General features: G+C 38.1%; 1 protein-coding gene and 1 non-coding gene across 2 annotated transcripts; both read right to left on the bottom strand.

Moving 5' to 3' along the window:
• Positions 1 to 17,493: 17,493 nt before the first annotated feature.
• Positions 17,494 to 17,566, bottom strand: TRNAK-CUU. The gene has a single exon. It is a non-coding gene; the product is annotated as a tRNA-Lys (tRNA).
• Positions 17,567 to 41,333: 23,767 nt separating this feature from the next.
• Positions 41,334 to 41,803, bottom strand: LOC116748062 (histone H3.3A-like). The gene has a single exon (XM_032620893.1). The coding sequence runs from the start codon at positions 41,786 to 41,788 to the stop codon at positions 41,378 to 41,380; it is 411 nt and encodes a 136-aa protein (XP_032476784.1). The 5' UTR covers positions 41,789 to 41,803; the 3' UTR covers positions 41,334 to 41,377.
• Between the last annotated feature and the right edge of the window lie 30,286 nt (positions 41,804 to 72,089).

Raw genomic sequence — 72,089 nt, 5'->3', positions numbered from 1 at the left:
GTGAAAGCTAGTCAGTTTTGGAAAAAGCATAAACTGAGCTGGATTTTGGGGATTCTGGTCCCACAATAATTTAATTTGTTTCATAAACAGTCCCAAGGGCTCTTGAAAGGCAAAGTCAATGAAAGGCAGCTCCTTCCCCAAGCGCGCACGCGTGTGCACACACACGCATACACACACACAGACACACACACACACACACACAGTACTTCATTAATATTGTTAGGTATTCTGAGGAAATTACTGGTAGCAGTTTTTTTCTAAATCTTAATCCAAGTGGATGATTAAATTTAAGAAAAATAGTACTGATTTTATTTTGTTATAAATTTCATTAAAACTATTAAATTTATAATTTAAGAAATAAAGTGATATATATATGTATGTATATTATTTTATCACCTTTTTAAAAAAACTTTAAAACATCCAAGTAATATATATCTGTAGAAATTTTAGAAGGTAAAAAATAAGCACAAAATATTAAATCTCTTATACCACCAACCGGTGTTAACCACTGGTAAAATTTACAGTATGTTACTTTTTGTATGTGGGTATATTTTTTATAAAATTATGTATTTTATTTTATACTGTTTAGAAATTTGCTTTTTTCACTTAGATAAATATCATGGATCTTTCCATTTAATTAAATATTCTTCTACAGCTTCTTTTTGATGAATGTAAAACATTCATTTGCATTCATGTGCATTTATGTTGTTTCCAATTTTTGAACATTATGTTCAACTATTTAAGTAATAGATTGTAACTAAATCTTTACATATATCCATAATTATTTCCTGTACATTCTATAATTGAAATTTCTAAGTCAAAGACTGAATATTTTATGTCTTTAAATACATATCATTAGAGATTTTAAGACAATTTTAATTTCCATTAATGATATATGGTTGCCTGTTTATCTGAACTCTTGCCAACTTGTCAATACTAGATATTAACAGTTTTAAATAAATCTGTACCAATTTCACAGTCAAAGTATTTTATTTCATTGACATTTTAATTTCTATTTTGTACTGTTTTTTCAAACTTTAATTGTCTAATTTTAAAAATTACCTCTTCAAATCTTTGTCCAATTTTTTTCTAATGGAGTTCTTATCTTTCAATAATTTATGAGAGCTCAATATATGCTAATAAGAGTAGTTTCTAGTTGTATATTCTGAAACTGTATATTTTCCCCATTTTGTATTTGCCTTTTCATTTTATTTATTTTTTTTTTATCTTTTTAAATTATGGAAGTTTATGTTTATATTTTCATTTTTATTGGTCAAATCCATTATATTTTTCTTTATGCTTTCTCTGTTTAGAGTTATATGTTTTTTTTTTGGAGAATATTTTGCTAATAACTTTTGGCTTTATATTTTCTCAAGTCTTTTAAGTTTTTGATTCTTGATGCATTGTTGAATTGTTGCTTTGCTGAAACTTCATTTCTTGGTGAATGACTGTTTTTTGGTTTTCCCTTATTTCTAGAAATGTTCAGAGCTTTTGCACTGTGAATGAGCAAACATTTTCTAAAGAACTACTTCTCAAATACTTCAAACATAACAATATATTGAGCTTCATACAACAGCTTAATGTGTATAAGTATGATTGTTTCATTTCTGCAAGCATTGTTAGAATTGGGATATCACAGAAAAGTTAACTCTTTTATTTAAAACATATGAATACCACTCTGTGTTGGGTAAGGACGTTTAATACAGTCTATCAATAAGACTTTACTAGTTTATTTTACTGATTGTGGTTTCAAACATAACAATTTCCTTTCTGGAAAGCCCTGCTTTAATCTTTGTGAGTTATAGACTCTTAGAAGTGAACATTGCATAAAAGTTTATCAAGTTCAAACCTATTACATTATAGCTAAGGAATGGAACTTAAAGAGATGAAGTGGATTTGCCTCATATCATACAGCTAGTCAACTCAGGTCTGGACACCATTACTTTGATTAAAAATAGATATTTTTACTCTCTCTAATCTTTAGAAATCAATGTCTGAAATAACAGAGATGTGAGCCATACTGCTGCCTTAAAGCCTCTTTTTTCTACAAAAATATTTGTGTAACCATTATGAAAAAGTTGAGAAATACATAAAACTATTTATATATATATATATAAATACACTCTTTTGTAAAATTTGTTTGTTGCATATTTTAACCTAGCGTTGTGTCATAAATGTTTCCTCACACTTAGCATAATATTTTTTTATGTTATGTAATACCATGATCATTATTAAGGCCACTCTTATTTTTACATGCTTTTAAAAATGTACTTCTGTTATTCTGTTTTTCCTTATTTTAGCTAAATGTTCATAATGAACATGAATTTTTATAGTAAAAAGGAAACATTATTTATACAAAATATCTTTGAAATAATACTTTCAGGGCCTCAAAGTGGTAGTGAGATTGTACAATGAACTGCTTTAAATCATTCAGGTTTAGAAGCACAGAAGATTTTAAAATTTATTAACAACATAAACTAGTTTAATTTTAAATATCTGAGATATACCAACCAAAGTCATACTTATTCCTATATGTTTAGTTAAAGGATTTATTCATGAACTCTTAAGTTTAGTTAGTTTTTTCCATTCTTCCTCTTTTAATCTTCCACTTTATCCCTTTACTATTGAATCCATCTCTTGATCATGTCTAGAGACATGATCTGTCTACCTAATTACTTTGAAGAATAGAAAGTTATCTGTCCACTTTCCCATACCATCCCAATTTGGGCTTTTTAGCACTTTAGGGTTTTTTTAGATTTAATTAAACATTCTACAATGTGATTGGCATATATCCAATTAATAGGAATTTACAATAGAAAAAGTTAATTGAATTATTGCTTTTCAATAATATTTCATATTTCTAAACTGAGTTTTAAATTTAGTGTTTATTATTGTGGGTTATAGACAGGTCAATAATATTACATATTTCTAAACTGAGTTTTAAATTTAGTGTTTATTATTGTGGGTTATAAGCAGGAAAATAATATTCTTTACTAGTGTTACAATGAGAAATTACAGTAAATTATTCTTGGTCCATTGTAGGAAAGCAGTTACGCAAGACAAAATAATTATAGTTTAGCCATAAAACCTGGGCAAGAAATTAAAGAACCCTAATAAATACACTGATGCTCTCATAAAAGTTTACCAAATGTTTGTCTCCCTATCAAAATGGAAAGAAAATTCTCTAATAAAGATGTCACAGAATATAACTGCTCATGACATGTATCACTGCTTATTTTAAGTCTACTGCTAAAAGTACATGTATAAATTTTGGTGGCAATATTGTATAATTGATAAAATGTGTAGCTTATATGTTTCTCCATCAGCATACCTCTGTCCTTATTTGTTATGTCTGATTAGTAAGTAGGCAAATATATATAAACACAAAAAGAAGCCTAGCACCAAGGGACATGGAGGACCCAGGACAGGAAGCAACCGCCCTGGCATGAAGGGACAAATATTTTGAACCTAAATGCTTTCTATCAAAAGATAGAAAGGGAAAAATGATGGAGGAAATTTTCGCATATTGAGGTATGACAAGTCATTCTGGCTTATACATGATTTAACTTAAACCAGAATAGCAAATTTCATGGCCTATTAAACATATATTATACACCTGCTTTAACCTTAAAGAAAAGAATACATTAAAAAATCAAAATGGAGTAACTGTGGTTCAGGCACACAAAATAAACTAGGTAGCCATTGTGGGCATGATATTAGACATGTTCCTGTATTACTGAGAACTTGAATTTTCTGAACTGTATCAAAATTAAGGACACCACCAGCTGTTCTCAAAACAATATCTACTAACAACTGCCAACTACAATCTTATGGTCTCAAGGTCTCCTCTTATAACTATGAAACCTTTCTCTTAGTTTAGGAATAGTAGTCAGAAATGAGACAGCTCAAGCAGTAGCCTCCCAGAAGAAGGCACTAGACTCTTTAGCCAGAATAATTCTAGACAATAAAATGGCTTTAAATTATATTTTAGCTGAAAAAAAAATGGAAACATATGCAAAGTGGTAAATAGTTCCTGTTATGTATGTTAACATCCCTGGAAAAGTTGAAACCAAAATAAATAGAATAATTCAAAAGGTGATTTGATTAGAGAATGTACATAAAGAGGACCCACTCCAAAATTTATTTTTCTGGTTGCCATTTGGAATAGGAGAACTCTTTCAGGGAATACTACAAGGGTACATTTTAATCATTATCCTCATTGTAATATGTCTACTAATTTTCAAATGTTTGTCCAGGTGCTATGATGAAGCAATCAAAGTGAGAGGTAATGTTTTCATAATTGACAATATTAATGGTAAGCCTGGGACTCAGAATTCTTTAAAATGAAAGTCAATGACTTTCTCTTTTCTAATCCTTATGTACTGTTGGTGTGAATGTAAATTGGTGCAACCACTAATGAAAACAGTATCGCGATTCCTTAGAAAGTTAAAAATAGAAGTACCATATGATCCAGAAATTTCACTCCTGGGTATTTATATGAAGAAAATGAAAACAATAATTATAAAAGATACATGTACCCCTGTGTTCATTACAGAATTATTTACAATAGCAAAGATATCTATGGAAGCAACCTAAGTATCCATCAACAGATGAATTGTTAAAAAAAACTCACAGCTACAAACACACATCCTGTACTATATTAATTTAAAAAAATATCCTATGAGAAACTGTATGTTTTTAAAGGTTATTAAATTTATTCAGAAGTTTCCCAATCAGAAAATGCTGGTATGACAAACAGTGCATACTATGATAATAATTATTTATAAAAACATTACATTTCCTAATGGTTGAATAATTTTCTGTTTTATAGTCAATTTATAAACAAATTAATCAGCTGATGTTATAGACAAGTTTCAGAAATCTCTACTTTAGAAATGCATTTGGTGAACAGCATTTATTTCTCACAGTTTTGTTTCCTGATAATTCACAGTTGTTAAGGAAAACTGCATTTGCTTATGATCAGCTACTCTCAACTGACTTAGCCTTTTCTTTAGATATTCTTTTTCATTTTCTGTGTCCAACATGTCAATAGGGTTTTTAAAAGTAAGGCAATATATGTTGTATTTATCAAATGTCCTAATGTAGGTTTTCTTCTTCTGGAATTCTATGGGAGCATTTTTATTCCCATGGCAGTTTAGTTTCCTAGACAGACAAGTCTGAATTTCCTTGTTTTGTGTTTTTGTTTTTTTCTAAAGACGCTTCATATAATCCCACCCACCCTGAGAATAAGTCATTGTTCCCTACGACATGCTCCCAAGCACTTGTCCATGCCATTATTCTGGTATTCAGCCTTGTTGTATTAGTTATGAATTTATTTTCCCTCCATGCTAAATTGTTAGCTTCTTACAGACAGAAATTCCATCTTACTGGCCTGTATCTTCTTCATCAATCTTAGCCAACTACCTGAGATGGAGTGAGTGTTCCATAAATGTTGGTTAAGTAGATGAATAATAGGAAAAGTAAAAATTTTAAAGAGGAGTGGCCTTTGGCGTACGTGAGCTTGTTTGATTCTGAATATATTCTAAGTAAGAAGTAAATACATCTTTCTTTTAAAAATATGAGTTCTCAACCTACAAATGGCCAACAGGTACATGAAAAGATGTTCAAGGTCACTCATCTGCAGCAAAATGCAAATCAAAACCACAATGAGATATTGTCTCACACCTGTTAAAATGGCCATTATCAAAAAGACAAGAGATGTCAAGTGTTGGTGAGGATGTGGAGAAAAGGGACCCCTTTGTACAATGTTGATGGAAATGTAAATTAGAGCAACCACTTTGGAAAACAGTATGGTTGTTCCTCAAAAAATTAAAAATATAACTACCACATGATCCAGCAATCCTAGGTCTGGGTATATACTCAAAGAAAATGAAAACAGTATCTCAAAGAGATATCTGAACTCCTATTTGTACATAGGAGTGCAGCATTATTCACAAGAGCCAAAATATGGAAGAAAAACCCGTGTCCCTCAATGATGAATGAATAAAAAAGATGTTACTTATATATATATATATATATATGTTATATGTTTTATATATATATCATGAGAAAGAAAGACATCCTGCACAACATGGACAGACTTTGAAGGCATTATGATAAGTGAAATAAGTCAGATATAGAAAGACAAATAGTTGCATATCACTTACATGAGAAATCTAAAAAAGCCAAACTCATAGAAACAGAGATTAGAATGGGGGTTACTAGGGGCTGGGGGATAAGGGAAAATGGAAGATGTTGATCAAAGAGTACAAACTTCCAGTTATAAGATGAATAGTTCTGGGGATCTAATGTATAGCATAGTGATTATAGTTAATAATACCATATTATACACTTGAATGTTGCTAAGAGAGTAAATCTTAAAAGTTCTCAATACAAAAAAATAGTAATTATGTGACGTGATGGGAGTCCTAGCTAACATTATGGTGGTAATCATTTTGCAATATGTGTTTCAAATCAACACGATGTACACATTAAACTTACACAGTGTTATATGTCAATTATATCTCAATAGAGTTGGAAAAAATAAAAATATGGGTTCTCAATGTGAAAAATAAGAACCCTAAGTTATTAATTTTTATGCTATCCATTCCAGTAGAGGGTGCTATAATTGGAAATGAAATGTTAAATTTCTCATCACATGATGGAGAACTTATTTCAGAAAGTAATTCCTGAAATATGTCTCTCTTTAAAATACATTATGACAACGCCCCCCTATTAATTGGATATAGACTTGCAGCTCTCCATGTTTAACCGCTTTCCTCCTAAATAGGAGGTCAGGTTCAGTTTACCTTAATTATATTTTTTGCTTTGGATATATATGCCAAGAAAACCTCAGGGATGGTTCTCATTTCAAAGCTAATGGTGATTTTCCTATACCAGAAAATTATCATTAAGTTTATTATTTATCTTAGTAAACACCAGCAGGGTCCCTGGACTATGAATACATGCCTTGCATGGAGGACAGATACCATCTAGAAAATGCCCTTTGGGTATTAGTCAGGAAAATATACTTAGGTAAGCTATGCATATAATCATAAAAGGAAACGTGTAAGGTCTACTCAAGAGGGTCCTGACTACCCTTTAGAAGGATAGGATGCAAAAGAAAGGAGACTATAATATGTCTTTTTTTCCATGGCAAAATGTTTTCTTTTTGGAAGGTGTGGAAAATTCAAGATTTTAAAAGCTTTGATGAGTGCCGAGAAGATAGTGGGGCCCATGGTTAAGGGTAAAAAGAGGGAAACCACTAAAAAGTGGGGAAAATATAGTGATCAGCACCTAAAAAATGATAAGGGAAAAGATTCTGTTTTCTTCCCATATCCAATTTAAGTCAGTAAAGGGATTTGAAGATGGTATAATATGGTCTATTTTCTAGCATTTTTATAGGAAGACTTTATTGTTCCAGATTAACCAAGAAATAGAAGCTGATTAAGTCCCAGAAGACAGTTGCCACTACTCAGATGAATTGACATGTGAACGTTCAAAGTCTAATATTCCAAAGAAAGTATTATAAAAATGAGGTTGCTTTTCATTAAAATACAGCTGTAGTTTTTTTCTAACAATGTAAGAAATTCTGAAAGCTAAGAAGATGACACAAAAGCCTAAATATCAGTCATTCTTCAGAATTGTGTTTCAGTATAGGATAAGAAGTTCCCTTATGCTACCTAACAAAGCAGTGATGAGTGATATTTTAAGCCCAAGAAGAGGCTTACTATATACCAAGTATTGCTGCTAGACTACAATGATGTAAGGGATGAGCTTCATATCCCAATCAGGGCGTTTAAAAGCAGTGTTCAAAAACAGAAATAAGACAGAATCTCTCTCGATGTCTTTGGAAGCAACTACCTTCCCGAGGGAAGACACAAAAGGAAAACTAAGCTTCTTAACACATGAGGAAACAGAAATGCTTCAGAAATAGCATTTTTATATATACATATTGTAGCTGACAACTATGGGTATACTTTTATCCTTTACTTGCTTAGTTTCTGTGAACTAAAAATCTGTGTTTGTGTTCGTGAATCCAGATTCCTACATGAGCTTAAAGAAATAGGATTGGTAAACCATATATATTTTCCACAAATAATTCAATACCCCACATTATACTCCTATTGCCATCTTTTTCTGACTCCCTATTGATCAGTATGCTAGACTGCATCTGGAAAGTAGCATTTCTGTTCTTTTCAAATAGTGTATGTTACTGATTGTTATTTTGGCACCTCTGAATTAGTTATACAGTAACAGTTGTGATTTTTCTTACATTAAAAATACATACATAGGGGGGGACCTTGAAGATGGCGGAAGAGTAAGACGCGGAGATCGCCTTCCTCCCCACGGATACACCAGAAATACATCCACACGTGGAACAACTCCTACAGAACTCCTACTGAAGGCTGGCAGAAGACCTCAGACCTCCCAAAAGGCAAGAAACTCCCCACGTAACTGGGTAGGGCAAAAGAAAAAACAGAGACAAAAGAATAAGGAAGGCACCTGCACCAGTGGGAGGGAGCTGTGAAGGAGGAAAAGTTTCCACACACTAGGAAGCCCCTCCGCGGGCGGAGACTGCGGGAGGCAGAGGGGGGAGTTTCGGGACCGCGGAGTAGTGCACAGCGACGGGTGCGGAGGGCAAAGCGGGGAGATTCCTGCACAGACGATCGGTGCCGACCAGCACTCACCAACCCGAGAGGCTTGCTGCTCACCCGCCGGGGCGGGCGGGGCTGCGAGCTGAGGCTCGGGTTTTGGTTTTGGACGGAGCTCAGGGAGAGGACTGGGGTTGGCGGCTTGAACATAGCCTGAAGGGGTTAGTGCACCACGACTAGCCGGGAGGGAGTTCGGGGAAAAGCCTGCACCGGCCGAAGAGGCAAGAGACTTTTTCTTTCCTCTTTGTCTCCTGGTGCGCGAGGAGAGGGGTTTAAGAGCGCTGCTTAAAGGAACTCCAGAGACGGGCGCGAGCCGCGGCTAAAAGCACGAACCCCAGAGACGTGCGCGAGCCGCGGCTGAGGGCGCGAGCCCCCGAGACGGGCGCGAGCCGCGGCTGAAAGCGCAAACCCCAGAGACGGGCGCGAGCCGCGGTTAAAACCGCGGACCCCAGAGACGGGCGGGAGACGCTAAGGCTGCTGCTGCCGCCACCAAGGGGCCTGTGTGCGAGCACAGGTCACTCTCCACACCCCTCTTCCGCGGAGCCTGTGCAGCCCGCCACTGCCAGGTTCCCGGGATCCAGGGACAACTTCCCCGGGACAGCGCACGGCGGGCTTCAGGCTGGTGCAACGTCACGCCGGCCTCTGCCGCAACGTCACGCTGCCTCTGCCGCCGCAGGCCGGCCCCGCACGCAGTGCCCCTCCTTCCCCCATCCCCCAACCCCCGGCCTGAGTGAGCCGGAGGCCCCGAATCAGCGGCTCCTTTAACCCCGTCCTGTCTGAGCGAAAAAACAGACGCCCTCCAGCGACCTACACGCAGAGGCAGGGCCAAATCCAAAGCTGAGCTCCTGTGAGCTGTGAAAACAAAGAAGAGAAAGGGAAATCTCTCCCAGCAGCCACAGAAGCAGCGGATTAAAGCTCCACAATCAACTTGATATACCCTGCATCTGTGGAATACCTGAATAGACAAGGAATGATCCCAAATTGAAGAGGTGGAATTTAGGAGCGAAATCTATGATTTTTTTTCCCTTTTCCTCTTTTTGTGAAGGTGTACGTGTATGCTCCTGTGTGACATCTAGTCTGTATACTCTAGCTTCCACCATTTGTCCTAGGGCTCTATCCGTCCATGACTTTTTTTTAAAAATTCTTTTTCTTAATAATTAAGTTTAATTGTAATAACTTTATTATACTTTACCTTCGTTCTTTCTTTCTTTCCTTCCTTCCCTCCCTCCTTTAGACAACGAATCACCCCAAATTGAGGAGGTGGTCTCAGGGAGCAGGATTTATGATTTTTCCCCCTTTACCTCTTTTTGTGAAGGTGTATGTGTATGCTTCTGTGTAAGATTTTCTCTGTATAGCTTTGCTTCCAACATTTGTCCTAAGGTTCTATCCGTCCCTTTTTTTTTTTCTAAATATTTTTTAATTCAATAACTATATTATACTTTATTTTATTTTTACTGTATCATCTTTCTTTCTGTCTTTTTTTCCTTCTTTCCCTCCTTCCTTCCTTCCTCCCTCCCTCCCTCCCTCCCTCCTTTCTTTCCTTCTTTGCTTCTTTCTTCCTTCCTTCCTTTCCTCCTTTCCTTCTTTCTTTCCTCATACTTCTACTAATTCTCTCTACTTTTTCTCCCTTTTATTCTGAGCCGTGTGGATGAAAGGCTCTTGGTGCTCCAGCCAGGAGTCAGGGCTCTGCCTCTGAGGTAGGAGAGCCAACTTCAGGTCACTGGTCAACAAGAGACCTCCCAGCTCCACATAATATTAAACAGCGGAAATCTCCCAGAGACCTCCATCTTAACACCAGCACCCAGCTTCACTCAACGACCAGCAAGCCACAGTGCTGGACAACCTATGCCAAACAACTAGCAAAACAGGAACACAACCCCACCCATTAGCAGAGAGGCTGCCTAAAATCATAATAAGGCCACAGACACCCCAAAACACACCACCAGACGTGAACCTGCCCAGTAGAGAGACAAGATCCAGCCTCATCCAGCACAACACAGGCACTAGTCCCCTCCACCAGGAAGCCTACACAACCCACTGAAACAACCTTAGCCACTGGAGACAGACATCAAAAACAACGGGAACTACGAACCTGCAGCCTCCAAAAAGGAGACCCCAAACACAGTAAGATAAGCAAAATGAGAAGACAGAAAAACACACAGCAGATGAAGGAGCAAGATAAAAACCCACCAGACCTAACAAATGAAGAGGAAATAGGCAATCTACCTGAAAAAGAATTCAGAATAATGATAGTAAGGATGATCCGAAATCTTGGAAGTAGAATGGACAAAATGCAAGAAACAGTTAACAAGGACCTACAAGAACTAAAGATGAAACAAGCAACGATGAACAATGCAATAAATGAAATTAAAATCACTCTAGATAGGATCAATAGCAGAATAACTGAGGCAGAAGAACGGATAAGTGACCTGGAAGATAAAGTAGCGGAAATAACTACTGCAGAGCAGAATAAAGAAAAAAGAATGAAAAGAACTGAGGACAGACTCAGAGACCTCTGGGACAACATGAAACGCACCAACATTCGAATTATAGGGGTTCCAGAAGAAGAAGAAAGAAAGAAAGGGACTGAGAAAATATTTGAAGAGATTATAGTTGAAAACTTCCCTAATATGGGAAAGGAAATAGTTAATCAAGTCCAGGAAGCACAGAGGGTCCCATACAGGATAAATACAAGGAGAAACACGCCAAGACACATATTAATCAAACTGTCAAAAATTAAATACAAAGAAAGCATATTAAAAGCAGCAAGGGAAAAACAACAAATAACACACAAGGGAATCCCCATAAGGTTAACAGCGGATCTCTCAGCAGAAACCCTACAAGCCAGAAGGGAGTGGCAGGACATACTGAAAGTGATGAAGGAGAATAGCCTGAAACCAAGATTACTCTACCCAGCAAGGATCTCATTCACATTTGATGGAGAAATTAAAACCTTTACAGACAAGCAAAAGCTGAGAGAGTTCAGCACCACCAAACCAGCTTTACAACAAATGCTAAAGGAACTTCTCTAGACACGAAACACAAGAGAAGGAAATGACCTATAGTAGCGAACCCAAAACAATATATAAAATGGAAATAGGAACATACATATCAATAATTACCTTAAATGTAAATGGACTAAATGCTCCCACCAAAAGACACAGATTGGCTGAATGGATACAAAAACAAGACCCTTATATATGCTGTCTACAGGAGACCCACTTCAGAACTAGAGACACATACAGACTGAAAGTAAGGGGATGGAAAAAGATATTCCATGCAAATGGAAACCAAAAGAAAGCTGGAGTAGCAATTCTCATATCAGACAAAATAGACTTTAAAATAAGGACTATTAAAAGGGACAAAGAAGGACACTACATAATGATCAAGGGATCGATCCAAGAAGAAGATATAAAAATTGTAAATATTTATGCACCCAACATAGGAGCACCTCAATACATAAGGCAAATACCAACAACCATAAAAGGGGAGATCAACAGTAACACATTCATAGTAGGGGACTTTAACACCCCACTTTCACCCATGGACAGATCATCCAAAATGAAAATAAATAAGGAAACACAAGCTTTAAATGATACATTAAACAAGATGGACTTAATTGATATTTATAGGACACTCCATCCAAAAACAACAGAATACACATTTTTCTCAAGTGCTCATGGAACATTCTCCAGGATAGATCATATCTTGGGTCACAAATCAAGTCTTGGTAAATTTAAGAAAACTGAAATTGTATCAAGTATCTTTTCCGACCACAACGCCATGAGACTAGATATCAATTACAGGAAAAGATCTGTAAAAAATACAAACACATGGAGGCTAAACAATACACTACTTAATAATGAAGTGATCACTGAAGAAATCAAAGAGGAAATAAAAAAATACCTAGAAACAAATGACAATGGAGACACAACGACCCAAAACCTATGGGATGCAGCAAAAGCAGTTCTAAGGGGGAAGTTTATAGCAATACAAGCCCACCTTAAGAAGCAGGAAACATCTCGAATAAACAACCTAACCTTTCACCTGAAGCAATTAGAGAAAGAAGAACAAAAAAACCCCAAAGCTAGCAGAAGGAAAGAAATCATAAAAATCAGATCAGAAATAAATGAAAAAGAAATGAAGGAAACAATAGCAAAGATCAATAAAACTAAAAGCTGGTTCTTTGAGAAGATAAACAAAATAGATAAACCACTAGCCAGACTCATCAAGAAAAAAAGGGAGAAGACTCAAATCAATAGAATTAGAAATGAAAAAGGAGAAGTAACAACTGACACTGCAGAAATAAAAAAAATCATGAGAGATTACTACAAGCAACTCTATGCCAATAAAATGGACAATCTGGAAGAAATGGACAAATTCTTAGAAATGCACAACCTGCCAAGACTGAATCAGGAAGAAATAGAAAATATGAACAGACCAATCACAAGCACTGAAATTGAAACTGTGATTAAAAACCTTCCAACAAACAAAAGCCCAGGACCAGATGGCTTCACAGGTGAATTCTATCAAACGTTTAGAGAAGAGCTAACACCTATCCTTCTCAAACTCTTCCAAAATATAGCAGAGGGAGGAACACTCCCAAATTCCTTCTATGAAGCCACCATCACCTTGATACCAAAACCAGACAAGGATGTCACAAAGAAAGAAAACTACAGGCCAATATCACTGATGAACATAGATGCAAAAATCCTCAACAAAATACTAGCAAACAGAATCCAACAGCACATTAAAAGGGTCATACACCATGATCAAGTGGGGTTTATTCCAGGAATGCAAGGATTCTTCAATATACGCAAATCTATCAATGTGATAAACTATATTAACAAATTGAAGGAGAAAAACCATATGATCATCTCAATAGATGCAGAGAAAGCTTTCGACAAAATTCAACACCCATTTATGATAAAAACCCTCCAGAAAGTAGGCATAGAGGGAACTTTCCTAAACATAATAAAAGCCATATATGACAAGCCCACAGCAAACATCATCCTCAATGGTGAAAAACTGAAGGCATTTCCACTAAGATCAGGAACAAGACAAGGTTGCCCACTCTCACCACTCTTATTCAACATAGTTTTGGAAGTTTTAGCCACAGCAATCAGAGAAGAAAAGGAAATAAAAGGAATCCAAATCGGAAAAGAAGAAGTAAAGCTGTCACTGTTTGCAGATGACATGATACTATACATAGAGAATCCTAAAGATGCTACCAGAAAACTACTAGAGCTAATCAATGAATTTGGTAAAGTAGCAGGATACAAAATTAATGCACAGAAATCTCTGGCATTCCTATATACTAATGATGAAAAATCTGAAAGTGAAATCAAGAAAACACTCCCATTTACCATTGCAACAAAAAGAATAAAATATCTAGGACTAAACCTACCTAAGGATACGAAAGACCTGTATGCAGAAAATTATAAGACACTGATGAAAGAAATTAAAGATGATACAAATAGATGGAGAGATATACCATGTTCTTGGATGGGAAGAATCAACATTGTGAAAATGACTCTACTACCCAAAGCAATCTACAGATTCAATGCAATCCCTATCAAACTACCACTGGCATTTTTCACAGAACTAGAACAAAAAATTTCGCAATTTGTATGGAAACACAAAAGACCCCGAATAGCCAAAGCAATCTTGAGAACGAAAAAAGGAGCTGGAGGAATAAGGCTCCCTGACTTCAGACTATATTACAAAGCAACAGTAATCAAGACAGTATGGTACTGGCACAAAAACAGAAAGATAGATCAGTGGAACAGGATAGAAAGCCCAGAGATAAACCCACGCACATATGGACACCTTATCTTTGATAAAGGAGGCAGGAATGTACAGTGGAGAAAGGACAGCCTCTTCAATAAATGGTGCTGGGAAAACTGGACAGGTACATGTAAAAGTATGAGATTAGATCACTCCCTAACACCATACACAAAAATAAGCTCAAAATGGATTAAAGACCTAAATGTAAGGCCAGAAACTATCAAACTCTTAGAAGAAAACATAAGCAGAACACTCTATGACATAAATCACAGCAAGATCCTTTCTGACCCACCTCCTAGAGTAATGGAAATAAAAACAAAAATAAACAAATGGGACCTAATGAAACTTCAAAGCTTTTGCACAGCAAAGGAAACCATAACCAAGACCAAAAGACAACCCTCAGAATGGGAGAAAACATTTGCAAATGAAGCAACTGACAAAGGATTAATCTCCAAAATTTACAAGCAGCTCATGCAGCTCAATAACAAAAAAACAAACAACCCCATCCAAAAATGGGCAGAAGACCTAAATAGACATTTCTCCAAAGAAGATATACAGAATGCCAACAAACACATGAAAGAATGCTCAACATCATTAATCATTAGAGAAATGCAAATCAAAACTACAATGAGATATCATCTCACACCAGTCAGAATGGCCATCATCAAAAAATCAAGAAACAATAAATGCTGGAGAGGGTGTGGAGAAAAGGGGACACTCTTGCACTGCTGGTGGGAATGTGAATTGGTTCAGCCACTGTGGAGAACAGTATGGAGGTTCCTCAAAAAACTACAAATAGAATTACCATATGACCCAGCAATCCCACTACTTGGCATATACCCTGAGAAAACCAAAATTCAAAAAGAGTCATGTACCAAAATGTTCATTGCAGCTCTATTTACAATAGCCAGGACATGGAAACAACCTAAGCGCCCATCATCGGATGAATGGATAAAGAAGATGTGGCACATATACACAATGGAATATTACTCAGCCTTAAAAAGAAATGAAATTGAGCTATTTGTAATGAGATGGATAGACCTAGAATCTGTCATACAGAGTGAAGTAAGTCAGAAAGAAAAAGACAAATACCGTATGCTAACACATATATATGGAATTTAAGGGAAAAAAATGTCATGAAGAACCTAGGGGTAAGATAGGAATAAAGACACAGACCTACTGGAGAACGGACTTAAGGATATGGGGAGGGGGAAGGGTGAGTTTTGACAGGGCGAGAGAGAGTCATGGACATATACACACTAACAAACGTAGTAAGGTAGATAGCTGGGGGGAAGCAGCCGCAAGGCACAGGGATATTAGCTCGGTGCTTTGTGACAGCCTGGAAGGGTGGGATGGGGAGAGTGGGAGGGAGGGAGACGCAAGAGGGAAGACATATGGGAACATATGTATATGTATAGCTGATTCACTTTGTTGTAAATCAGAAACTAACATACCATTGTAAAGCAATTATACCCCAATAAAGATGTTTAAAAAAAATAAATAAATAAATAAATAAATAAACAAACAAATAAATAAAAAAAAATACATACATAGACATAATACATCCAATTCTTGATTATTCAGGAGGAGATGATCTAGTTGGCCATATCTCAAAGTCCCTTTGTTTCTCTTTCTTTCCCATACTGCTTGCCTCAAAGTCTTTTCCAGAGTTAGCAGGACACGAAAAGGAGATGAAACTCAAATCAGTTAATTTTACTCCCACTCAATAATCCTCAGAAAAGATATAGTTGATATAGAAGAAATCTGAAATTATTGGTTAAAGCCTTGAGGATTATATATAGATTTAACTTGTCCATGCTTTCCCACTTGTACCCTAGAGTAACTTATAAGCTCTATAAGCTTTATAAAAATACAGTAAAATAAGCTATTGAGATCTAAGTTCCCAAATTTGAAGATTAGGCTATTATTATACACCAATTTAATACTTTGTAGCAGTCAAATATTTTGCTTTATTGCTTATTTATTCTGGTGATTTTCAACTCTCTTGTCAGAGGTTATTTTAATACCTTTGGGGCTTTTTGGTCTTGCTTTGCTTTTTTTTTTTTTTTTTTGAGTTTTTATTTTCTAATAGATGGTCTCTGAAAGGTGATTGCATTGGAGAATGGGATGACTGACCAGGAGAAGAAAGTATGGAATTTCAACATTCATTCTTCAGCAAGGGGTAAGCTAACCTGGAAAATATTAAGCACAAGGTATGGGAACTGTTACCACAAGTTTTTATAGGATTTTGAACTACAAGAAGTCTTTCCTTGATCTACACATTTTACAATTGTTATAAGTTTTAGGGGTCGTTTGTTTAGGGGGCACTTGGGATTGGCCATCTGGAAAACTCATTTGCTAGGTACTTATTCTAGTTATCTGGAAAGATGACTTTTTGATATCAATTTATCCAAAGACTTATGACCACCCTACCTGAGGCATATTTTATTATCTTTGCTAATTTTACCATGCAGATGAGGATATAACATTTTAGGAAGTGGATAGAAGAGATAGGATACATTATGAAGTAACGAATGTATTTTGATATTTTTCTTAATGAGCAAAATATCTTCTGAACCTGACTGTTCACACCCAGAGCTGTTGATTAGTCAAGAAAGAACATAAAAGAGTAACAAAGTTTTTCAATTATAAGACATCTATTTACTTTGATATTTTGCATGAACCTTATATACAGATGAAGTCTGTGTTCTGGAACTTCAAGACAAAAGGCAAAATCAAGAAGATTTGGAATATTATTTAGACCAAAGTATGTTTTAGTTCTCAAAGCATGATTTGTGAACCCCCTAGGAGTCTCCAAAACATTTTCAGGGGAACTGTGAGATCAGAACTATTTTCATAATAACACCAAGCATTATTATTATTTTAAATATTTATTTATTTATTTGGCTGTGCTGGGTCTTAGTTGTGGCATGCAGGATCTTTGTTGCCGCGTGTGGGATCTTTTAGTTGCATCATGCGGGTTCCTTTAGTTGCGGCATGCAGGCTCTTAGTAGCAGCATATGGGCTCTTAGTTGTGGCATGCAGGATCTAGTTCCCTGACCAGGGATCAAACCTGGGTGCCCTGGATTAAGAGTGCAGAGTCTTAACCACTGGACCACCAGGGAAGTCCCCCAAGACATTATTAATAGCCATTTTTACTCTCATTCTCTCATAAGCACAGTGGAATTTTCCCAAAGATACATGATGTCTGATGATGTCATCATTCTAATTTAATATATAATAGGTATATAATTGTAATTTGTAAAACAATTTATAAATATTTAATATGTTAGTTTTAAACTGTTATATGGTAAATACTGATAGATATAACCCACATAGACAAAAACTCTTTGGGATTCTATAATTTTTTAAAAGTGTAAAATTGTACTAAGTCTAAAGAGTTTGAGAAGCACTGACATAGACCAAACTTGATTCACAAAGCATTATTTTTCATAATACAAAAACACCATTGTCTTTATTTTAGCTGTGATGACCATGGAATGGCCTTCTCCATTATGTGAGATAGGAGAATGAAGAAGAAAGCTAAACTAAGATGAACCAGTATCCAATGTCATTGAAAAAAGAGCCATGCACAGATACATCTGAGTCTACTTTACATCTTGTTTGGCTCATTCAGAGTAGTATTTAGACATATGAACTGACCAATATTTACTTTGAATTTTCAGCTTCCACATAGATAATAATGGCTCTTATATCCTGTTAGTATAAGTGATGATCTTAGTAGTTTAAAGGAGATATCATATTTTCCTTCTAATTTTTAGGGAAGAAAACAAAATCTTCAGTTGCTTTTTCTACTATGGTGTCACCTTTTTAGTTTTGCATCCGTTGGCTCAGCAAACATTGAGGAAAATGGTACATACCACCAATAAAAGAAATGACCAGATCTGGTTTAAAAGATGACAGACAATTTCGTCATTATCACAGAATCAAAATAGGCATCTGGCTTATTCCAAATGTGATTGATCCCTCTTCTGGATCCTGATACAATTTATTTTCTCTGCTGCTCATTTGTGATTTATAACATACTGCTTTTCACAGCTAGTTATTTTTTTAAATATATAAATATTTAAACTTCTCTCCTGATCTGTTAACCACATGAGGGATTTTTGACAGATAGTTCATTCTTTAAGCACTTTTAGAGAAGATGAAAACAAGTTGGAAGTCCCAATTTCCATTTCTCAAATTTCAACTTGAGTGACATAAAATCTGTAGTTCCTTGCTTGCTAGAACCAAAGTTTATTCACTTTAGTGACACTACATAAAGCATCAATTTAGAGTCACTGATAATGTGGTGTGTTGCTTTTTCTCTTATCTGTGTTACAGTTTTAATTAAAGGTTTTACTGTGAGATTCTGAGAGAATAACTCATTTTTTTAGATCTATTAAATATAGTGGTAATGGACCTTAAAGTCATGCCCAAACGATGCAGATCCAAATAATTAAAGCCAGTTTAGTCACCAACTATGAAAATAATTACAACATTGCTTTTATTTACATTTTTTGGTCTTTGTCTTTTTAAATATTTTTATTGAAATATAATTGATTTGCAATATTATATTAGTTTTGGGTGCACAGCACAGCAATTCAGTATTTTTACAGATTATACTCTATTAAAAGTAAGTAAAAGATAATGGCTATAATTCCCTGTGCTATATCCTTGTTAGTTACCTATTTTATACATAGTAGTTTATAGCTCTTAAACCCATATCCCTAACTTGACCATCCCCCTTTCCATCTCCCATCTGCTAACAACTAGTTTGTTTTCTATAAATGTGAATCTGTTTCTTGCTTTCTATATACATTTGTTTGTATTATTTTTAAAATAACATATGTAAGTGATATTGTACAGTATTTCTCTATCTGACTTATGACACTGAGCATAATATTCTCTACATCCATCCATGTTGATGCAAATGACAGAATTTCATTGTTCTTTATGGCTGAGTAATATTCCATTGTGTATATACACCATATTTTCTTTATCCATTAATTTGCTGATGGAAATTGTGTTGCTTCCATATGTTTCCAATTGTAAATCAACTTTGGGGTGCATGTATGTTTTTGAATTAGTGTTTTCATTTCTTTTGAATCCATACACAGGAGTGAAATTTCTGGACCATATGATAGACAGGAGTGAAACTTCTGGATCATATGATAGTTCTATTTTTAGTTTTTTGAGAAATTTCCATACTGTTCTCCATAGTGGCTGCACCAATTTACATTCTCACCAATGGTGTACAAGTGTTCCCTTTTCTCCACATGCTTACCAATATTTGTTATTTGTAGACTTTGAAACTAGCCATTCTGACAGATGTGAGGGGATATCTCATTGTTGTTCTGATCTACATTTCTTTAATGCTTAGTGATGTTGAGGATCTTTTAATGAGCCTGTTAGCCATCTTTACATCTTCTTTGGGAAAAATGTCTATTCAGGTGTTCTGCTCATTTTTAATTGGATTGTTTGTTGTTTTGCTATGGAGATGTATCAGTAGTTTATTTAATTTGGACATTGACCCCTTATCGGTCATAGCATTTACAAATATTTCTCCCCCGCCATTCAGTAAGTTGTCTTTTCATTATCTTGATGGTTTCATTTGCTGTGCAAAGTCTTTTAAATTTAATTAGATCTACTTTGTTTATTTTCCTTTTATTTATTTATCTTTTTTGCCTTAGAATACAGAACCAAAAAATATTTCTATGATTTATGTCAAAGAGTGCCCTGCCTATGAGCTCTTCTAGGAACTTTTTTTGGTTTCAGGTCATACATTTCAGTCGTTAATCCATTGTGAGTTTATTTTTGTATATGATGTGAGGAATTTCTAATTGCATTCTTTTACAGGCGCTGTCCAGTTTTCCAAGCACCATTTATTGAAGCAACTGTCTTTTCTTCATTGTGTATTCTTGCCTCCTTTGCCATAGATTAACTGACCAGAGGCATGTGGGTTTATTTCTTGGTTCTCTATTCAGTTCCATCGATATATGTGGGGTTTTATTTTGCTTTACTTTTTTGCCAGTACAGTGCTGTTTTATCTTTTTTAATTTCTTTATTGGAGTATAATTGTTTACAAACTTGCTAGTTTCTGTTGTACAACAAAGTGAATAAGCTATAACTATACATATATAACCATATCCACTCTTTCTTGAGCTTCCCTCCCATCCTCCCTATCCCACCCATCTACGTCATCACAAAGCATCGAGCTGATCACCCTGTGCTATGCAGCAGGTTCCCACTAACCATCCATTGTACATTTGGTAGTGTATATATGTCAATGCTACTCTCTCACTTTGTCCCAGCTTCCCCTTCACCCACTGTATCCTCAAGTCCGTTCTCTACATCTGAGCCTTTATTCCTGCCCTGCCACTAAGTTCATCAGTACCGTTTTCTTAGATTCCATATATGTGCATTAGCATAAGGTATTTGTTTTTCTCTTTCTGACTTACTTCACTCTGTATAACAGACACTAGGTCCATCACCCTCACTACAAATAACTCAGTTTCATTCCTTTTTATGGCTGAGTAATATTCCATTGTATATATGTGCCACACCTTCTTCATCCATTCAAATCTCGATGGACTTTTAGGTTGCTTCCATGTCCTGGAAATTGTAAATAGTGCTACAATGAACATTGTGGTACATGTATTTTTTGAATTATGGTTTTCTCAGTGTATATGCCCAGTAGTGGAATGGCTGGGTCATATGGTAGCCCTATTTTTAGTTTTCTAAGGAACCTCCATAATGTTCTCCATAGTGGCTGTATCAATTTATATTCCAACCAACAGTGCAAGAGGTTTCCCTTTTCTCCACACCCTCTCCAGTATTTATTGTTTGTAGATTTTTTGATGATGGCCATCCTGACTGGTATGAGGTGATACCTCATTGTGGTTTTGATTTGCATTTCTCTAAAGATTAATGATGTTAATCATCTTTTCATGTGTTTGTTGGCAATCTGTATATCTTCTTTGCCTATTTTTTTTTTGTCTATTTAGGTCTTCCACCCAGTTTTGGATTGGGTTTTGTGTGTGGGGTTTTTGATATTGAGCTGCGTGAGCTGCTTGTATATTTTGGAGATTTATCCTTTGTCAGTTGCTTCATTTGCAAATATTTTCTCCCATTCTGAGGGTTATATTTTTGTCTTGTTTATGGTTTCCTTTGCTGTGCAAAAACTTTTAAGTTTCATTAGGTCACATTTGCTTATTCTTGGGACCATTACTCTACGAGGTGGCTCAAAAAAGATTTTGCTGTGATTTATGTCAGAGTGTTCCGCTTATGTTTTCCTCTAAGAGTTTTATGGTGTCTGGCTTTACATTTAGGTCTTTAATCTATACTTAGTTTATTTTTGTGTATGGTGTTAGGGAGTGTTCTAATTTCATTCTTTTACAAGTAGCTACCCGGTTTTCCCAGCTCCACTTATTGAAGAGGCTCTCTTTTCTCCATTGCATGTTCTTGCCTCCTTTGCCAAAGATAAGCTGACCATATATGTCTGGGTTTATCTCTGGGCTTTCTATCCTGTTCCACTGATATACATTTCTGTTTTTGTGCCAGTACCTTACTCTCTTGATTACTGTGTGTTTGTAGTATAGTCTGAAGTCAGGGAGCCTGATTCTTCCAGCTCCATTTCTCTTTCTCAAGACAGTTTTGTTTATTCAGGGTCTTTTGTGTTTCTATACAAATTGTGAAATGTTTTGTTCTAGTTCTGTGAAAAATGCCATTGGTAGTTTGATAGGGATTGCACTGAATCTGTAGATTTCTTTGAGTAGTATAGTCATTTTCACAATGTTTATTCTTCCACTTCAAGAACATGGTATATCTTTCCATCTGTTTGTACCCTCTTTGATTTCTTTTATGAGTGACTTAAAATTTTCTTCATATAGGATTTTTGCCTCCTGAGGTAAGTTTATTCCTAGGTATTTTATTCTTTCTCTTGCAGTGGTAAATGCGAGTATTTCCTTGATTTCTCTTTCTGATGTTTTGTTGTTAGTGTATAGGAAGGCAGGAGATTTCTGTGCATTAATTATGTATCATGCTACTTTACCAAATTCATTTATTAGCTCTAGTAGTTTTCTGGTGATATCTTTAGGGTTTTCTATGTATAGTATCATGTAATCTACAAACAGTGAGAGATTTATTTCTCCTTTTCCAATTTGGATTCCTTTTTTCTTTTTCTTCTCTGATTACTGTGACTAAAACTTCCAAAACTATGTTGAATAATAGTGGTGAGAGTGAGCACTCTTTTCTTGTTCCTGATCTTAGATGAAATGCTTTCATATTTTCACCATTGAGAATGATGTTGGCTGTGGGTTTGTCATATATGGCTTTTATTATGTTGATGTAGGTTCCCTCTATGCCCACTTTCTAAAGAGTTATTTTATCATAGATGGGTGTTGAATTTTGTTGAAAGCTTTTTCTGTATCTATTGAGATTATCATAAGGTTTTATACTTCAGTTTGTTAATATGGTGTATCACATTGGTTGATTTTCATATGTTGATGAATACTTGCATTACTTGGATTAACCTCAGTTGATCATGGTGTATGATCCTTTTAATGTACTGTTGGAGTCTGTTTGCTAATATTTAGTTGACGATTTTGTATCTATATTCATCACTGACATTGGCCTCTAATTTTATTTTCTTGTGACATTTTTGTCCTATTTTGCTATCAGGGTGATAGTGGGCTCATAGAATGAGTTTGGGAGTGTTCCTCCCTCTGCTACATTTTGGAAGAGTTTGAGGGGGATGGGTGTTATCAATTCTCTAAATGCTTGATAGAATTCACCTGCGAAGCCATCTGGCCCTGAGCTTTTCTTTTTCGGAAGATTTTTAATCATAGTTTCAATTTCAGTGCTTGTGATTGTTCTGCTCTTATTTTCTATTTCTTCCTGGTTCAGTCTCGGAATGTTGTGTATTTCTAAGAATTTGTCCATTTCTTCCAGGTTGTCTATTTTATTGGCATATAGTTGTTTGTAGTAATCTCTCATGATCTGTTGTATTTCTGCAGTGTCAGTTTTTACCTCTTCTTTTTCATTTCTAATTCTGTTGATTTATGTCTTTGCCCTTTTTTTCCTGATGAGTCTGGCTAATGCTCAATCAATCTTGTTTATCTTCTCAAAGAGCAACCTTTTAGTTTTATTGATCTATGGTATTGTTTCCTTCATTTCTTTTTCATTATTTCTGATCTGATCTTTATGATTTCTTTCCTTCTTCTAACATTGAGGGGTATTTTTTTCTTCCTGTTTGCTTTCAGTGCAAGGTTAGGTTGTTTATTTGAGATGTTTCTTGTTTCTTGAGGTAGTATTGTATTGCCATAAACTTTCTTCTTAGAACGCTTTTGCTGCTTCCCATAGGTTTTGGGTCCTCGTGTTTTCATTGTCATTGTTTTCTAGGTATTTTTTTTGATTTCCTGTTTGATTTCTTCATGATCTCTTGCTTGTTTAGTAGTGTATTGTTTAGCCTCCATATGTTTGTAATTTTTACAGCTTTTTTCCCCTGTAATTGATATCTAGTCTCTTAGTGTTGTGGTTGTAAAAGATGCTTGATATGATTTCAATTTTCTTAAATTTACTGAGGCTTGATGTGTGACACAAAATATGATCTATCCTGGAGAATATTCCATGAACACTTGAGATGAAAGTGTACTCTGTTGTTTTTGGATGGAATGTCTTATAAATACCAATTAAGTCCATCTGGTCTAATGTGTCATTTAAAGCTTGTATTTTCTTATTTATTTTCTGTTTGGATAATCTCTCCATTGGTATAAGTGGGATGTTAAATTTCCCTACTATTACTGTGTTACTGTTGATTTCCCCTTTTATGGCTGTTAACATTTGCCTTATGTATTGAGGTGCTCCTATGTTGGGTGCATAGATATTTACAACTGTTATATCTTCTTCTTGGATTGATCCCCTGATCATTTTGTAGTGTCCTTCCTTGTCTCTTGTTACAGTCTTCATTTTAAATTATTTTTATATCTGTTATGAGTATTGTCACTCTAGCTTTCCTTTGAGTTCCATTTGTATGGAATATCATTTTCCATCCCCTCACCTTCATATGTATGTGCCCCTAAGTCTGAAATGGTTCTCTTTTGGACAGGATATATATGGGTCTTGTTTTTGTATCCAATCAGCCAGCCTGTAGTTTTTGGTTGGGGCAATTAATCCATTTTCCTTTAAGGTAATTATTGATATTTATATTCCTATTACCATTTTCTTAGTTGTTTTGAGTTTGTTTTTATAAGTCTTTTCCTTCTCTTGTATTTCCTGCCTAGAGAAATTCCTTTAGCATTTGTTGTAAAGCCGGTTTGGTGGTGCTGAATTCTCTTACTTTTGCTTCTTTGTAAAGCTTTTTTTTTTTTTTTTTTGACTGTCTTTGGAATTCTTCATTTCATTAAGGTTCTCACAAAATACAAAGCTCAAATGTAACCATCTACGTCCACCACAAAACAGAATCAAGGAAGTGGTTAACACACAAACAATGATCTTTTTCATTTTAAAAAAATATAAATAACAACGTTCAAGGTTTGACAGTTTTCTCCTGTGTGTTTCTCTTTAAGGCTTTATGATGCAGACCCTTAAGTACGCATACCTGTCATCAGGATACACTGCCCACAAGCAGGGAAGGCCACCGTGGGTACATTCCTGAGGGTGACACGCACTTATCCATGTTGCCTCAAGCCTGTGGAAAACTAAAAATCAGACACCGTCCCATCAGTTCACACAGTTTCATTAATTTTCTTTCTACCACGAAGTGACAATAGAAAGGGGTAAGTTCCCAGCGGCATTCAAGCTCTCAGACGATCAATCATGAAGGGCGAGAAGGAAAAGACAGGCCTTTTCCTGGATGGAATTTTTTCCTTTTATCCAGAAAACCCCCCATAACCCATGGAGTTTAAAGGCTGGCTTGTACTGAAACGTTTTTCAGATTAAATAGTGTTGAGTAAAGCTTTTGATTTCTCTGTCGTACCTGAATGAGATCCTTGCTGGGTAGAGTAATCTTTGTTGTGAGTTTTTCCCTTTCATCACTTTAAATATATCCTGCCACTCCCTTCAGGCCTGCAGAGTTGGTTCTGAAAAATCAGCTGCTACCTTTATGGGGATTCCCTTGCATGTTATTTGTTGCTTTTCCTTTGCTGTTTTTAATAATTTTTCTTTGTGTGTATTTTTTGTCAGTTTGGTTAATATGTGTGTCGGCATGTTTCTCCTTGGGTTTATCTTGTGTGGGACTCTTTGTGCTTCTTGGACTTGATTGAGTATTTCCTTTCCCATGTTCAGGAATTTTTCTACTATAATCTCTTCAAATATTTTGTCAGACCCCTTTTATTTTTCTTCTTCTTCTGGGACCCCAATAATTCGAATGCTGTTGTGCTTAATGTTGTCCCAGAGGTCTCTGAGACTGTCCTCCATTCTTTTTTTTTTTTGCTGTACAAGGGCCTCTCACTGTGTGGCCTCTCCCGTTGCGGAGCACAAGCTCCAGATGCGCAGGCTCAGCTGCCATGGCTCACAGGCCCAGCTGCCCCACAGCATGTGGGATCTTCCTGGACTGGGGCACAAACCCTTGTCCCCTGCATCGGCAGGTGGACTCTCAACCACTGTGCCATCAAGGAAGCCCTGTCTTCCATTCGTTTCCTTTATTTTTCTTTATTCTGCTCTGCAGCAGTTATTTCCATCTTTCTTTCTTCCAGCTCACATATCCATTCTTCTGACTCTGTTATTCTTCCTTTGATTCCTTCTAGAATAATTTTAATTTCAGTTATTTGTTGTTCATTACTGTTTGTTTGTTCTTTAGTTCTTCTAGATCCTTGTTAAACTTTTCTTGTATTTTCTCCATTCTGTTTCCAAGATTTTGGATCATGTTTCTTTTCATTACTCTGAATTCTTTTTCAGCTATTTTGCCTATTCACTCTTCATTTATTTGTTCTTGTGGGTATTTATCTTGCCCCTTTGCCTGTAAGATATTTCTGTGTCTTCTAATTTTGTCTAATTTACAGTATTTGAGGTCTCCTTTCCCTAGGCTGCAGGGTCGTATTTCCTCTTGCTTCTGTTCGATGATCCCAGTAGTGGGGTTTGTCCACTGTCTTGTGTAGGCTTCCTTATGGGAGGGACTGGTGCCTGCGTTCTGGTGCCTGGATCTGAGTCTTTTCCCTCTAATGAGCAGGGCCATGTGAGGTGATGTGTTTTGGGCTGTCTGTGAGCTTAGTATGACTTTATGTCATCTGTGTGCTGATGGGTGAATTTGTGTCCCTGTCTTGTTTGTTTTTTGGTGTGAGGCATCTAGTGCTGGAAGCAGTAGGGTGGAGCTGGGTCTTGGATTCAGATAGAGGCCTAATTGAGAGTTCTCAGCGATTAATCTTCTCTGGCGCCAGGAATTCTCTAGTGGTACAGTCTCCTGGATTCAGTGCTCTCACTCCAGAGCTTCAGGCGTGACTTCTGGTCAAGGGACAGAGATCCCCAAATCACTCATCTGACATTAAAGTGGTTTAAAAGAAAAGACTAACAAAACCCCAGAAAAATGGTAAAAGTAAAATCAAACAAACAGAAAGAGAAACAAGGAAACTTGCACACACAATAGAGACAAAAACAGAACCAAGTAAATCAGATAGCAAGAGAACCACCAGACAAACAAAAGAACCCAAGAAGGAAATCAAACAATTAAGAAAAAAGCTGGGGCTTCCCTGGTGGTGCAGTGGTTGAGAGTCTGCCTGCCGATGCAGGGGACACGGGTTCGTGCCCCAGTCCTGGAGGATCCCACATGCTGCCGAGCGGCTGGGCCCGTGAGCCATGGCCGCTGAGCCTGCATGTCCAGAGACTGTGCTCCGCAACGGGAGAGGCCACAACAGTGAGAGGCCCGCGTACCGCAAAAAAAAAAAAAAAAAAAAAAGCTGACAAAATCCCAAAACATAAAACAACACCAAAGTGTCAACTGAAGAATGAAGCAAAGAAACAAAACAAACAGAGAAAAATTATATAAAAAGGAAAAAGAGAATGGGGAAAGAAGACAGAACAACAGAAATCAATGTGGAAGCAGAAATACAAAAAAATAGAATAGAAAATATATTAAAGTAAAAAAAAAAAAAAAGACAAACAAAACCCCAGCAAATGGTAAAAACAAAATCAAACAAACAAAAACAGAAATAAGGAAACACACACGCACCTAAAAGAAACAAAAACAGAGCCAAATACAACAAAATCAAGAGAAAAACAGACAAATAGAATAACTCAAAAATGAAATCAAACAGTTAGGATTAAAACTAACAAAACACATAACCTAAAAAAAAAATCAAACAGTGTGCCAACCGAAGAATAATGTGAGGAAGCAAAACAAACTGATAAAAATGATTTAAAAATTATAAGAATAAAATAAAATACAAAGGGAAAAATCACAGGACAACAGAAAAACAAAGTAGAAATGGAAATATTTTTAAAAAGACAAATATATTAAAGTAAAAGAGGAAGAAAGGAATAAGGGAAAAGAACACAGAACAACAGAAAAGCAAAGTAAAAATAGAAATGTATAAAAAATAAAAGTATGTTATTAAACATGGAGGTCCCAAAAGACTAAAAAAATTTATAAAAAAACTAAAACAACAACAACAAACAAGCAAAATGGAAAGAAAAAGAAACCAGAAAAAACCCCAAAAAGTCTAGAACCAACAACAGAATGAATCAAAACATAATAAAATTAATAATAATAATTATGTTTCCCTGGGGTCTCTGCTGTAAGTTTCCTTGCACACACCATGAGCCACAGTCCACCTCTGCCTCCCCAAGGGAATCTCCTTTGCCTCTGTGCTGGTCTCTAGGCCTGCTGTGGGCCCTGTGGAGACCACTCAGACTCTGATCTGGCCCAATTCCTGTGTGTGCTGCCCCCAAAATCCACAGCTGCCAGAGCTAGACCATTTTCATTTGTGGGAACACTCATTGTCTATTCAGATATTCCATAGATGCATGGTCTACCTAGCTGAACATGGGGATTTAATATGCAGCTTGTGCAGCTGATGTAAAGATTTTTGATCTTCCTTAGTCACCCTGTCCCTGGGGTTCAGCTTTGGTTTTATCCTCACGTCTGGTGTGGTCCACCCACAGAAGTCTGGTCCTGAGGCTTCCTTGGAGGTCTTCGGCCTGCTCCTGTGAGTACTGGGCACAGAGTTGGTATGACTGCTTGGATCATGGGAGCACCAGTGCTGCTACATGCACAGGGAAGCAGGCAGCCATGGGCACAAGATATATGGCCCTAGTGAAGGCCTTTTCTGGCGCCCAGCATAAGGCAAATGAGGGCCAGCCATGGTTTTTGGGTTTATCTTTTGGGTTTACCCAGCCATGCTGGGTTTTTCTGGCACCAAGCAGCAGGCGTGCAAGGGTCAGCCCTGAGAGGACATTTTTTAAAATTGCCCTTTAGCTGGCACATGAGGGCCTGCTCTGCCGGGGCTTTTATTATTTCTTGGCAGCTGGCATGCAAGATGCAGCCCACAGAAGGCTTCTTTTATTGTCATCGGCAGGCACCAGTGTGTGGATGAGAGAGGTTACAATAGTGGCTCCTCACCCTGCATGTTACTCAGCAGTAGTGCCCTGCTTCCATGGCAGTCCAGTCTTCCTCCATAGGCATTTCCTGCTGTAGATTTCCTCCCTCCTGTCCCCTCAATCCGTCTCCCCACAGCCACCAGCACTTCTCGCTCTGGGCCTGTTCTCCAATCCCCATGCACCAGTTCCCAACCTCTTTGCACGACTGTGAAGATATGTCCCAGTCTGGGGCACGTAGGGCCACAGTATGGACCATCTGTGTATTTCTCAGTCTGTCCCATCTGCTATAGATAGGCCACTTCACCCTCTTCTGACAGCCTCAAATGTTACCCTTCTGTCCCAATCGATTTTCCCATCAGAGAGGGGGTTTCCATGTTGGAGAGAGGGTTTCCCTGAATTCGGAAATCTCTCCTCTGCTTCAGGTCCCCCACCGCAGTGTGCAGGTCCCATCCAACTTCCTCTCCTCCTCCTTCTCCCTTCATATTTTCCATCCTACCCAGTTATACAGGGATCTTTATAGTCCTTTCTGGTGTCCAATGTCTTCTGCTAGTGTTCAGCCAGTGTTCTGTGAGAATTGTTGCATCTATAGATATATTCCTGATGCATCCGTGGAGAGAGATGAACTCCACTTCCACCTACTTTTCTGCTATCTTGAATCTCTCTCTCTACAGTGCTGTTTTAATTACTAGAGGTTGTATTATAATCTGAAGTCTATAAGAGTGATACTTCCAGCTTTGTTCTTCTTTTTCAAGATTACTTTGGCAATTTGAGGTCTTTTGTTGTTCCGTATAAATTTTAGGATTATTTGTTCTAGTTCTGTGAAAAATGTCACAGGTATTTTTATAGGGATTGCATTAACTCTCTATTTATTTGGGTAGTATGGCCATTTCAACAATATTAATTCTCCCAATCCAAGAGCAGGGCATAACTTTCCTTTTCTTTGTATCACCTTCAATTTCCCTCATCAATGTTTTATAGTTTTCAGTGTACAGGTCTTTCACTTCCTTGGTTATGCTTCTTCTAGGTATTTTATAATTTTTGATGTGATTTTTTTTTTAAACATCTTTATTGGGGTATAATTGCTTTACAATGGTGTGTTAGTTTCTGCTTTATAACAAAGTGAATCAGCTATACATATACATATATTCCCATATGTCTTCCCTCTTGCATCTCCCTCCCTCCCACTCTCCCCATCCCACCCTTCCAGGCTGTCACAAAGCACCGAGCTAATATCCCTGTGCCTTGCGGCTGCTTCCCCCAGCTATCTACCTTACTACGTTTGTTAGTGTGTATATGTCCATGACTCTCTCGCCCTGTCAAAACTCACCCTTCCCCCTCCCCATATCCTCAAGTCCGTTCTCCAGTAGGTCTGCGTCTTTATTCCTGTCTTACCCCTAGGTTCTTCATGACATTTTTTCCCCTTAAATTCCATATATATGTGTTAGCATACGGTATTTGTCTTTTTCTTTCTGACTTACTTCACTCTGTATGACAGACTCTAGGTCTATCCATCTCATTACAAATAGCTCAATTTCATTTCTTTTTAAGGCTGAGTAATATTCCATTGTGTATATGTGCCACATCTTCTTTATCCATTCATCCGATGATGGGCGCTTAGGTTGTTTCCATCTCCGGGCTATTGTAAATAGAGCTGCAATGAACATTTTGGTACATGACTCTTTTTGAATTTTGGTTTTCTCAGGGTGTATGCCCAGTAGTGGGATTGCTGGGTCATATGGTAATTCTATTTGTAGTTTTCTAAGGAACCTCCATACTGTTCTCCATAGTGGCTGAACCAATTCACATTCCCACCAGCAGTGCAAGAGTGTCCCCTTTTCTCCACACCCTCTCCAGCATTTAGTTTCTAGATTTTTTGATGATGGCCATTCTGACTGGTGTGAGATGATATCTCATTGTAGTTTTGATTTGCATTTCTCTAATGATTAATGATGTTGAGCATTCTTTCACGTGTTTGTTGGCATTCTGTATATCTTCTTTGGAGAAATGTCTATTTAGGTCTTCTGCCCATTTTTGGATGGGGTTGTTTGTTTTTTTGTTATTGAGCTGCATGAGCTGCTTGTAAATTTTGGAGATTAATCCTTTGTCAGTTGTTTCATTTGCAAATGTTTTCTCCCATTCTGAGGGTTGTCTTTTGGTCTTGGTTATGGTTTCCTTTGCTGTGCAAAAGTTTTGAAGTTTCATTAGGTCCCATTTGTTTATTTTTGTTTTTATTTCCATTACTCTAGGAGGTGGGTCAGAAAGGATCTTGCTGTGATTTATGTCATAGAGTGTTCTTCCTATGTTTTCTTCTAAGAGTTTGATAGTTTCTGGCCTTACATTTAGGTCTTTAATCCATTTTGAGCTTATTTTTGTGTATGGTGTTAGGGAGTGATATAATCTCATGCTTTTACATGTACCTGTCCAGTTTTCCCAGCACCATTTATTGAAGAGGCTGTCCTTTCTCCACTGTACATTCCTGCCTCCTTTATCAAAGATAAGGTGTCCATATGTGCGTGGGTTTGTCTCTGGGCTTTCTATCCTGTTCCACTGATCTATCTTTCTGTTTTTGTGCCAGTACCATACTGTCTTGATTACTGTTGCTTTGTAATATAGTCTGAAGTCAGGGAGCCTGATTCCACCAGCTCCTTTATTCGTTCTCAAGATTGCTTTCGTTATTCGGGGTCTTTTGTGTTTCCATACAAATTGCAAAATTTTTTGTTCTAGTTCTGTGAAAAATGCCAGTGGTAGTTTGATAGGGATTGCATTGAATCTATAGATTGCTTCGGGTAGTAGAGTCATTTTCACAATGTTGATTCTTCCCATCCAAGAACATGGTATATCTCTCCATCTATTTGTATCATCTTTAATTTCTTTCATCAGTGTCTTATAATTTTCTGCATACAGGTCTTTCGTATCCTTAGGTAGGTTTATTCCTAGATATTTTATTCTTTTTGTTGCAATGGTAAATGGGAGTGTTTTCTTGATTTCACTTTCAGATTTTTCATCATTAGTATATAGGAATTCCAGAGATTTCTGTGCATTAATTTTGTATCCTGCTACTTTACCAAATTCATTGATTAGCTCTAGTAGTTTTCTGGTAGCATCTTTAGGATTCTCTATGTATAGTATCATGTCATCTGCAAACAGTGACAGCTTTACTTCTTCTTTTCCGATTTGGATTCCTTTTATTTCCTTTTCTTCTCTGATTGCTGTGGCTAAAACTTCCAAAACTATGTTGAATAAGAGTGGTGAGAGTGGGCAACCTTGTCTTGTTCCTGATCTTAGTGGAAATGCTTTCAGTTTTTCACCATTGAGGATGATGTTTGCTGTGGGCTTGTCATATATGGCCTTTATTATGTTGAGGAAAGTTCCCTCTATGCCTACTTTCTGGAGGGTTTTTATCATAAATGGGTGTTGAATTTTGTCGAAAGCTTTCTCTGCATCTATTGAGATGATCATATGGTTTTTCTCCTTCAATTTGTTAATATGGTTTATCACATTGATAGATTTGCGTATATTGAAGAATCCTTGCATTCCTGGAATAAACCCCACTTGATCATGGTGTATGATCCTTTTAATGTGCTGTTGGATTCTGTTTGCTAGTATTTTGTTGAGGATTTTTGCATCTATGTTCATCAGTGATATTGGCCTGTAGTTTTCTTTCTTTGTGACATCCTTGTCTGGTTTTGGTATCAAGGTGATGGTGGCCTCGTAGAAGGAATTTGGGAGTGTTCCTCCCTCTGCTATATTTTGGAAGAGTTCGAGAAGGATAAGTGTTAGCTCTTCTCTAAACGTTTGATAGAATTCACCTGTGAAGCCATCTGGTCCTGGGCTTTTGTTTGTTGGAAGGTTTTTAATCACAGTTTCAATTTCAGTGCTTGTGATTGGTCTGTTCATATTTTCTATTTCTTCCTGATTCAGTCTTCGCAGGTTGTGCATTTCTAAGAATTTGTCCATTTCTTCCAGATTGTCCATTTTATTGGCATAGAGTTGCTTGTAGTAATCTCTCATGATTTTTTTTATTTCTGCAGTGTCAGTTGTTACTTCTCCTTTTTCATTTCTAATTCTATTGATTTGAGTCTTCTCCCTTTTTTTCTTGATGAATCTGGCTAGTGGTTTATCTATTTTGTTTATCTTCTCAAAGAACCAGCTTTTAGTTTTATTGATCTTTGCTATTGTTTCCTTCATTTCTTTTTCATTTATTTCTGATCTGATTTTTATGATTTCTTTCCTTCTGCTAGCTTTGGGGTTTTTTTGTTCTTCTTTCTCTAATTGCTTCAGGTGCAAGGTTAGGTTGTTTATTCGAGATGTTTCCTGCTTCTTAAGGTGGGCTTGTATTGCTATAAACGTCCCCCTTAGAACTGCTTTTGCTGCATCCCATAGGATTTGGGTCGTTGTGTCTCCATTGTCATTTGTTTCTAGGTATTTTTTTATTTCCTCTTTGATTTCTTCAGTGATCACTTCATTATTAAGTAGTGTATTGTTTAGCCTCCATGTGTTTGTATTTTTTACAGAGCTTTTCCTGTAATTGATATCTAGTCTCATGGCATTGTGGTCAGAAAAGATACTTGATACAGTTTCAGTTTTCTTAAATTTACCAAGGCTTGATTTGTGACCCAAGATATGATCTATCCTGGAGAATGTTCCATGAGCACTTGAGAAAAATGTGTATTCTGTTGTTTTTGGATGGAGTGTCTTATAAATATCAATTAAGTCCATCTTGTTTAATGTATCATTTAAAGCTTGTGTTTCCTTATTTATTTTCATTTTGGATGATCTGTCCATGGGTGAAAGTGGGGTGTTAAAGTCCCCTACTATGAATGTGTTACTGTTGATCTCCCCTTTTATGGTTGTTAGTATTTGCCTTATGTATTGAGGTGCTCCTATGTTGGGTGCATAAATATTTACGATTGTTATATCTTCTTCTTGGATCGATCCCTTGATCATTATGTAGTGTCCTTCTTTGTCCCTTTTAATAGTCCTTATTTTAAAGTCTATTTTGTCTGATATGAGAATTGCTACTCCAGCTTTCTTTTGGTTTCCATTTGCATGGAATATCTTTTTCCATCCCCTTACTTTAGGTCTGTATGTGTCTCTAGGTCTGAAGTGGGTCTCTTGTAGACAGCATATATAAGGGTCTTGTTTTTGTATCCATTCAGCCAATCTGTGTCTTTTGGTGGGAGCATTTAGTCCATTTACATTTAAGGTAATTATCGATATGTATGTTCCTATTTCCATTTTCTATATTGTTTTGGGTTCGCTACTATAGGTCGTTTCCTTCTCTTGTGTTTCATGTCTAGAGAAGTTCCTTTAGCATTTGTTGTAAAGCTGGTTTGATGGTGCTGAACTCTCTCAGCTTTTGCTTGTCTGTAAAGGTTTTAATATCTCCATCAAATGTGAATGAGATCCTTGCTGGGTAGAGTAGTCTTGGTTGCAGGCTTTTCTCCTTCATCACTTTCAGTATGTCCTGCCACTCCCTTCTGGCTTGTAGGGTTTCTTCTGAGAGATCAGCTGTTAACCTTATGGGGATTCCCTTGTGTGTTATTTGTTGTTTTTCCCTTGCTGCTTTTAATATGCTTTCTTTGTATTTAATTTTTGATGGTTTGATTAATATGTGTCTTGGCGTGTTTCTCCTTGTATTTATCCTGTATGGGACTCTCTGTGCTTCCTGGACTTGATTAACTATTTCCTTTCCCATATTAGGGAATTTTTCAACTATAATCTCTTCAAATATTTTCTCAGTCCCTTTCTTTCTTTCTTCTTCTTCTGGAACCCCTATAATTCGAATGTTGGTGCATTTAATGTTGTCCCAGAGCTCTCTGAGACTGTCCTCAGTTCTTTTCATTCTTTTTTCTTTATTCTGCTCTGCAGTAGTTATTTCCGCTACTTTATCTTCCAGGTCACTTATCCGTTCTTCTGCCTCAGTTATTCTGCTATTGATCCTATCTAGAGTGATTTTAATTTCATTTATTGCATTGTTCATCGTTGCTTGTTTCATCTTTATTTCTTGTAGGACCTTGTTAACTGTTTCTTGCATTTTGTCCATTCTACTTCCAAGATTTCAGATCATCCTTACTATCATTATTCTGAGTTCTTTTTCAGGTAGATTGCCTATTTCCTCTTCATTTGTTAGGTCTGGTGGGTTTTTATCTTGCTCCTTCATCTGCTGTGTGTTTTTCTGTCTTCTCATTTTGCTTATCTTACTGTGTTTGGGGTCTCCTTTTTGCAGGCTGCACTTTCGTAGTTCCCGTTGTTTTTGATGTCTGTCTCCAGTGGCTGAGGTTGGTTTAGTGGGTTGTGTAGGCTTCCTGGTGGAGGGGACTAGTGCCTGTGTTGTGCTGGATGAGGCTGGATCCTATCTCTCTAGTGGGCAGGTTCACGTCTGGTGGTGTGTTTTGGGGTGTCTGTGGCCTTATTATGATTTTAGGCAGCCCCTCTGCTAATGGGTGGGGTTGTGTTCCTGTTTTGCTAGTTGTTTGGCATAGGTTGTCCAGCACTGTGGCTTGCTGGTCGTTGAGTGAAGCTGGGTGCTGGTGTTAAGATGGAGGTCTCTGGGAGATTTCCACCGTTTAATATTATGTGGAGCTGGGAGGTCTCTTGTTGACCAGTGTCCTGAAGTTGGCTCTCCTACCTCAGAGGCAGAGCCCTGACTCCTGGCTGGAGCACCAAGAGCCTTTCATCCACACGGCTCAGAATAAAAGGGAGAAAAAGTAGAGAGAATTAGTAGAAGTATGAGTAAAGAAAGAAGGAAAGGAGGGAAGGAAGGAAGAAAGAAGCAAAGAAGGAAAGAAAGGAGGGAGGGAGGGAGGAAGGAAGGAAGGAGGGAAAGAAGGAAAAAAGACAGAAAGATGATACAGTAAAAATAAAATAAAGTATAATATAGTTATTGAATTAAAAAATATTTAGAAAAAAAAGAAAAAAAAAGGATGGATAGAACCTTAGGACAAATGTTGGAAGCAAAGCTATACAGAGAAAATCTTACACAGAAGCATACACATACACTTTTACAAAAAGAGGTAAAGGGGGAAAAATCATAAATCCTGTTCCCAGAGACCACCTCCTCAATTTGGGGTGATTCATTGTCTAAAGGAGGGAAGGAAGGAAGGAAAGAAAGAAAGAACGAAGGTAAAGTATAATAAAGTTATTACAATTAAACTTAATTATTAAGAAAAAGAATTTTTTAAAAAAAATCATGGACGGATAGAGCCCTAGGACAAATGGTGGAAGCAAGAGTATACAGACAAGATCTCACACAGAAGCATACACGTACACATTCACATAAAGAGGAAAAGGGAAAAGAATCATAGATCTCGCTCCTAAATTCCACCTCTTCAATTTGGGATCATTCCTTGTCTATTAAGGTATTCCACAGATGCAGGGTATATCAAGTTGATTGTGGAGCTTTAATCCGCTACTTCTGTGGCTGCTGGGAGAGATTTCCCTTTCTCCTCTTTGTTCTCACAGCTCACAGGAGCTCAGCTTTGGATTTGGCCCTGCCTCTGCGTGTAGGTCGCTGGAGGGCGTCTGTTTTTTCGCTCAGACAGGACGGGGTTAAAGGAGCCGCTGATTCGGGGCCTCCGGCTCACTCAGGCCGGGGGTTGGGGGATGGGGGAAGGAGGGGCACTGCGTGCGGGGCCGGCCTGCGGCGGCAGAGGCGGCGTGACGTTGCACCAGCCTGAGGCCCGCCGTGCGTTGTCCCAGGGAAGTTGTCCCTGGATCCCGGGAACCTGGCAGTGGCGGGCTGCACAGGCTGTGCGGAAGAGGGGTGTGGAGAGTGACCTGTGCTCGCACACAGGCCCCTTGGTGGCGGCAGCAGCAGCCTTAGCGTCTCCCGCCCGTCTCTGGGGTCCGCGGTTTTAGCCGCGGCTCGCGCCCGTCTCTGGGTTTCGCGCTTTTAGCCGCGTCTCGCGCCCATCTCTGGGGTTCGCGCTTTTAGCCGCGGCTCGCGCCCGTCTCTGGAGATCCTTTAAGCAGCGCTCTTAAACCCCTGTCCTCGCGCACCAGGAAACAAAGAGGGAAGAAAAAGTCTCTTGCCTCTTCGGCAGGTCCAGGCTTTTCCCCGAACTCCCTCCCGGCTAGTCGTGGTGCACTAACCCCTTCAGGCTATGTTCAAGCCGCCAACCCCAGTCCTCTCCCTGAGCTCCGTCCAAAACCAAAACCCGAACCTCAGCTCGCAGCCCCGCCTGCCCCGGCGGGTGAGCAGACAAGCCTCTCGGGTTGGTGAGTGCTGGTCGGCACCGATCGTCTGTGCAGGAATCTCCCCGCTTTGCCCTCCGCACCCGTCTCTGTGCACTACTCCGCGGTCCCGAAACTGCCCCCTCCGCCTCCCGCAGTCTCCGCCCGCGGAGGGGCTTCCTAGTGTGTGGAAACTTTTCCTCCTTCACAGCTCCCTCCCACTGGTGCAGGTGCCGTCCTTATTCTTTTGTCTCTGTTTTTTCTTTTTTTCTTTTGCCCTACCCAGGTACGTGGGGAGTTTCTTGCCTTTTGGGAGGTCTGAGGTCTTCTGCGAGCCTTCAGTAGGAGTTCTGTAGGAGTTGTTCCACGTGTGGATGTATTTCTGGTGTATCCGTGGGGAGGAAGGCGATCTCCGCGTCTTACTCTTCCGCCATCTTCAAGGTCCCCCCTTGATGTGATTTTAAACAGAATTTTTTTTTGCTTTCTAGTTCTGTTATTTCATTATTAGTGTATAGAAAAGGAACAGATTTTTGTATATTAATCTTGTATGCTGCAACATTGCTGAATTTATTCTAACAGGTTTTTTGGTGAAGATTTTAGGGTTTTCTATATACAAATCATGTCATCTGCAAGTAGTGACAGTATAAATTCTTCTCACCAGAAGACTGCCAGTAGATCCACGACCCACAGCCCTGCAACCACACTCCCAGGAAACTGGCTCTGCCAACCAGTGGGAAAGCCACAGGAAAACCCAGGGCTCTGCAGTCAGCCATGTTTTAACCTGGGCCTACCCAGGTTAAAACCTTGTGTGCAGAAGCCTCCACACAAGGCAATACCTGGCAACCAACAAGACTGGAGGCCAGCCACACCTACCATAACACCTACAGTAGTCAGCCCACCAAAAGAGAAGGACCCATGCAGCCCACAATAGAGGACATCCCTAGAGCATATAGCTGTGGTGACCAGAGGGCAGTGTGCTGCTGTGACACATAGGACATCACCTACAAAAGGCCACATTCAAAAGTCAAGAAATGTAACCAACTTACCAAATACATAGAAATAAAAACAGCAAATTAGAAAAATAAAGCAACAGAAGAATATGTCCCAAACAAAGGAACAAGATAAAACACCAGAATAAGAATTAAATAAAGTGAAAATAAGCAATCTACTTGAAAAAGAGTTCAAGGTAATGATAGTAAAGACATTCAAAGAACAGAAGGAAAGATTGGATGAACTAAGTGAGAAGTTAAACGTTTCCCAAGATGGCAGAATAAGAGGACCAGAGTTTACCTCTCCCCACAAGTACATCAAGAACACATCTACAAATAGAAGAATTCTCACTGAGCACTTGCTGAACACTAACAGAGGACCTGAGACACCTAAAAGGATAAGAAAAGGTCCCCGAATAACTGGGTAGGACAAAAGAGAGAAAATAAAAATAAAGAAAACAGGAAATGGGATGGGACGTCGGTCCCTGGTGGGGAGATGGAGAGGAAATGTTCTCACAATCAGAGAAGACTCCTCACTGGTGAGATCAGCTGAGATAAAAGGGGAGATTTGGTGGCTGTCAGAGGAAAGAGCAGCAATTGGTCTATGGCAGGGAGGAAAGAGTGAGACTTACACAGATAGTCAGTGTCACAGCCCTGTGCACCCCAGCCTGAGACGGGTGTCTGCCAGTGCTGACAGGGTCTGGGTGCTGGAATGTGGTGTTTGGAGAGCAGACCCAGGGAGAGAACTGCTGTTGGCTGCACAGAGACAGCCTGAGGGGACAGGAGTGAGGAAATCCATAACCAGGAATGCTCCTGGAGGAAGCCTGGGCTGCCATAGAAGTGAAGCGCCATTGCAGAGTGATGCATGAAGGGCAGGGTCACCATCAAAACTCTCTCCCCACATGCCAGCCCCCGCCTCCACAGGCACTAGGAGAGACTCCTGCCAGAGAAAATGCATGCACCCCAATCGTTGCCAACGTCTCCCCCTCCCACCTGAATGAGTATGCACACTCCAGTCAGCCACCACCCCCAATTCCTCCTTCAGAAACAGACCTGTGAGCCTGGGGTCGCTGTATCGGATCCCTCTTGCCTGGGCAGGGAACAGACGGCTGTAGGTGACCCATACAGAGAGGTGGGGCTGAAACCAAACCTGAACTCCAAGAGATGTGTGACTAAGGAAGCAGAGCTGAAATCTCTCCTTGAAGCAGTGCAAACCATGGATTAAGACCCTGTGACTGGAATGGTTAATTCAGCACATGCAGAACATCTGAATGGACATCAAATGCTCCTACAGCCAAGACAGGTCTAACTTCAACAGCTATAGACTTTGTGGGGACATAAATGTGGGGGTTGGGACAGGTCAGAGAGTAAGCTGTCCCCATAGCACCCAAAGCAGGTCCAGATCCATAATTACTGCAATCCTTGGACCTGACTTCAGTGGATCTACATTGGGGCTTGGGGAAAACAACATCTGAGAGACAATAGGGCCAGCCACTGGCATATCCACAGGTAAGGTGGGACAGGGAGCAGTGCCTACAACAGTGTAAGCTGAGAGCTTGCACAACAGGTAAAAGGTGACACCACAGAGCACACACACAGGTGAACTCCTCCAGAGGAGGAAGACTCAGTGGCTTCCGCCCAAGTGGGAGTGGTCCAATCCCACCTATATCACACTGCAGAACAAAAACAAAGCTAAGAAACAGATCTGGGGGCCTCTAACCCAAGAATTAGGGAGCAGACCTCACTTCTTTTTTTTTTTTTTTTTTTGGGGTTTTTTTTTTGGCGGTACACGGGCCTCTCACTGCTGCGGCCTCTCCCGTTGCAGAGCACAGGCTCCGGACGCGCAGGCTCAGCGGCCATGGCTCACGGGCCCAGCCGCTCCACGGCATGTGGGATCTTCCCGGACCGGGGCACGAACCCGTGTCCCCTGCATGGGCAGGCGGACTCTCAACCACTGCGCCACCAGGGAAGCCCCAGACCTCACTTCTGACAGGGCAGTGAACATCACAGAGCAAAGGGGAAGCCCTGCTCAATATTCAGTGCAGGCTTTGGTCATCACAACATCAGTCACACCTCCTATAAAGGGGATAGCAGCCAATATACATTGAGGAAAGAGGTGGCAGATATCTATATTAAAAACAACCCTCAGGAGGAGCTTCAAGATGGCGAAAGAGTAAAACGTGGAGATCACCTTCCTCCCCACAAATATATCAGAAATACATCTACATGTGGAATAACTCCTGCAGAACACCTACTGAACGCTGGCAGAAGACAGACATCTGAAAAGGTCAGAAACTCCCCACGAACCTGGGTATGGCAAAAGAAAAAAGAGAAAACAGAGGCAAAAGAATAGGGACGGGACCTGCACCAGTGGGAGGGAGCTGTGAAGGAGGAAAGGAAGACTTTCCACTCACGGAGACTGCGGGTGGTGGAGGGGGCAAGCTTCGGAGCCACAGAGGAGAGTGCAGCAACAGGGGTATGGAGGGCAAAGCAGAGACATTCCCGCAAAGAGGATCGGTGCCGACCAGCACTCACCAGCCCTAGAGGCTTGTTTGCTCACCCGCCAGGGCGGGCAGGTGATGGGAGCTGAGGCTCCAGATTCGGTTGTATTTCAGGGAGAGGACTGGGTTTGGTTGTGTGAACACAGCCTGAAGGGGGTTAGTGCACCACAGGTAGCTGGGAGTGAGTCTGGGAAAATGTCTGGAGCTGTCAAAGAGGCAAGAGATTTTTCTTTTTTCTTATTTTTTATAGTTTAATGTATTTTAATAGCAAACTTACAGAAACAGCACAGAAGACAGACAACATCAAAAACTCAGTTAGAAAGTATAGTGAATGGATGGAATCTACTGTATGATAAAAATGCTACAAACACCATTTAGTTGCAGTCAATAAGAATTTTACTTGTTTTAAAAAAAATCCAAATGATGGCATTGTCCAGAAAAATTTAACAGGTTTATTTATAATTGTTATAAAGTTGAACTGCTGAAACTTGTTCACTGAAACATTTTGACTTGCATTAATGTTTTATGTCCCCGCATTTATATTAAAAATTCACACACAAATGAAAATGGTAAAACTGCCAATACCTGATTTCTGTCCCCCATTTTTCCACCTGCAATCATATACTTAGGTACCTTTTGACCCCACCGGGGCGGGGGGGATCTAACGTTCAGAACTACCAATAACAGGAAGAGAATTTTTTTTTTTAAAGAATGAAATGTTTCGCATTATAGTGGATTCTTAAGCACGTTCTCCACGTATGCAGCATGCTAGCTGGATGTCTTTTGGCATAATCGTTACACGTTTGGCATGGATAGCACACAGGTTGGTGTCTTCAAAAAAGCCAACCAGATAGGCCTCAGTTGCCTCCTGCAAAGCACCAATAGCTGCACTCTGGAAGCACAGATCTGTTTTGAAGTCCTGAGCAATTTCCCGCACCAGACTCTGGAAGGGAAGTTTGCGAATCAGAAGTTCAGTGGACTTCTGATAACGTCTAACTTCACAGAGTGCCATGGTACCAGGCCTGTAACGATGAGGTTTCTTCACCCCTCCAGTAGAGGGCGCACTCTTGTGAGCGGCTTTTGTAGCCGGTTTCTTCCTCGGTGCTTTACTACCGGTCGATTTGTGGGCAGTCTCCTTTGTACGAGCCATGGTATAAAGACCTCCTTACTTACCTCCCTTCTCCTTCGGCTGAAGCTCAGCGAGCTAGAGGCGGCGCTGGCATCAGAGAGTGACAGTGGTGTGGTGGCAGCAGTGAACACAATTAAGAGACTTTTTCTTGCCTCTTTGTTTCACGATGCGGGAGGAGAGGGGATTAAGATCGCCGCTTAAACAAGTTCCAGAGATGGGCACGAGCCACAGCTATCAGCATGGACCACAGAGATGGGCACGAGATGCCAAGGCTGCTGCTGCAGCCACCAAGAAGTCTGTGAGCAAGCACAGGTCACTATCCACACCTCCCTCCCTGGAGCCTGTGCAGCCGGTCACTGCCAGGGTCACATGATTCAGGGAAAGTTTCCCCGGGAGAACACAGGGCATGCCTCACACTGGTGCAACGTCACGCCAGCCTCTGCCACCGCAGGCTCGCCCCTGATTCCATACCACTCCCTCACCCCAGCCTCAGTGAGCCAGAGCCACCGAAGTAGCTTCTCCTTTTACCCTGTCCTGCCTGAGTTAAGAACAGATGCTGCCAGGCGACCTACACTGTGAGGCGGGGCCAGGTACAAAGATGAACACTGGGACCTGTGCGAATAAAGAAGAGAAAGGAAAATTTCTCCCAGGAGCAGCGGATTAAATCTCCACATACAACTTGATGTACCCTGCATCTTTGGAATACCTGAATAGACAATGAATCATCCCAAATTGGGGAGGTGGATTTGTGAGCAACAATATACTATTTTTCCCTTTTTCTCTTTCTGTGAGTGTGTATGTGTATGCTTCTGTGTGTGATTTTGTCTGTATGGCTTTGTTTTTACCATTTGTCTTAGGGTTCTGTCTGTTTGTTTGTTTTTTTAATATAGCTTTTAGCACTTGTTATTATTGGTGGATTTGTTTTTTGGTTTGGTTCCTCTCTTCTTTCTTTCTATATTATTTTTTATTACTTAAATTTTTTTTTACTAATTAAATTTATTTTTATAACTTTATTTTATTTTCCCTTCTTCTTTCTTTCTTTCTTTTTTTTCCTCCCTTTTATTCTGAGCTGTGTGGATGACAGGCTTTTGGTGCTCCAGCCAGGCATCAGGACTGTGCCTCTGATGTGGGAGAGCCAAGTACAAGAGACTGGTCCATAAGAGACCTCCCAGCTCCACATAATATCAAATAGTGAAAATCCCCAAAAGATCTCCATCTAAACACCAAGACCCATCCCCACTCAACGACCAGCAAGCTACAGTGCTGTACACCCTCTGCCAAACAACAACAAGACAGGAATAAACCCCATCCATAAGCAGAGAGGCTGACTAAAACCATGATAAGGCCACAGAAACCCCAAAACACACCACCAGAAGTGGACCTGCCCTCCAGAAAGACAAGATCCAGCCTCATCCACCAGAACACAGGCACTAGTCCCCTCCACTACGAAGCATAGGCAACTTACTGAACGAACCATAGCTACTCTTGACGGACACAAAAAACAGCGGGATCTACGAACCTGCAGCCTGCAAAAAGGAGAGCCACAAGCACAGTAATTTAAGAAAAATGAGAAGACAGAGAAACACTCAGCAGATGAAGGAGCAAGGCAAAATTTTTAATTTCTTTCATCAGTGTCATCATTTTCTGCATACAGGTGTTTTGTATCCGTAGGAAGGTTTATTCCTAGATATTTTATTCTTTTTGTTGCAATGGTAAATGGGAGTGTTTTCTTGATTTCATTTTCAGATTTTTCATCATTAGGGCATAGGAATGCCAGAGATTTCTATGCATTAATTTTGTATCCTGTTACTTTACCAAATTCATTGTTTAGCTGTAGTAGTTTTCTAGTCGCATCTCTAGGATTCTCTATGTATAGTATCATGCCATCTGCAAACAGTGACAGCTTTCTTTCTTCTTTTCTGATTTGGATTCCTTTTATTTCCTTTTCTTCTCTAATTGCTGTGGCTAAAATTTCCAAAACTATGTTGATTAAGAGTGGTGAGAGTGGGCAACCTAGTCTTGTTCCTGATCTTAGTGGAAATGCTTTTAGTTTTTCACCATTGAGGACGATGTAAGATGTGTGTTTGTCATATATGGCCTTTATTATGTTGAGGAAAGTTCTCTCTATGCCTACTTTTTGCAGGGTTTTTATCATAAATGGGTGTTGAATTTTCTTGAAAGCTTTCTCTGCATCTATTGAGATGATCATATGGTTTTTCTCCTTCAATTTGTTAATATGGTATATCACGTTGATTGATTTGTGAATATTGAAGAATCCTTGCATTCCTGGAATAAACCCCACTTGATCATGGTTTCTGATCCTTTTAATGTGCTGTTGGATTCTGTTTGCTAGTATTTTGTTGAGGATTTTTGCATCTATGTTCATCAGTGATATTGGCCTGTAGTTTTCTTTCTTTGTGACATCCTTGTCTGGTTTTGGTATCAAGGTGATGGTGGCCTCGTAGAATGAGTTTGGGAGTATTCCTCCCTCTGCTATGTTTTGGAAGAGTTTGAGCAGGATAGGTGTTAGCTCTTCTCTAATTGTTTGATAGAATTCGCCTGTGAAGAAATCTGGTCCTGGGCTTTTGTTTGCTGGAAGATTTTTAATCAGTTTCCATTTCAGTGCTTGTGATTGATCTGTTCATATTTTCTACTTCTTCCTGATTCAGTCTTGTCAGGTTGTGCATTTCTAAGAATTTGTCCATTTCTTCCAGGTTGTCCAATTTATTGGCAGAGAGTTGCTTGTATTAATCTCTCATGATCTTCTGTATTTCTGCAGTGTCAGTTGTTACATCTCCTTTTTCATTTCTAATTCTATTGATTTGAGTCTTCTCCCTCTTTTTCTTAATGAGTCTGACTAATGTTTTATCAATTTTGTTTATCTTCTCAAAGAACCAGCTTTTAGTTTTATTGATCTTTGCTACTGTTTCCTTCATTTCTTTTTCATTTATTTCTGATCTGATTTTTATGATTTCTTTCCTTCTGCTAACTTTGGGGATTTTTTGTTCTTCTTTCTCTAATTGCTTTTGGTTCAAGGTTAGGTTGTTTATTCAAGATGTTTCCTGTTGCTTAAGGTAGGATTGTATTGCTATAAACTTCCCTCTTAGAACAACCAGATCTAACAAATGAAGAGGAAATAGGCAGTCTACCTGAAAAAGAATTCAGAAAAATGATAGCAAAGATGATTGAAAATCTTCAAAATTGAAAGGAGAAAATACAAGAAACGTTTAACAAGGACCTAGCAGAAGTAAAGAACAAACAAACAGTCATAAACAACAAAATAAATGGAATTAAGAATCCTCTAGAAGGGATCAATAGCAGAATAACTGTTGCAGAAGAACGGATAAGTGGCCTGAAAGATAAAATAGTGGAAATAACTACGGCAGAGCACCATAAAGAAAAAAAGAATGAAAAGAATTGAGGACAGTCTCAGAGACCTCTGGGACAACATTAAATGCACCAACATTCGAATTATAGGGGTCCCAGAAGAAGAAAAGTAAAGAAGGGAACTGAGATATATTTCAAGAGATTATAGTTGAAAAATTCCCTAATGTGGGAAAGGAAATACTTAATCAAGTCCAGGAAGCACAGAGAGTCCCACACAGGATAAATCCAATAAGACACACACCAAGACACATATTAATCAAACAGTCAAAAATTAAATACACACTAACAAACATAGTAAGGTAGATAGCTAGGGGAAAGCAGCCACAGGGCACAGGGATATTAGCTCGGGGCTTTGGGACAGCCTGGAGGGGTGGGATGGGGAGAGTGGGAGGGAGGGAGATGCAAGAGGGAAGACACATGGGAGCATATGTATATGTATAGCTGATTCACTTTGTTATAAAGCAGAAACTAGCACACCATTGTAAAGCAATTATACTCCAATAAAGATGTTTAAAAAAAATTAATTTAAAAAAAAGAAAAAAAATAATGAAATTCTGCTCTTTGCAACAACAACAACAAAAAATTAAATACAAAGAAAACATATTAAAAGCAGCAAGGGAAAATCATCAAATAATACACAAGGGAATCCCCATAAGGTTAACAGATGATCTTTCAGCAGAAACTCTGCAAGCCAGAAGGGAGTGGCAGGACATATTTAAAGTGATGAAGAAGAAAAACCTGCAACAAAGATTACTCTACCCAGCAAGGATCTCATTCAGGTTTGATGGAGAAATTAAAACCTTAAAACAAGCAAAAACTAAGAGAATTCAGCTGCACAAAACCAGCTTTACAAGAAATGCTAAAGGCAACTCTCTAGGCTGGAAACACAAGAGAAGGAAAAGACTTAAAACAGCAAACCTAAAACAATTAAGAAAATGGTAATGGGAGCATATATATTGATCCTTACCTTAAATGTAAATGGATTAAAGGATCAAACAAAAACACACAGACTGGCTCAATAGATACAAAAAGAAGACTGGTATATATGCTGTCTACAACACACCCACATCCAACCTAGGGTCACATACAGACTGGAAGTGAGGGGATGAAAAAATATTCCATGCAAATGGAAATCAAAAGAAAGCTGCAGTAGAGATTCTCATATCAGACAAAATAGATTTTAAAACAAAGACTATTACAAGAGACAAAGAAGAACACTACATAAAGATCAAGGTTTCAATCCAGGAAGAAGATTTAAAAAAATGTAACTATTTATGCACCCAACATAGGAGCACCTCAATACATAAGGCAAATACTAACAGTCATAAAAGGGGAAATCAACAGTAACACAATCATAGTAGGGAAGTTTAACCCTCACTTTCACCAATGGACAGATTATCCAAAATGAAAATAGAAAAGGAAACACAAGCTTTAAATGAAACATTAAACAGAATGAACTTAATTCATATTTATAGGATATTCCATCCAAAAATAACAGAATAAACTTTCTTCTCAAGTGCTCGTGGAACATTCTCCAGTATAGATCATATCTTGGGTCACAAATAAAGCCTTGATCAATTGAAGAAAATTGATATCGAACCAACTATCTTTTCCAACCGCAGCGCTATGAGACTAGATATCAATTACAGGAAAAAATCTGTAAAAAATAAAATCACACAGAAGCTAAACAATACACTACTTATTAACCAAGAGATCACTGAAGAAATCAAAGAGGAAATCAAAAATTACCTAGAAAAAAATGACAATGAAAACACGATGACGCAAAACCAATGGGATGTAGCAAAAGCATTTTTAAAGGGAAGTTTATAGCAATACAATACAGCTTTAAGAAACAAGAAACCTCTCAAATAAACAACATAACTTACACCTAAAGCAATTATAGAAAGAAGAACAAAAAGCCCAGAATGTTAGCAGAAGGAAAGAAATCATAAAGATCAGATCAGAAATAACTGAAAAAGAAATGAAGGAAATGATAGCAAAGATCAATAAAACTAAAAGCTGGTTCTTTGAGAAGATAAACAAAATTGATAAACCATTACCCAGACTCATCAAGAAAAAAAAGGAGAAGGCTCAAATCAATAGAATTAGAAATGAAAAAGGAGAGGTAACAACTAACACTGCAGAAATACAAAGGATCATGAGAGGTCACCACAAGCAATTATAAGCCAATAAAATGGACAACCTGTAAGAAATGGACAAATTCTTAGAAATGCATAACCTTCCTAGACTGAACCGGGAAGAAATAGAAAATATGAACAGATTAAATACAACCACTGAAATTGAAACCATGATTAAAAATCTTTCAATAAACAAAAGCCCATGACCAGATGGCTTCACAGGCGAATTCTATCAAAAGTTTAGAGAAGAGCTAACACCTATCCTGCTCAAACTCTTCCAAAATATAAGAGGGAGGAATATTCCCAAACTCATTCTATGAGGCCACCATCACCCTGATAGCAAAACCAGACAAAGATGTCACAAAGAAAGAAAACTACAGGCCAATATCACTGATGAATATAGATTCAAAAATCCTCATCAAAATAGTAGCAAACAGAATCCAACATCACATTAAAAGGATCATACACGATGATCAAGTGGGGGGTTTCCCAGTAATACAAGGATTCTTCAGTATATACAAATCAATCAATGTGTTACACCATATTAACGAATTGATGGAGAAAAACCATATGATCATCTCAATAGGCAGAGATAGCTTTTGACCAATTTCAACACCCATTTATGATAAAAACCTGGCAGAAAATGGGCATAGAGTGAACTTTCCCCAACATAATAAAGGCCATATATGACAAATCCACAGCCAACATCATCCTGAGTGGTGAAAAACTGAAACCTGTTCCACTAAGATCAGGAAGAGGACAAGGTTGTCCACTCTCACCATTATTATTCAACATAGTTTTGGAAGTTTTAACCACAGCAATCAGAGAAGAAAAAGGAATAAAAGAAACCCGAGTTGGAAAAGAAGAAGAAAAGCTGTCACTATCTGCAGATGACTTGATACTATACATAGAGAGCCCTAAAGATGTTACCAGAAAACTACTAGAGCTAAGCAATGAATTTGCTAAAGTAGCAGGATACGAAATTAATGCACAGAAATCTCTTGCATTCTTATACACTAATGATGAAATATCTGAAAATGAAATTAAGAAAACAGTCACATTTACCATTGCAGCAAAAAGAATACAATTCCTGGGAATAAACCTACCTAAGGAGACAAAAGACCTGTATGCAGAAAATTATAAGACACTGATGAAATAAATTAAAGATGTTACAAATAGATGGAGAGATATACCATGTTCTTGGATTGGAAGAATCAACATTGTGAAAATGACTCTACTACCCAAAGCAATCTACAGATTCAATGCAATCCCTATCAAACTACCACTGGCATTTTTCACAGAACTAAAACAAAAAATTTACAATTTGTATGGAAACACAAAAGAGCCTGAATAGCCAAAGCAATCTTGAGAAAGAAAAACGGAGATGGAGGAATCAGTCTTCCTGAGTTCAAGCTATACTACATAGCTATGGTAAGCAAGACAGTATGGTATTGGCACATAAAAAGAAATATAGGTTAATGGGACAGGATAGAAAGCCCAGAGATAAACCCACGAACATATGGTCACCTTTTCTTTGATAAAGGAGGCAAGAATATACAGTGGAGAAAAGACAGCCTCTTCAATAAGTGGTGCTGGTAAAACTGGACAGGTACTTGTAAAAGTATGACATTAGAACACTCCCTAAAACCATACAGAAAAATGAACTCAAAATTGATTAAAGACCTAAATGTAAGGCCAGACACTGTCAAACTCTTAGAGGAAAACTTAAGCAGAACACTCTATGACATAAATCGGAGAAAGATCCTTTTTAACCCACCTCCTAGAGAAATCAAAATAAAAACAAAAATAAACAAATGGGGCCTAATGAAACTTAGAAGCTTTTTCAGGAAACCATAAACAAGACCAAAAGGCAACCCTCAGAATGGGAGAAAACATTTGCAAATGAAGCAACTGACAAGGGATTATTCTTCAAAATTTACAAGCTGCTCATATAGCTCAATATCAAAAAACCAAACAATCCAATCCAAAAATGGGCAGAAGAGCTAAATAGACATTTCTCCAAAGAAGATATGCAGATTGCAAACAAACACATGAAAGAATGTTCAACATCATTAATCATTAGAGAAATGCAAATCAAAACTACATTGAGATATCATCTGACACCAGTCAGAATGGCCATCATCAAAAAATCTACAAACAATAAATGCTGGAGAGGTTGTGGAGAAAAGCGAACCCTCTTGCACTGTTGGTGCGAATGTAAATTGATACAGCCATTATGGAGAACAATATGGAGGTTCCTTAAAAATCTAAAAATAGAACTACCATACGACCCAGCAATCGCACTACTGGGTATATACCATGAGAAAACCATAATTCACAAAGAGTCATGTACCAAAATGTTAATTGCAGCTCTATTTACAATAGCCAGGACATGGGAGCCACCTAAGCGTGCATCAACAGATGAATGGATAAAGAAGATATGGCACATATATACAATGGAATATTACTCAGCCATAAAAAATGAAACTGAGCTATTTTTAGTGAGGTGGATGGACATAGAGTCTGTCATACAAAGTGAAGTAAGTCAGAAAAAGAATAACAAATACTGTATGCTAACACATATGTATGGAATCTAAAAAAAAAAAAGTCATGAAGAACCTAGGGGCAAGATGGGAATAAAGACACAAACCTACTAGAGAATGGACTTGAAGATACAGGAAGGGGGAAGGGTAACCTGCGACAAAGTGAGAGAGTGGCATGGACTTATATACACTACCAAATGTAAAGTAGATAGCTAGTGGGAGGCAGTCACATAGCACAGGGAGTTCAGCTTGGTGCTTTATGACCACCTAGAGGGGTTGGATAAGGAGGGTCGCGGGGAGGGAGACACGAGAGGGAAGAAATATGGTGACATATGTATATGCATAACTGATTTGCTTTGTTATAAAGCAGAAACTAACACAGCATTGGAAAGCAATTTTACTCAAATAAAGATTTTTTTTTAAAATATTTTTTATGGGGGCTTCACAGATGTCAAATTTCACATAGCCATCTACATCACTTTTCTTTTTTTTGCAGTTCACAGGCTTCTCACTCTTGTGGCCTCTCCCGTTGTGGAGCACAGGCTCCAGACGCACAGGCTCAGTGGCCATGGCTCATGGGCCTAGCCACTCTATGGCATGTGGGATCTTGCTGGACCGGGGCACGAACCCATGTCCCCTGCCTCGGCAGGCGGACTCTCAACCACTGCGCCACCAGGGAAGTCCTACATCACTTTTTATAAAGGTGTTTGAATGCAATGTCAAGGTTTCCCACTAATTGTTTTTATGGGCTTGGTGTTGTATCTGCATCCCGTACTGAGGAAGTCCCATTTTAAAAGAGTGTGGGAGTAACGAGTTGTCAAACATACCCAGAAAGAGCAGTAAAAACAATATCCTGGTTAGCTGTACTGTTGTTGACAAGGAGCATAAGCAGAACACAAAACATGCCAAACGGTGGCTGATTTTAAAATGCTACCCCCTGTTTCAGAGAATACTCACTTCATCATATTTTTGAAAGAAAATTAAATCACAGATAGATCCGAAATCGATTTTAATGTTCATTTGAAAGTTTGGCACTGGTAAATTACTGTCTCTTCAAGTGGTTAAAAAATACAAAAAAAAACTAAATATTTTTATGTGTTCTTTCAACAGGAGATAACTCATCATGGTTATCTGTGAACATTTAGTCTTGGAATAATGTGTTCGAAGTTCTTTGCTTCATTATCTTTTTTCCTCTGAAAAGGCTAAGGAAGTATGTTTCTACCCCCTATTTACCATTACATTTTATGTATCTATACTAAAAAATGTACCTTCTAAACTTTAAAGAAGAATTGTAGTGGCAGAATTGAAACTCCTATTCCTTCATCAGGGCTTGATGTTGTGTTTTTCTCAGTCTCAAACATTTGCTAGGCCTTCTGAAACTGTCTTCCTTCTAGACACTGAACAGAATAGTTTTGAGGTACAGCATGAACTTAATGTTTTTAGCTTGGTTAATGTTGACATGTGAACAGAATTATATGAGCCATACTTCAGTAAATCCTAGAGTAGAAATACTGTATTCTGTAAGAAGGTAGTACAACCTGTCTCCATGCAGGTTGATAGCATTAAAACTAAACGACATATTGAAATTTTTGCAAATTTTGAAATATCTTTTTGGAAATTGGTGAAGGAGAAAAGCGAGCAGAGCTCTTCTTTGTAATTGAAACATGGTCATTAAAAAGATTCTTATATTTTAAATAATCTTGAGTTTACAATTCTTTATGAAAAAATCATTCTCCTTTTCTTAGCATTTTTCTTATGTGTATAAAATGTGGATATTTCTTGGGTGTGGTGTATGTGTATAATACTTATGCCATTCTTTTATACTAGTAATAATACAATATCAATGTATAATGTATAGAGAAAACCACAAATAAATCATTAGACAATATTAACTACCAAAAATAAAACAACCCTTGCACCCAAAATAAATAAATAAACTCACCTAAGCAGGCTACACAGGGATGTTCCTATATTAAAATAGTCCTCCAAGAGAGTCTGAGGGTCTGGCATCACATGGAAGAACCCCCAGAGTATTTAACCTTGAAAGCCAGAAGGTCTTGAGTACAGGAGCGTCACAGTGTTGGGAGACACAGAGACTTAACTCTTGGAGGACACACATAAGGTCTCACATGCACTAAGACCCAGCACAAAGCAGCAACTCCATAGGAACCTGGGCTAAACTTACCTAGGGGTCTTGGGTCTCCTGGGGAGGGAAATGTCAACTATAACTCACTGGGAGGGCAGGGACACTGGTAGCAGAAGCCCCAGGAAATATCGATCAGCGTGAGCTCTACTAGAGGTCTAAATTTCAGCACCAAGACACAGCCCCACCCAACAATCTGAAGATAACCAGTGCTGGAAATCCTCAGACCAAACAACCACCAAGATAGAAACACAGCCCCACATATCACAAGACAGGCTACCTAAAGTCGTACTGAGCTCACAACCACCTGAAAACACAGCTTAGGACATGGCCCTGCCCATCAGAGAAAGACCCAGCTCCAACCACCAGAGAGCTGGCACCAGTCCCACCCACCAGAAAGCCTGCACAAGCACCAGAACCAAACTAACTCACCAGGGGTTAGACACCAGAAGCCAGAAGAACAACAATCCTGCAGCCTCTGGAAAGGAGACCACAAAAACAGAAAGTTAGACAATATGAGGCAACAAAGAAATATGTTGCAGACAAACAAACAAGATAAATATTTTGTCCATTTCAGACAAAATAGAAGGTAAAATAAAGACTATTACAAGAGACAAAGAAGGTCACTACATAATGACCAAGTGATAAATCCAAGAAGAAGTTATAACAATTGTAAATATTTATGCACCCAATATAGGAGCACTTCATAAGGCAAATGCTAACAGCCATAAAATGGTAAATCAACAGAAAGACAGTAATAGTACGGAACAGTAACACAACACTTTCACCAATGGAGAGATCATCCAAAATGAAAATAAATAAGGAAACACAATCTTTAAATGATACATTAGAAAGCATGGATTTAATTGATAATTATAGGACATTCAAAAACAGCAGATTACACTTCATGGAATATTCTCCAGCATAGATCATATCTGGGGTCAAAAATCAAACCTTGGCAAATTTAAGAAAACTGAAATCATATCAAGTATCTACTCCAACCACAACGTTATGAGATTATATATCAATTACAGGAAAAAAAATCAGTAAAAACTACAAACACATGGAGGCTAAACAATACACTACTAAATTACCAAGAGATCACTGAAGAAATCAAAGAGAAAATCAAAAAATACCTAGAGACAAATGGCAATGAAAACACGACGATGCAAAACCTATGGGATGCAGCAAAAGCAGTTCTAAGAGGGAAGTTTATAACAATACAATCCTACCTGAAGACAAACGAAAGATTTCAAATAAACAACCTAACCTTACACTTAAAAAATTAGAGAAAGAAGAACAAAAGCACCCAGAAGTAGCAGAAGCAAAGAAATCATAAAGATCAGATCAGAGAAAAAGTAAAAGAAATGAAGGAAATATTAGCAAAGATCAATAAAACTAAAAAGCAGGTTCTTTGGGAAGATAAACACAATTTATAAACCATTGGCCATACTCATCAAGAAAAAAAGGTAGAAGACTCAAATAAATAGTATTAGAAATGAAAAAGTAAAAGTAACAATTGACACTGCAGAAATACAGAGGATCATGAGAGATTACTACAAGCAAAAATATGCGAATAAAATGGACAATGTGGAAGAAATGGACAAATTCTTAGAAAAGCACAACTTTCCAAGACTGAATGAGGAAGAAATAAAAAATATGAAGAGACCAATCACAAGCACTGAATTCGAAACTGTAATTAAAAATCTTCCATACAAAAAAGCCAAGGAACGCATGGCTTCAAGGCAAATTCTATCAACGATTTAAAGAGCTAACACCAATCCTTCTCGAAATCTTCCAAAACATAGCAGAGGGAGGAACACTCCAAAACTCATTTTATGAGACGATCATCACCCTCATACCAAAATCAGACAAAGATATAACAAATGAAGAAAACTACAGCCTTATCACTGATGAACTTAGATGCAAAAATCCTCAACAAAATACTAGCAAACAGAATCCAACAGCACCTTAAAAGGATCATGCATGATTATCGAGCGTGGTTTATCCCAGGAATGCAAATCAATCAACGTGATAGACCATATTAACAAATTGAAGGAGAAAAAACATGATAATCTCAATAGATGCAGAGTAAGCTTTTGACAAAATTCAACACCAATTCAACACCCATTTATGATAAAAACCCTCCAGAAAGTAAGCATAGAGGGAACTGGCCTCAACATAATAATAAATAATAAATTAAATAAATAATAAAAGCTATATATGACAAACCCACAGTCAACGTCATTCTCAAAGGTGAGAAATTGAAACCATTTCCTCTAGGATCAGGAACAAGACAAGGTTGTCCACTCTCACCACTATTATTCAACATAGATTTGGAAGTTTTAGCCACAGCAATCAGATAAGTGAAAGAAATTAATGGAATCCAAATCAGAAAGGAAGAAGTACAGCTATAACTTTCTGCAGATGACAGGACAATATACATACAGAATACTAAAGATGCTATCAGAAAACTACTAGAGCTAATCAATGAATTTGGTAGAGTAGCAGGATACAAAATTAATGCACAGAAATCTCTTGCATTCCTATACAATAATTATGAAAAATCTGAAAGAGAAATTAAGGAAACCCTCCCATTCACTATGACAACAAAAAGAATAAAATACTTAGGAATAAACCTACCTGAGGAGACAAAAGACCTGTATGCAGAAAACTATAAGACACTGATGAAAGAAATTAAAGATGATACAAACAGATGGAGAGATATATCATGTTCTTGGATTGGAAGAATCAGTGTTGTAAAATGACTACTTACCCAAAACAATCTATAGATTTAATGTAATCCCTATCAAATTACCAATGGCATTTTTTACAAAGCTAGAACAAAAAAATTTCAAAATTTTCATGGAAGCACAAAAGACCCCAAAAGCCAAAGCAATCTTGACAAAGTAAAATGGAGCAGGAGGAATCAGTCTCCCAGATTTCAGACTATACTAAAAAGCTACAGTAATCAAGACAGTATGGTACTGGTACAAAAACAGAAATATACATCAATGGAACAGGATAGAAAGCCCAGAGATAAACCCACACACATATGGTTAACTTTTTTTCAATAAAGGAGGCAAGAATATACAATGGAGGAAAGACTGCCTCTTCAAGAAGTGCTAGGAAAACTGGATAACTACATGTTTCACTTCATGTTCTAATGAAATTAGAACACTCTTTAATACCATACACAAAAATAAACGGGAAGAGGAAGCAAGACGATGGAGTAGAAGGACGTGCTCTCACTCCCTCTTGCAAGAACACCAGACACAACTAGCTGCTGGACAATCATCGACAAGAAGACACTGGAACTCACCAAAAAAGATACCCCATTCAAAGATAAAGGAGAAGCCACAATGAGACTGTAGAAGCGGCACAATCACAGTAAAATCAAATCTCATAACTGGTGGGTGGGTGACTCACACACTGTTGAACACTTATACCACAGAAGTTCACCCACTGGAGTGAAGGTTCTGAGCCCCACGTCAGGCTTCCCAACCTGGCGATCTGGCAATGGGAGGAGGAATTCCTAGAGAATCAGACATTGAAACCTAGTGGGAATGGATTGCAGAACTTCGACAGGAATGGGGGAAAGAGAGACTCCACTCTTGGAGGACACACACGAAGTAGTGTGCACACTGGGAACCAGAGAAAGGAGCAGTGACCCCACGGGAGACTGAACCAGACCTACCTGCTAGTATTGGAGGGTCTCCTGCAGAAGAGGGCCGTGGCTCTGTTTTGCCCTAGAGACAAGGACACTAGTAGCAGAAGTTCTGGGAAGTACACCTTGGCGTGAGCCCTCCCAGACTCTGTCATTAGCCACACCAAAGAGCCCAGGTAGGCTCAAGTTTTTGGTTGCCTCCAGCCAAACAACCAACAGGGAGGAAACCCAACTGCATTCATCAACAGTCAAGTGGATTAAAGTTTTACTGAGCTCTGCCCACCAGAGCAACAGTCACTTCTACCCACCACAAGTCCATCCTATCAAGCCTCTTAGATAGCTTCATCCAACAGAGGACAGACAGCAGAAGCAAGAAGAACTACAATCCTGCAGCCTGTGGAACAAAACCACATTCACAGAAAGACAGACAAGATGAAAAGGCAGAGGGCTATATACCAGATGAATAAACAAGATAAAACTCCAGAAAAACAACTAAATGAAGTGAAGATAGGCAACCTTCCAGAAAAAGAATTCAGAATAATGATAGTGAAGATGATCCAGGACCTCTGAAAAAGAATGGAGGCAAAGATCGATAAATGCAAGAAATGTTTCACAAGGACCTAGAAGAATTAAAGAACAAACAAACAGAGATGGACAATACAATAACTGAAATGAAAACTATACTTGAAGAAATCAATAGCAGAATAACTGAGGCAGAAGAACGGTTAAGTGACTTGGAAGACAGAATGGTGGAATTCACTGTTGTGGAACAGACTGAAGAAAAAAGAATGCAAAGAAACGAAGGCAGCCTAAGAGACCTCTGAGACAACATTCAGTGCAACAACATTTGCATTATAGGGGTCCCAGAAGGAGAAGAGAGAGAGGAAGGACCAGAGAAAATATTTGAAGAGATTAAAGTCGAAAAATTCCCTAACATGTGAAAGGAAATAGCCACCCAAGTCCAGGAAGTGCAGTGAGTCCCATACAGGATAAACCCAAGGAGAAACACACAGAGACACATAGTAATGAAATTGGCAAAAATTAAAGACAAAGAAAAGTTATTGAAAGCAGCAAGGGAAAAACAACAAATAACATACAAGGGAACTTCCATAATGTTAACAGCTGATTTCTCAGGAGAAAATCTACAAGCCAGAGGGAGTGACATGTTATACTTAAAGTGATGAAAGGGAAGAACCTACAACCAAGATTACTCTACCTGGCAAGGATCTCATTCAGATTCGATTTAGAAATTAAAAGCATTACAAACAAGTAAAAGCTAAGAAAATTCAGCACCACCAAACCAGCTCTACAACAAATGCTAAAGGATATTCCCTAAGTGGTAAACACAAGAGAAGAAAAGGACCTAGAAAAAAAAACAATTAAGAAAAAGGTCATAGGAGCATACATATCAATAAATGTGAATGGATTAAACGTGAATGGATTAAATGCTCCAACCAAAAGACACAGGCTTGCTTAATGGATACAAAAACAAGACCAGTATATATGCTGTCTACAAGTGACCCACTTCAGACCTAGAGACACATACAGACTGAGAGTGAGGGTATGGAAAAGATATTCCATGCAAATGGAAATCAAAAGAAAGCTGGAGTAGCAATACTCATATAAGACAAAATAGACTTTAAAACAAAGACTTTAAAAGAGACAAAGAAGGACACTACATAATGATAAAGGGATTAATCCAAGAAGAAGTTATAACAATTATAAATATAGATGCACACAAAGTAGGAGCACCACAGTACATAAGGCAACTGCTAACAGCTCTAAAAGAAGAAATCAACAGTAACACAAAAATAGATGGGGACTTTAACACCTCACTTACACCAATGAACAGATCATCCAAAAAGAAAATAAATAAGGAAAAAGAAGCTTTAAATGACACAATATACAAGATAGATTTACTTGATTTTTATAAGACATACCAACCAAAAAGAGCAGATTACACTTACTTCTCATGTGTGCATGAAAAATTCTCCAAGATAGATCACATCTTGTGTCACAAATCAAACCTCAGTAAATTTAAGAAAATTGAAATAATATCAAGCATCTTTTCTGAACACAACACTATGAGATTAGAAATGAATTACGGGGGGGGCACCTTGAAGATGGCGGAAGAGTAAGACGCGGAGATGGCTATCCTCCCCACGGATACACCAGAAATACACCAACACGTGGAACAACTCCTACAGAACACCTACTGAAGGCTCGCAGAAGACCTCAGACCTCCCAAAAGGCAAGAAACTCCCCACGTACCTGGGTAGGGCAAAAGAAAAAAAGAAAAAACAGAGACAAAAGAATAAGGACGGCACCTGCACCAGTGGGAGGGAGCTGTGAAGGAGGAAAAGTTTCCACACACTAGGAAGCCCCTCCGCGGGCGGAGACTGCGGGAGGCAGAGGGGGGAGTTTCGGGACCGCGGAGTAGTGCACAGAGACGGGTGCGGAGGGCAAAGCGGGGAGATTCCTGCACAGACGATCGGTGCCGACCGGCACTCACCAACCCGAGAAGATTGTCTGCTCACCCGCCGGGGCGGGCGGGGCTGCGAGCTGAGGCTCGGGTTTTGGTTTTGGACGGAGCTCAGGGAGAGGACTGGGGTTGGCGGCTTGAACATAGCCTGAAGGGGTTAGTGCACCACGACTAGCCGGGAGGGAGTTCGGAGAAAAGCCTGCACCTGCCGAAGAGGCAAGAGACTTTTTCTTTCCTCTTTGTATCCTGGTGCGCGAGGAGAGGGGTTTAAGAGCGCTGCTTAAAGAAACTCCAGAGACGGGCGCCAGCCGCGGCTAAAAGCGCAAACCCCAGAGACGGGCGTGAGCTGCGGCAAAAACCGCGGACCCCAGAGACAGGCGGCAGATGCTAAGGCTGCTGCTGCCACCACCAAGGGGCCTGTGTGCGAGCGCGGGTCACTCTCCACGCCCCTCTTCCGCGGAGCCTGTGCAGCCCGCCACTGCCAGGTTCCCAGGATCCAGGGACAACATCCCCGGGAGAACGCACGGCGGGCCTCAGGCTGGTGCAACGTCACGCCGGCCTCTGCCGCTGCAGGCCCGCCCCGCACACAGTGCCCCTCCTTCCCCCATCCCCCAACCCCCGGCCTGAGTGAGCTGGAGCCCCCGAATCAGCGGCTCCTTTAACCCCGTCCTGTCTGAGCAAAAAACAGACGCCCTCCAGTGACCTACATGCAGAGGCAGGGCCAAATCCAAAGCTGAGCTCCCGTGAGCTGTGAGAACAAAGAAGAGAAAGGGAAATCTCTCCCAGCAGCCACAGAAGCAGCGGATTAAAGCTCCAAAATAAACTTGATATACCCTGCATCTGTGGAATACCTGAATAGACAAGGAATGATCCCAAAATGAAGAAGTGGAATTTAGGAGCGAGATCTATGATTTTTTTCCCTTTTCCTTTTTGTGAATGTGTACGTGTATGCTTCTGTGTGAGATCTTGTCTGTATATACTTGCTTCCACCATTTGTCCTAGGGCTCTATCCCTCCATGGTTTTAAAAAAAATTTTTTTTTCTTAATAATAAATTTTAATTGTAATAACTTTATTATACTTTACCTTCGTTCTTTCTTTCTTTCTTTCCTTCCTTCCTTCCCTCCTTTAGACAACGAATCACCCCAAATTGAGGAGGTGGTCTCTGAGGGCAAGATTTATGATTTTTCCCCCTTTACCTCTTTTTGTGAATGTGTATGTGTATGCTTCTGTGTAAGATTTTCTCTGTATAGCTTTGCTTCCAACATTTGTCCTAAGGTTCTATCCATCCCTTTTTTTTTTCTAAATATCTTTTAATTCAATTATATTATACTTTATTTTATTTTTACTGTATCTTCTTTCTTTCTGTCTTTTTTCCTTCTTTCCCTCCTTCCTTCCTTCCTTCCTCCCTCTCTCCCTCACTCCTTTCTTTCCTTCTTTGCTTCTTTCTTCCTTCCTTCCTTTCCTCTTTTCCTTCTTTCTTTCCACATACTTCTACTAATTCTCTCTACATTTTCTCCCTTTTATTCTGAGCCGTGTGGATGAAAGGCTCTTGGTGCTCCAGCCAGGAGTCAGGGCTCTGCCTCTGAGGTAGGAGAGCCAACTTCAGGACACTGGTCAACAAGAGACCTCCCAGCTCCACATAATATTAAATGGTGGAAATCTCCCAGAGACCTCCATCTTAACACCAGCACCCAGCATCACTCAACGAACAGCAAGCCACAGTGCTGGACAACCTATGCTAAATAACTAGCAAAACAGGAACACAACCCCACCCATTAGCAGAGAGGCTGCCTAAAATCATAATAAGGGCACAGACATCCCAAAACACACCACCAGACGTGAACCTGCCCACTAGAGAGACAAGATCCAGCCTCATCCAGCACAACACAGGCACTAGTCCCCTCCACCAGGAAGCCTACACAACCCACTGAAACAACCTTAGCCACTGGAGACAGACATCAAAAACAACGGGAACTACGAACGTGCAGCCTGCAAAAAGGAGACCCCAAACACAGTAAGATAAGCAAAATGAGAAGACAGAAAAACACACAGCAGATGAAGGAGCAAGATAAAAACCCACCAGACCTAACAAATGAAGAGGAAATAGGCAGTCTACCTGAAAAACATTTCAGAATAATGATAGTAAGGATGGTCCGAAATCTTGGAAGTAGAATGGACAAAATGCAGGAAACAGTTAACAAGGACCTACAAGAACTAAAGATGAAACAAGCAACGATGAACAATGCAATAAATGAAATTAAAAGTACTCTAGATAGGATCAGTAGCAGAATAACTGAGGCAGAAGAACGGATAAGTGACCTGGAAGATAAAGTAGTGGAAATAACTACTGCAGAGCAGAATAAAGAAAAAAGAATGAAAAGAACTGAGGACAGTCTCAGAGAGCTCTGGGACAACATTAAACGCCCCAACATTCGAATTATAGGGGTTCCAGAAGAAGAAGAAAGAAAGAAAGGGACTGAGAAAATATTTGAAGAGATTATAGTTGAAAACGTCCCTAATATGGGAAAGGAAATAGTTAATCAAGTCCAGGAAGCACAGAGAGTCCCATACAGGATAAATACAAGGAGAAATACACCAAGACACATATTAATCAAACTGTCAAAAATTAAATACAAAGAAAGCATATTAAAAGCAGCAAGCGGAATACAACAAATAACACACAAGGGAATCCCCATAAGGTTAACAGCTGATCTCTCAGCAGAAACCCTACAAGCCAGAAGGGAGTGGCAGGACATACTGAAAGTGATGAAGGAGAAAAACCTGCAACCAAGACTACTCTACCCAGCAAGGATCTAATTCAGATTTGATGGAGATATTAAAACCATTACAGACAAGCAAAAGCTGAGAGAGTTCGGCACCACCAAACCAGCTTTACAACAAATACTAAAGGAACTTCTCTAGACAAGAAACACAAGAGAAGGAAACGACCTACAATAACGAACACAAAACAATATAGAAAATGGGAATAGGAACATACATATCGATAATTACCTTAAATGTAAATGGACTAAATGCTCCCACCAAAAGACACAGATTGGCTGAATGGATACAAAAACAAGACCCTTATATATAATGTCTACAAGAGACCCACTTCAGACGTAGAAACACATACAGACTGAAAGTAAGGGGATGGAAAAAGATATTCCATGCAAATGGAATCCAAAAGAGAGCTGGAGTAGCAATTCTCATATCAGACAAAATAGACTTTAAAATAAGGACTATTAAAAGGGACAAAGAAGGACACTACATAATGATCAAGGGATCGATCAAAGAAGAAGATATAGCAATTGTAAATATTTACACACCCAACATAGGAGCACCTCAATACATAAGGCAAATACTAACAGCCATAAAAGGGGAGTTCAACAGTAACACATTCATAGTAGGGGACTTTAAAACCCCACTTTCACCCATGGACAGATCATCCAAAATGAAAATAAATAAGGAAACACAAGCTTTAAATGATACATTAAACAAGATGGACTTAATTGATGTTTATAGGACACTCCATCCAAAAACAACAGAATACACATTTTTCTCAAGTGCTCATGGAACATTCTCCAGGATAGATCATATCTTGGGTCACAAATCAAGCCTTGGTAAATTTAAGAAAACTGAAATTGTATCAAGTATCTTTTCTGACCACAACGCCATGAGACTAGAAATCAATTACAGGAAAAGATCTGTAAAAAATACAAACACATGGAGGTTAAACAATACACTATTTAATAATGAAGTGATCACTGAAGAAATCAAAGAGGAAATAAAAAAATACCTAGAAACAAATGACAATGGAGACACAACGACCCAAAACCTATGGGATGCAGCAAAAGCAGTTCTAAGGGGGAAGCTTATAGCAATACAAGCCCACCTTAAGAAGGAGGAAACATCTCGAATAAACAACCTAACGTCACACCTCAAGCAATTAGAGAAAGAAGAACAAAAAAAAAAAACCCAAAGCTAGCAGAAGGAAAGAAATCATAAGACTCTGATCAGAAATAAATGAAAAAGAAATGAAGGAAACGATAGCAAAGATCAATTAAACTAAAAGCTGGTTCTTTGAGAAGATAAACAAAATAGATAAACCACTAGCCAGACTCATCAAGAAAAAAAGGGAGAAGACTCAAATCAATAGAATTAGAAATGAAAAAGGAGAAGTAACAACTGACACTGCAGAAATAAAAAAAATCATGAGAGATTATGACAAGCAACTCTATGCCAATAAAATGGACAATCTGGAAGAAATGGACAAATTCTTAGATATGCACAATCTGCCAAGACTGAATCAGGAAGAAAGAGAAAATATGAACAGATCAATCACAAGCACTGAAATTGAAACTGTGATTAAAAATCTGCCAACAAACAAATGCCCAGGACAGGATGGCTTCACAGGTGAATTCTATCAAACGTTTAGAGAAGAGCTAACACCTATGCTTCTCGAACTCTTCCAAAATATAGCAGAGGGAGGAACACTCCCAAATTCCTTGTATGAGGCCACCATCACCTTGATACCAAAACCAGACAAGGATGTCACAAAGAAAGAAAACTACAGGCCAATATCACTGATGAACATAGATGCAAAAATCCTCAACAAAATACTAGCAAACAGAATCCAACAGCACATTAAAAGGATCATACACCATGATCAAGTGGGGTTTATTCCAGGAATGCAAGGATTCTTCAATATACGCAAATCTATCAATGTGATAAACCATATTAACAAATTGAAGGAGAAAAACCATATGATCATCTCAATAGATGCAGAGAAAGCTTTTGACAAAATTCAACACCGATTTATGATAAAAACCCTCCAGAAAGTAGGCATAGAGGGAACTTTCCTCAACATAATATAGGCCATATATGACAAGCCCACAGCAAACATCATCCTCAATGGTGAAAAACTGAAAGCATTTCCACTAAGATCAGGAACAAGACAAGGTTGCCCACTCTCACCACTCTTATTCAACATAGTTTTGGAAGTTTTAGCCACAGCAATCAGAGAAGAAAAGGAAATAAAAGGAATCCAAATCGGAAAAGAAGAAGTAAAGCTGTCACTGTTTGCAGATGACATGATACTATACATAGAGAATCCTAAAGATGCTACCAGAAAACTACTAGAGCTAATCAATGAATTTGGTAAAGTAGCAGGATACAAAATTAATGCACAGAAGTCTCTGGCATTCCTATATACTAATGATGAAAAATCTGAAAGTGAAATCAAGAAAGCACTCCCATTTACCATTGCAACAAAAAGAATAAAATATCTAGGAATAAACCTACCTAAGGATACGAAAGACCTGTATGCAGAAAATTATAAGACACTGATGAAAGAAATTAAAGATGATACAAATAGATGGAGAGATATACCATGTTCTTGGATGGGAAGAATCAACATTGTGAAAATGACTCTACTACCCAAAGCAATCTACAGATTCAATGCAATCCCTATCAAACTACCACTGGCATTTTTCACAGAACTAAAACAAAAAATTTACAATTTGTATGGAAACACAAAAGAGCCTGAATAGCCAAAGCAATCTTGAGAAAGAAAAACGGAGATGGAGGAATCAGTCTCCCTGAGTTCAAACTATACTACATAGCTATGGTAAGCAAGACAGTATGGTATTGGCACATAAAAAGAAATATAGATTAATGGGACAGGATAGAAAGCCCAGAGATAAACCCACGCACATATGGACACTTTATCTTTGATAAAGGAGGCATGAATGTACAGTGGAGAAAGGACAGCCTCTTCAATAAATGGTGCTGGGAAAACTGGACAGGTACATGTAAAAGTATGAGATTAGATCACTCCCTAACACCATACACAAAAATAAGCTCAAAATGGATTAAAGACCTAAATGTAAGGACAGAAACTATCAAACTCTTAGACGAAAACATAGGAAGAACACTCTATGACATAAATCACAGCAAGATCCTTTCTGACCCACCTCCTAGAGTAATGGAAATAAAAACAAAAATAAACAAATGGGACCTAATGAAACTTCAAAGGTTTTGCACAGCAAAGGAAACTATAACCAAGACCAAAAGACAACCCTCAGAATGGGAGAAAACATTTGCAAATGAAGCAACTGACAAAGGATTAATCTCCAAAATTTACAAGCAGCTCATGCAGCTCAATAACAAAGAAACAAACAACCCCATCCAAAAATGGGCAGAAGACCTAAATAGACATTTCTCCAAAGAAGATATACAGAATGCCAACAAACACATGAAAGAATGCTCAACATCATTAATCATTAGAGAAATGCAAATCAAAACTACAATGAGATATTATCTCGCACCAGTCAGAATGGCCATCATCAAAAAATCTAGAAACAATAAATGCTGGAGAGGGTGTGGAGAAAAGGGGACACTCTTGCACTGCTGGTGGGAATGTGAATTGTTTCAGCCACTATGGAGAACAGTATGGAGGTTCCTTTAAAAACTACAAATAGAATTACCATATGACCCAGCAATCCCACTACTGGGCATATACCCTGAGAAAACCAAAATTCAAAAAGAGTCATGTACCAAAATGTTCATTGCAGCTCTATTTACAATAGTCCGGAGGTGGAAACAACCTAAGCGCCCATCATCGGATGAATGGATAAAGAAGATGTGGCACACATACACAATGGAATATTACTCAGCCTTAAAAAGAAATGAAATTGAGCTATTTGTAATGAGATGGATAGACCTAGAGTCTGTCATACAGAGTGAAGTAAGTCAGAAAGAAAAAGACAAATACCGTATGCTAACACATATATATGGAATTTAAGGGAAAAAAATGTCATGAAGAACCTAGGGGTAATACGGGAATAAAGACGCAGACCTACTGGAGAACGGACTTGAGGATAACGGGAGGGGGGAGGGTGAGTTTTGACAGGGCGAGAGAGAGTCATGGACATATACACACTAACAAACGTAGTAAGGTAGATAGCTAGGGGGAAGCAGCCGCAGGGCACAGGGATATTATCTCGGTGCTTTGTGACAGCCTGGAGGGGTGGGATGGGGAGAGTGGGAGGGAGGGAGACGCAAGAGGGAAGACATATGGGAACATATGTATATGTATATCTTATTCACTTTGTTATAAAGCAGAAACTAACACACCATTGTAAAGCAATTATACCCCAATAAAGATGTTTAAAAAATAAATAAATAAATAAATAAAATGCATTTAACCTGCAAAAAAAAAAAAAAAAAAGAAATGAATTACAGGGAAAAAATGTAAAAAAATGTAAAAAACACAAACATATGGAGGCTATACAATACGGTACTAAATAACCAAGAGATAACTGAAGAAATCAAAGAAGAAATCAAAAAATATCTAGAGACAAATGACAGTGAAGACATGATGATCCAAGACCTATGGGATGCAGCAAAAGCAGTTCTAAGAGAGAAGTTTATAGCTATACAAGCCTACCTCAGTAAACAAGAAAAATCTCAAATAAAAAATCTAACCTTACACCTAAAGGAACTAGAGAAAGAAGAACAAACGAAACCTAAAGTTAGCAGAAGGAAAGAAATAATAAAGATCATAGCAGAAATAAATGAAATAGAAACAAACAAAACAATTGCAAAGATCAATAAAACCAAAAGCTGGCTCTTTGAGACGATAAACAAAAAAATTTGAAATGAAAATGGAGAAGTTACAACAGACACCACAGAAATACAAAGCAGCCTAAGAGACTACTACAAGCAACTCTATGCCAATAAAATGGACAACCTGGAAGAAATGGACAAATTCTTAGAAAGGTATAACGTTCCAAGACTGAACCAGGAAGAAACAGAAAATATGAACAGACCAATCACAAGTAATGAAATTGAAACTGTGATTAAAAATCTTCCAACAGACAAAAGTCCAGGACCAGATGGTTTCACAGGTGAATTCTATCAAACATTTAGAGAAGAGCTAACATCTATCCTTCTAAAACTCTTCTAAAATATAGCAGATGGAGGAACACTCCCAAACTCATTCTACGAGGCCACCATCACCTTGATACCAAAACCAGACAAAGATACTACAAAAAAAGAAAATTACAGACCAATAACACTGATGAATATAGATGCAAAAATCCTTAACAAAATACTAGCGAACAGAATCCAAGAAGACATTAAAGGATTATACACAACAATCAAGTGGGATTTATCCAAGGGATGCAAGGATTCTTCAATATATACAAATCAATCAATGTGATACACCATATTAACAAATTGAAGAATAAAAACCATATGATCATCTCAATAGTTGCAGAAAAAGTTTTGACAAAATTCAACACCCATTTATGATAAAAACTCTCCAGAAAGTGGGCATAGAGGGAACCTACCTCAAAATAATAAAGGCCATATATGACAAACCCACAGTAAATATCATTCTCAATGGTGAAAAACTGAAAACATTTCCTCTAAGATCAGGAACTAGACAAGGATAACTACTCTCACCACTATTATTCAACATAGTTGTGGAAGTCCTAGCCACGGCAATCAGAGAAGAAATAGAAATAAAAGGAATACAAATTGAAAAAGAAGAAGTAAAACTGTCACTGTTTGCAGATGACATGATGCTATACATAAAGAATCCTAAAAATGCCACCAGAAAACTACTAGAGCTAATCAATGAATTTGCTAAAGTTGCAGGATACCAAATTAATGCGCAGAAATCTCTTGCATTCCTATACAATAATGATGAAAAATCTGAAAGAGAAATTATGGAAACACTCCCATTTACCATTGCAACAAAAAGAAGAAAATACATAGGAATAAACCTACCTAGGGAGACAAAGACCTGTATGCAGAAAATTATAACACACTGATGTAAGAAATTAAAGATGATACAAACATATGGAGAGATATACCAGGTTCTTGTATTGGAAGAATCAATACTGTGAAAATGATTATACTACCCAAAGCAATCTACAGATTCATTGCAATCCCTATCAAATTACCAATGACATTTTTTACGGAACTAGAACAAATCATCTTTAAATATGTATCCAGACACCAAAGATGCTGAATAGCCAAAGCAGTCTTGAGGGAAAAAAGCCGAGCTGGAGGAAACAAACTCCCTAACTTCAGACTATACTACAAATCTATAGTAATCAAGACAATATGGTACTGGCACAAAAACAGAAACATAGATCAATGGAACAGCATAGAAAGCACAGAGGTAAATCCACACACCTATGGTCAACTAATCTATGACAAAGGCGGCAAAGCTATACAATGGAGAACAGACAGTCTCTTCAATAAGTGGTGCTGGGAAAACTGGACAGCTACATGTAAAAGAATGAAATTAGAACATTCCCTAACACCATACACAAAAATAAACTCAAAACGGACTAAAGACCTAAATATAAGACAGAACACTATAAAACTCTTAGAGGAAAACATAGGAAATACACTCTTTGACATAAATCACATCAAGATCTCTTTTGATCCACCTCCTAGAGTAATGGAAATAAAAACAAAAATAAACAAATGGGACCTAATTAAACTTCAAAGCTTTTGCACAGCAAAGGAAACCATAAACAAGATGAAAAGACAAACCACAGAATGGGAGAAAATATTTGCAAACGAATCAATGGACAAAGGATTAATCTCCAAAATATATAAACAGCTCATGCAGCTCAATATTAAAAAAACAAATAACCCAATCCAAAAATGGGCAGAAGACTTAAAAATACATTTCTCCAAAGAAGACATACAGATGGCCAAGAAGCATATGAAAAGCTGCTCAACATCACTAATTATTAGAGAAATGCAAATCAAAACTACAATGAGATATCATCTCACACCAGTTAGAATGGGCATCATCAGAAAATCTGCAAACAACAAATACTGGAGAAGGTGTGGAGACAAGGGAACCCTCTTGCACTGTTGGTGGGAATGCAAATTGATATAGTCACTATGGAGAACAGTATGGAGCTTCCTTAAAAATCTAAAAATAGAATTACCATATGATTCATCAATCCCACTCCTGGGCATATACCCAGAGAAAACCATAATTCAGAAAGATACATGCACCCCAATGTTCATTGCAGCACTATTTATAATAGCCGGGTCATGGAAGCAATCTAAATGCCCAAAGAGAGATGAATGGATAAAGAAGTTATGGTACATATATGCAATGGAATATTACTCAGCCATTAAAAGGATGAAATTGAGTCATTTGTTGAGACTTGGATGGATCTAGAGACTGTGACACAGAGTGAAGTAAGTCAGAAAGAGAAAAACAAATATCGTATATTAACACATGTATGTGGAACCTAGAAAAATGGTAAGATGAACTGGCTTTCAGGGCAGAAGTTGAGACACAGATGTAGAGAACAAATGTATGGACACCAAGGGGGGAAAACTGCGGTGGGGTGGGGATGGTGGTGTGCTGAATTGGCTGATTGGGATTGACATGTATACACTGATGTGTATAAAATTGATGACTAATAAGAACCTACAGTATTAAAAAACAAAGAAAAAAAACTAATACTAAACTTTCTTTGGGTTATTTGTATGGAAATATGTTCATATAAATCTTTCAGACATTACATGAAATTTATAAAAATCTTATATGTTCTGGTATAATGTTATAAGTCATAATTCTAGTTATCACTTTAAAATGTATATCTCAGAAATAACTAAATTTCCTTGTCAATTGCATTATTATGAACTTTCACCAAATCTTTAACCATGGTCTTTTTAAGTCTTTTGTCATTTACAGAGAGTTCTGTGTGTACTCTGATGCTTTTACAAAAATGTTCCTATAAAAGGGTTTCTTCTTCAAGGAATTCATGCAAAAGACTCTGACAAGTACAGCTTTCTGGTAACTAACTATATGGCTGAACTGAATGAATAAGCATTTTCAGAACTCTAATGGAAAACTGATGAATTCATAAAAGTGCTAGCAAAAGATCAAGATAAAAAAATTAATTACATGGAACTGAGTGAACTGATGAGGATGATTATAATTTTTGTGACTTTCTGTTTGAATAAAAAAAAATCCCACCTGTACTCAGAGGCAAAAAATGTACAAATCAATATTCACTGCAAAGTAAAGGAACTGTTACAGTGGAGGATTACTGGACTGCATGTCAATATTATGACATAGCATGAGTGTGTTTTGTATTTGATAATTGCAATCATTTTTCTTTTGTTGTGGTCATCCATTTACAATGCTTGGTGTCAGTTTAATTATCTCTTGTAAAAATAAAATATGGTGTGTGTGTGTGTGTGTGTGTGTGTGTGAAAAAAAGTAAATATTCAAATAGTCACAATTCAGCATGAATAAAGTTTTTTGAATAATAAAATCAATCTTTAAAAGATTGAAGAAAAAAAATTTTATATTATGACGATATCTCATATTTATGTTTTCTCTCAAAGAGCAATAAAAGATACGTTACTTGTTTAAAAAAATTTAAAAATAAATAAATAAATAACCTGAAAATGGATTAGAGACCTAAATATAAGGTCAGACACTAGAAAACTCTTAGAGGAAAACATAGGCAGAACACTCTATGATGTAAATCACAGCAAGATTTTTTTTTGACCCACTTCCTAGAGAAATGGAAATAAAAGCAAAAATAAACAAATGGGACCTAATGAAACTTAAAAGATTTTGCACAGCAAAGGAAACCATAAACAAGACAAAAAGGCAACTGTCAGAATGGGAGAAAATATTTACAAATGAAAGAACTGACAAAGGATTAATCTCCAAAATTTACAAGCAGCTCATGCAGCTCAATATCAAAAAAACCCAAATATTCCAATCCAAAAATGGGCAGAGGATGTAAATTGACATTTCTCCAAAGAAGTTATACAGATTGCTAAGAAACACATGAAAGGATCCTCACTATCACCAATCATTAGAGAAATGATTGTACATTTCTCTGCAAAATCAAAAGTCCAACGAGATATCACCTCACACCAGTCAGAATGGCCACCATCAAAAATCTACAAAGTGTAAATGCTGGAGAGAGTGTGGACAAAAGGGAATCCTCTTGCACTGTTGGTGGGAATGTAAATTGATACAGCCACTATGGAGAACAGTATGGAGTGTCCTTAAAAATCTAAAAATAGAACTACCATATGACCTAGCAGTCCCACACTTGACATGTACCCTGAGAGAACCATAATTCAAAGACTCATGTACCACAATGTTGATTGAAGCTCTATTTACAATAGCCAGGACATGGAAGCAACCTAAGTGTCCATTGGGAGATGAATGGGTAAAGAAGATGTGGCACATATATACAATGGAATGTTACTCAGCCATAAAAAGAAACGAAATTGAGTTATTTGTAGTGAGATGGATGGACCTAGAGTCTGTCATACAGAGTGAAGTAAGTCAAAAAGAGAAAAACAAATACCATATGCTAACACATATATGTGGCATTAAATAAATATGGCTCTGAACAACCTATGGGCAGGACAGGAATGAAGATGCAGATGTAGAGAATGGACTTGGGGATACCAAAAGTGGGAAGTGTAAGCTGAGACAAAGTGAGAGAGATGCATGGACATATATACACAACCAAATGTAAAATAGGTAGCTAGTGGAAAGCAGCAGCATAACACAGGGAGATCAGCTCAGTTCTTTGTGACCACCAGAGGTGTGGGTTAGGGAGGGTGGGAGGGACACGCAAGAGGGAGGAGATATGGGTATATATATATATATATGTGTATATATATATATATATATATATATATATATAAAGTTCACTTTCTTATAAAGTAGAAACTAACACACCATTTTAAAGCAATTGCACTCCAATAAAGTTGTTTAAAAAATACTTCATGGGAACCACAAACACAAATACACCCATAGATAAAGACACAGAGAAAAGAAAAAGCAACTCAACACCACAGTACAGATGGTCATCAAACCACAATAGAAGAGAACAAAAGAGGAAGTGAAGAAAAATGACCCACAAATACAAACACCAAACAATTAAGGAAATGGTAATAGGAACATTCATATTGATACTTACCTTAAATTTAAGAGGATTAAGTGCTCCAACCAAAACATACTGACTGGCTGAATGGATACAAAAACAAGACCATTAAATATGCCGTTTACAAGAGACCCACTTCAGACCTAGGGACACATACAGACTGAAAGTGAGTGGATGGAAAAAGAGATTCCATGCAAATGGAAATCAAAAGAAAGCTGGAGTACCAATATTCACATCTGACACAATAGACATTAAAATAAAGACTGTTACAAGAGACAAGGAAGGACACTACAAAATGATCAGGGGATCAATCCAAGAAAAATATGTGATTATAACTATATATGCAGCCAACACAGGAATACCACCATATATAAGGAAAATGCTAACAAGCCATAAAAGGGGAAATTGGCAGTAACACAATAATAGTGGGGGACAAAAACAGCCCACTTACACCAATGGACACAGCATCCAGACAGAAAATAATAAGGAAACACAAGCCTTAAATAACACATTAGACCAGATAGATTTAATTGATATTTATAGGAGATTCTCGCAAAAGCAGCAGAACAAACATTCTTCTCAACTGTACATGGAACATTCTCCATGGTAGATCACATCTTGAGTAACAAATCAAGTCTTGGTAAATTTAAGAAAATTGAAATCATATCAAGCATCTTTTCTGAGCACAATGCTATGAGATTAGAAATCAATTACAGGGAAAATAAATGGTAAAAAACACAAACACATGGAGGCTAAAGAATATGTTACTGAAAAACCAATGGATCACTGAAGAAATCAAAGAGGGAATTTCAAAATTCCTAGAGACAAATGAAAACCAAAACACGACAATCCAAGACTTCTGGGAAACAGCAAAAGCAGTTTTAAGAAGGAAGTTTATAGCGATACAATCTTATCTCAGGAAACAAGAAAAATCTCAAATAAACATCCTAACTGTCCACTTAAAGCAACTAGAGAAAAAGAACAAACAAAACT

Source organism: Phocoena sinus, chromosome X (genome assembly GCF_008692025.1).
Source record: "Phocoena sinus isolate mPhoSin1 chromosome X, mPhoSin1.pri, whole genome shotgun sequence".
In the NCBI taxonomy this organism is placed as follows: Eukaryota; Metazoa; Chordata; class Mammalia; order Artiodactyla; family Phocoenidae; genus Phocoena; species Phocoena sinus.
The sequence above is the reverse complement of the archived record's forward strand: the minus strand, read 5'-3'. Positions and strand labels throughout refer to the sequence as shown.

Excerpts from the sequence above, each read along its gene's own strand:
- LOC116748062 (XM_032620893.1), bottom strand. The coding sequence starts at position 41,788 with ATGGCTCGTACAAAGGAGACTGCCCACAAATCGACCGGTAGTAAAGCA.